The sequence below is a fragment of the Nannobrachium achirus genome, assembly GCF_963921795.1.
Source record: "Nannobrachium achirus genome assembly, chromosome: 8".
NCBI classification, from domain to species: domain Eukaryota; kingdom Metazoa; phylum Chordata; class Actinopteri; order Myctophiformes; family Myctophidae; genus Nannobrachium; species Nannobrachium achirus.
In genome coordinates, this window is record NC_137817.1 from 13,074,849 (window position 1) to 13,146,937 (window position 72,089).

Sequence of the window (72,089 nt, forward strand, 5' to 3'; positions counted from 1 at the left end):
TATACATCTCATTTTGTTTACTGTTGTTGTATAGCGACAAAGTCAAGAGAGGCTAAAAGTATTATTAATAGAACGTACGCCACTATAGTTGGACTCTGTGCTCAAACTGTGTAGCTCGCCTGGGAGCCTTACGGGACCTCTTCCTGCGAACAGGTGTTCTGCCTTGAGGGCTCCAGGGGGGGGAAAGTTGAGCAAGTTCATCTGAGAAAAGGTCAGTTCTATGGCGTCTGCAAAGGATCAAACTGTTCTGCAGCGCGATTACGCTGCTCCGTGGATAGAACTGGAGCCTGTCTGCTGGAGCGTGAGAGGCTGACAGGCTCTCCTCAAGGAGCCCTGTTTAGGTAGAACGTCGAGTCAGAGGCGCACGCACGCACGCACACACACACACACACACACACACACACACACACACACCTACACACACACACACACACACACACACACACACACACAGGGGCGTCACAAGGGGGGGGGGGAGTGGGACTGAGTTACTAGGGCCCAAGGTGGAGGAGGGGCCTTAATTATTTTATACTTTAGCTATTGAAAAATAGCAGATATACAAGCTCACAGCGCGGCACCGAGTGCGAGCTTGTAGATCTGCTATTTTTGAAAAGTCGTGAAAATGTGTGCAAATCTTTGAATATATGTATTTTTTTAAGCGTACATTTGTAACTCAAATGTTGCTTCTGGGGGGCTCCCTGGAACTCATTTTGAGATGGGGGTCTGTGGCCAAATACATATCCTTTTAGGGGTCCTTCACATGAAAACATGTTAGCACCACTGACATAGAAACAGAAGGATTTGAAATATTCAAAGACAAATTTTCAAGATTGTTCAAAAATAGCAGATCTACAAGCTCGCAGCGCGGCACTCAGTGCCGCGCTGTGAGCTTGTATATCTGCTATTTTTCAATAGTTAAAGTACCCAGGGCCCAGAATTTGGTGCGACTCCCTTGCACACACACACACACACACACACACACACACACACACACACACACACACACACACACACACATATGCATGCATGCACACACTCATAATACAGACATACACACCGAGATCAAGACATGCACACTACACACACACACACACACACACACACACACACAGAGTCCAGGGTGTGTGTGTGGACATAGTAGCTCTCATTCATCTGCTTGCGGTAGCTGCCTGTCTCCCCCCCTCTCCTCCTCCTCCTCCTTCTCCAGTCCCTTCACCAGCTTTTTTCATCCTTCCTCCTCTCTCTCTCCTCCTCCTCCCTCCAGCCAGCCAGACCACGGCCATTTTAAGTTCTGTAAAGGTGGAAAAACAGACAGACGGATGGACAGACAGACGGGCGGGCGGGCGGGCGGGCTGGACAAACCCATAACACAACGCGAGCTGTCAGTGAGACACTGACAGCCGCCAACCCATATTAAGCCGCCTGTCCACAGGGGAACCTCTCTTCTGCGTTGCTGGCTTCTTTTCCCCCTCCTTATTTCCAGCCAAAAAGGACACTCTGTTGCGTGTTTATGCCAGGCAGCCTCCGAGAACACTGTGTGTTTTTATGGCTCAGGCCGCTTGAGCGCTAGAAACTAAAATTGTTTTAGACTTTTTTTTAAACAAAATAACGCTTCCTTCCAGCATGGTAAACAATAGTCATATTAGCATCATTGGAAGTCAGGGCTGGCAGTTTGTCAGACAACACGACACAAACAAACCAGAGAAGCATCCACCAAGCTCCTGCTAAATTTTCCACAACATGTCACGATTGTCATGTTAATATTAGAACAGGGGTTCTCAAACCTTTTTAGGCTGTGACCCCCAAAATAAATATATATGAACTGGGGACCCCTACCCTGACAAGCACTTGGAATTGTAGGTATTGCATTTAATGTGACTCGGTTCCACAGATAAATATTGTGAAAATAGCAGATCTACATGCTCACAACGCCTCGCAGTGCGAGGCATTGTGAGCATGTAGATCTGCTATTTTCACAATATTTGCCTCTTGCTTACTTAAAGGGGTATTTCACTTTCAAAAAAACTTTTGGTAATTTTATCATCTAATCAGGCTTTTATGAACACCCTGAACAGTTTTTAATTAGCTTGATTGAATATTTAGATATTTGATGTAAATGTTACCAGGCCCTCCAGGCCCAGGGCCTCTCCCCACACACACCCATTGTAACTTAAAACTTCATTTTAACCATGATAGATTCATTAAAAACACACATTATTTTTTCTGGTGACTCATACTACCCTCCTAATATGTGAGATAACATTTTTCATTTATTTTTAATAATTATTTTTTTGTATTTCATTTTTTCAATTTTTCCAAATAATTATTAAAAATAAATGAAAAAAGTTATCGAAAAAACACGGTCTGCTCACGTATTAGGAAGGTAAAATGAGTCTCCAGAAAAAATAATGTGTGTTTTTAATGAATCTATCATGGTTAAAATGGAGTTTGAAGTTACAATGGGTGTGTATGTGGAGAGAAGCCCTACCACTGCTCCCTGTTGAAAGTGGAATATCCCTTTAATATTTGACAGTTTGGCCAGTTTGGTATTTATAAATGTACCATTGAGTGAGACATTTTTTTTACATTAAGCTAATCATCTGGGGACCCCACAAAATAATTTGTGGACCCCACTTGGGGTCCCGATCCCAAGTTTGAGAACCACTGTATTAAAAGTTGTATCTGGAATGCATTGGCGGTGTTACTGTTTGTCACTGATATGGTTTGAATCAATCAATCAATTAACCAATAAATCAATCAGCAATGAAGCATTGTAGTCCCTCTCATTGTCTGTCTCTCCATCAGCCTTTCTCTCTCAAGTGTGGGTGTTAGTTTTTGCCCCCCGGTTGTCACCACCATGGCAGCGCAATAGGTGGGCGGAGGGCTACTAATCTGACACAGCTGGATGCCGCCATAGCCACTGTGTGTGTGTGTGTGTGTGTGTGTGTGTGTGTGTGTGTGTGTGTGTGTGTGTGTGTGTGTGTGTGTGTGTGTGTGTGTGTGTGTGTGTGTGTGTGTGTGTGTGTGTGTGTGTGTGTGTGTGTGTGTGTGTGTGTGTCCGTGTGAGGGAGATGCTTCAGTTCAAAGTGAGGACATTGTGTCCTATGGCACTGAGCATTAAGGTTAGCATGGTAGTGAATTCAGGAGTGCGTGTGCATGTGTGTGTGTGTTAATTGGTGTGAAGTGGGGGGTCCATGATTGGAGGCTTTGGGAAAACAAACTCCCCCCTATAGTAACAGATCGGTGAAGGTGAAAGAGGAGGTGCTCCCTCAGAAGAACCCATTCCACTGTGGCCTGCCCTGCAGCAACGAGGCCACTTCAGATTCCTCCCTTAACATGTCAGTGACAGGGAGGGCAGCACAATGGAGTCCCCAGTACCCTCACCCCTCTTCCCCACAATGACACGTTCATGCCAGTTTAGGGCACAGATGCTCAAACCTTTTCCATGTCAAGGACCCCCAATTTGATATGTATTTGGCCCCAGACCCCTGTCAGAAGATTGTGTGCTAAGGACCCGCAGAAAAGATGTATGTCAAAAAATATTTTTAAAACTAGAAGCCGTTCCCTTACGAGCACAGGTCTCCGCCAGGTCAGGTAGGTTATTGTGTCCTCCTAGTGCCGCTATAATAGGCCAATGTGGAAAGGGCGCCATGTCTTCTTCTGTCCCGAATCGGACACTGCATGCATGATTTGAGGCATTTCTTTCCACAAAGTTGTTTTGCAAAAGTCGTGGCCTGCTGGTAGCACTATAACAGGCCAATGTGAACAGGGTGGCATTTGTTCCTTGACCTAGGAGTCCCAGTGGGAATGTGCTTGCACAATTTTACCAAAATTGCACACCGTGTTCATGATTTGAGGCATTTTGTTCAAAATGGACCAATCCTGCAAACTTTGGAAGCCAATCTTTGCCAATCAGGATGGATTATGATAAATTGGACAGATTCATGTTGATCACATGACTTTAGAGATACTGCCTACCGATTTGCGTGATTTCGAAAAATGGGACGCTAGAACAGGCCCATGTGAAAAATGTGGGGCAGAGGTTCTGAATTGGCATCCAGGGAGTGTGTGCACAGATTGGCAGCGACCGGGCCAACAGTGCTGGAGATTAGCCTGGTAACAAACTAATTAGGGTCCTGCTTAACCATCCCTATCAGACTCACGTCACCGCTACTCACCAGTTAAGAGTGGGGTGGCTCAGAGTAGATGACAGAGTACAGCAACTACACCACTAAGATACCCATGTACCTGGCAAAATACTTTATAAAGGTTAAGGATGTCCATAATTACAACACCAGAGGCAGCGCCACAGATCACGTTCAACCCAGAGTCACCTCAAAGAAAGGGTCAAACTCGTTCTTCTGCTATACAACCAAAATGTGGAACGCCTTACCGAAGGCCTTAAAGGAGTGTGGATCACTAGCATCCTTTAAAATCGCCCCGGAAAAACCACTTATAGGCAGCAGCCATTCGCAACTGGTAAAAACAAACATAGCCCAGCCCTACCCTCCCCTGACCCCTCTTTGTATTTACCTACTGTATGATGTTTTTATTATTTTATTTTTAAATTGTTTTCCCCTTTTTTTCCTGACTATATCTACTGCATAGTACTGTGTTCTATCCGTCTGTCATTCAATGTTATATGAGATACTTAAATGGTTTCTTATGGAAATAAGCTTAGTCTTTTCTAGGATCTCTTTTTAGTAGACCTTGCACCAGTAAACTGTACTTTTTCCTAAGCAAACTTCTTCTAATAAAGTCTTCAATCAATCAATCAAACAGACAGAAGGACGGACGGACGGACGGACGGACGGACGGACGGACGGACGGACGGACAGGGGGCAAAACATAATCTCTGCCATGGCTTTCAGCCTGGCGGAGACAAAAAGGATGTTATTAAAAAGAAAAAATCAAAAAAAAATCACACCTAGTGTGAAGTGAGTGGTGCTAATTATGAGATCATTTCATTAAGCGGCACTCAAAGATGTAGGAGCTCAGCTCCTTTCAGGAGCAACGCTCAAAAAAGATTTTTTCTTTTCTTCAAAAATAGTATAGGCTCACAACACGCCACAACACGTCGCGGCTCTGTGTGACATGTCATCTTGGTTGAGAAGATAAACACACATAGGTCGACGGTCGTTCACACATGGCAGTACATGTGCTGTGCATAGCTGACAGGTGTTTTGGTAGTGACAATCTGGATAGATGGATGGATGAATCTGCACTGACCCAGTTATAATGTATGAGCTATAAATAGATTAAATATATTTAGATATAAGTATCATGTATCTATCACCAGTAATATGGGCATACATCTATCGGTGGATAAGGGATATGGTGTGAGGCTGATATTCAATATGTATGCAGTTACAGCCAGCTACACAGTCTGAATATTCATAAACATGTACAGTCAATCCACAGTGATACTGTACAATCCATTGATGGTGAAGCATTTACATCAGTTTGACTAAACAGGCCTCAAATTATGACCCACAGAACGCATAGTGGCTTGGTTATGTAGGATAGTGGTTCTCAAAGTGTGGTCCCTATAGTTAGGAACCAAATGGACCCATACCAGTCTATAACTCTCAGATTTAATGGGTGTCTAAATCTCATCTCAGAGCACAGTGCACACATTATCATGCCAATGAGCTGCATTTAATCTCAGTTTGATGTAGGATATCCACTGCATTTTACTGGGTCATTGGCTGAAAGAGGGAAGACAGAGATTTTATGCATGTTAGATTTTGGAGCGAGTCGTTTGCATTAAAGGCCTACAAAAGTCTGATGCTTTAGTTAGGGCAACATATCTTTTTAACTTGTGGGACAGAGGGCTTTCGGACTCCTGTATTGGGGTGCTGCGGAATATTATTATTGTCATAATTATTTTTAACAAAAATCTTCTCTTCTGGTCGTCCTTGGCACACAACAAGCTAAATACATATCAATTTGGGGGTCCTATAGACAACTGCCTTTCACTTTCAAATAAAATAAACATTAAAGAAATATATACAAAATAAATGAAAACAGTAATGGAAAAATCATGGCCCCCTCATGTATTATGTATCCTTATCTAGAAATATCTACCAAGTGGTTTGGTTTGGTTTGGTGTAGCTTTGTGGCAATACTTCCATATTGCCACTTGACAAAGCGCTAAACCAGACTGACACTCATTTGTATTCTTTTCTGTTTTTTGAGCGGTGGTTACACCGTCTCCTATACGTGGCCGTGTGTGTATGCGTGTGTGTGTGTGTGTGTGTGTGCGTGTGTCCGTGTCTGTATGTAGCCTGCAGAGCCTGCAGTACCTTTTCTGGCCACACATGTTAAGGGAGGGGCGCTGTTGTTCAGGCCAGAGACACACACACACACACACACACACACACACACACACACACACACACACACACACACACCGACCACCGCTCAGTTCACACGGGTGTGATTTTTTCTCTTATTCTTGGATTAGCAAGTCTATTGACTATATTGTTTTTCAGTTTTGTCAAATCAAATGTATATTTGATTGTATTTTATTTATATGGGGTAGGCATTATAAGCATAAGCTTCTGCCTATACCTTTTCAGACCATGCAGTGTATACTGATATTGAATGTATTGTTGCCAAATGGGACCGAAATAAAACTTTCTAAAGTCTAAACTATTAGAAGGACATTCTAATGTGTGAGGGGGCCGTGATGCAGTACCATACATTTGCACACTTACACCCATTCATACATTCGGCTGAACAAGCTGGTGAGGAAGGCTGGTAGAGAGGGTTGCAGTGGGGAGGATGAGAACCCCTCCCAGCCCTATGATGAGCTAGATGGGAAGAGGAGCGCCTTCAGTCACAGACTCATCGTCCCTTGGCACGAGACCAGGGGTTCTCAAACCTTTTTAGGCCGTGACCCCCAAAATAAACATATTTGAACTGGGGACCCCCACCCTGACAAGCACTTGGAATTGTGCTTACATTACATTTAATGTGACTCGGTTCCACAGATAAATATTGTGAAAATAGCCGAACTACATGGTCACAACGCCTCGCAGCGCCTCGCACTGCGAGGCGTTGTGAGCATGTAGATCGTCTATTTTCACAATGTTCGCCTCTTGCTTACTTAATATTTAACACTTTGGCCGGTTTATTATTAAAACGGTCTTGAAAGTCCTTAAACACTTTATAAATGTGCAGATACCCTGTATACACTTATACTGTATGTTCGTTTGTTTACCGTTGAGTGAGAAAAATAATTACATTAAGCCCCACAAAATAATTTGGGGACCCCACTTGGTGTCCCGACCCAAGTTTGAGAACCACTGCACTAGACTGAGAAACACATTTGTGCCAGTAACTATTATCTTCAGCGATTCTCAAACTTTTTTTCATTTCAAGAACCACAATTTTTATTTCTCTCTTTTTCTTTTTGCTCTTACTCACTCAGAAGGATGTGATATAGCGGTTGCACAGCTATTGAACACTTTTGGGACCTTTGTTGACATCTTCCTTCAGCTGTAAAACCTAATTCATATATACTTTGTCTAGCAGACAAAGATAATATATATATAAATATTTTCACCTGCGAAAACTAATTGGAATGGCCGCCACAATAGGCCTATGAGTGGCTTGGACAAAATATTGTATTTGTGATGACTTAGTATTTGTGAATAGATATTTGCATGATGATGGCTGTTTATGATGATGAGGAGGTAGATGACGATGTAATTGTTTGTTTGTTTGATTGATCGATTGATTCATTCATTGTAAATTAGAATTCTGTATGGTACTGTACGTGCATTTTTGCACAGGGATGTGGATGCATTTTGAGTATTTGTATTACTGTTCTACTTCGAACGCAATAAGCGTAAGCACATTTAGTGTGCACGCTGGATTCTTGGGATATCATGGTCTTTCCCTCATTGCTACAGATACCATTCCTTGCACTAATATTACACAAGAAATGATTTAACCCATTTAGGCCTGAACACGGTATGGTCAATTACGCAATATTTTATGCTTTAAATATTAAAGAAATAGCAGATATACAAGCTCACAGTGCGGCACTCGGTGCCACGCTGCAAGCTTGTAGATCTGCTATTTTTGAAAAATCTTGAAAATTCTTGCAAATCTTTGAATATTTTGACCCGAAGTGTCTTCTAAATCCTTCTAAATTTTTTTTGTTTCTGTCAGTGGTTCTCAAAATGTTTCATGCCAAGGACCCCCAAAACTACATGTATTTGACCACGGACCCCCATCTCAAAATATGTTGTTCCAGGCCCCCCCCCCCCCCCCATCTCAAAATATTGTATCAGGGACCCCCCAGAAGCAAATATTTGAGTTACAAATGTTCGCTTTCAAAAAGATATATTCAAAGACTTGCCCAAATAAAGAATATATATACGTATATATCACGGTTTTTCAAAAATAGCAGATCTACGAGCTCGCAGCGCGGCACTCGGTGCCGCGCTATGAGCTTGTATATCTTCTATTTTTCAATAGCTAAAGCAGTCAATAATTCTAGGCCTAGGGAATTGGAATTCTCGGCCACAACACACCAGTGCACCATACCATAGTCCCACCTCTTATATTGTCCCCAATCCCCATCTATATGTCCGTCTGTGTGACCAGCTGTTCACACAGCCAGCTAATGAACTCCAAGTGTCCCGTTCCCGTTGGCACCGTGGTGTGAGTGTCCCCGTAGTTCTGGTCAAAGGTCCATTCTGCCTTGTCAAGACTTACACTCTTGGCTTGTTTCCAATGGGGTCAGGGAAGCCTAGATTATCACACTGATGGGGGGGGGGGAAGATAGAGATAAGCAGAGAGAGACAGATATGAATGGACAGATTAACACAGACAGGCAGACAAACAGAGAGACGGAATGAGAGGAGTGAGCAGATAGATGTACAGACAGAGAAAAAGACAGACAGACAGGCAGAGTGAAAGATGCCCAACGAAACAGTAAGACAAGCAGAGGGACACACTGACTCAGACAAATGAGTGAGATGAGTGAGAGACAAACGATTTGAAAAGGCACACTTTCAAAGTCATGTTGCATCTGCACTGGCACTGTCAAATGCGTGTGCACTGTGCACACACAAATGGACCACGATACATTAAAGAGGCACTGTTAAATACAGGGGTGTGCGCGCGTACACACACACACACACACACACACACACACACACACACACACACACACACACACACACACACACACACACACACACACTCTCTTACAGTCATTCTGGGGTGGGGTTCCCAACAGGTGGGGTTTGCAACCTGTACACCTGTGATAGCTGATAAGATTAGAAGGTGCGTGTGTGTGTGTGTGTGTGTGTGTGTGTGTGTGTGTGTGTGTGTGTGTGTGTGTGTGTGTGTGTGTGTGTGTGTGTGTGTGTGTGTGTGTGTGTGTGTGTGTGTGTGTGTGTGTGTGTGTGTGTGTGTGTGTGTGTGTGTGTGTGTGTGTGTGCAGTTGAGCATGAGTTAGTTTGTATTCTCCGTCTCCCTGAATGTGCGGTTGCTCATTTGTTTGTGAGGGCGTGAACATTTCTGTGGATTGTTTGTGTGGATGTGTATTTGCAGAAGCGGTCATGGAAAACGGATTCAGACCTTTTATTCAAATGAATATCCGTTATGGTGTTTGTGTTTCTCCAGTTTTCTTTTTTATTGTGCGTATGCATTTACATCTCCTGTTCACGGACAAATTAAATAAAAACAAACATTAAGTGTGCACACGTGAGATGCCGTGGGCTCGGTTGGGCTCGGCGAGCCCAGACTTATTTAGCTGCACACACAAGCGCCTCACATTTAGAGGGGCACCACTTATAAAATCCATATCACACCACTGCACACGCACGCACGCACGCACGCACGCACGCACGCACACACACACACACACACACACAAAACAGAGCTAAGACTAAGAGCTAACACATTTTTGCCTACGGATGGTCTTAAGAGACATGTAAATTGATTTAAGAGCAACTCGCAGTTGAATATATATTTTTCTCTTGTCTTTATCTATGTTGTATGCATGTGTCTGTAAGTTTACACATCTAAAGGTGATTCTGTGTGTGGTGGATCTTAAAGGATAACACAGGAGAAAATAACTTGCATTGTTTCTTGTATGTATTAATCTCTCATCACCATACTTTTATCTTCTTAATAGGAGGAGACAAACTTGATGATGGAGGCAAAACTGCCTCGGTGTCCCTGGGGCCATTTTACACATCATACAAGAGTTGTTTCTTTGCCCATGAATATATTAAGACAGATTAAGGTTACACAAAACAAATATTTCAGTAAGTCTACTATTAAACAATCAGAGATTTTCTTTACGCTAAACAAAGATACATTATTTGATTCGCAGCAAATATTTGCTGCAAATAATCAGAGTCAGGAGGATATTTGCTGAGCTATCCTTGCCATAAGGAAATTGTTAAAACGATAGCAGATAATTTAAGACAGATCCATAGCAGTTTTAGAGCAGTGTTTCTCAACCTTTTTTCTGCATGGGTACACTTTTCATGTCCCAAGAATCCATGAGAAAGTTTCAAATGTGTACGTTTCTTCGCAAAGTAAAGCCCTGCTTCATCATACAAGGCTGTCGCACAACAGTAGTGAAAACAGCAGATCTACAAGCACACAGCGCCTCGCACCGCGAGGCGTTGTGTGCTTGTAGATCGGCTGTTTTCACTAGTTTAAATCATTTTTAAAATGATGAATACAATACTGGCTTTCAAGCAGTTTCAAGGGGCACACTTGACCCTTCTCAGGGGCACACCAAAGGTCCCCAGGCACAGTGGTTGAGAAACACTGTGTTAGAGGTTTGAACTGTATACTTTAGGGATATTGGTTGTTTATGGTAATGAATCTAGGCACATATTTATTTCCTTCATAATGGACTTTGAAATAGACCTCTTCCTTTATTTGAAGTCTATTTATCTAATAAACTTTATTTATAGAGCACTTATTGAAACAAAGTTGCAAAGTGTTTTACATAAAAAGATTTACATCAAACAGAACGCCGAACAAAAATATGACAATTCTTGATTCTTGATGACAATGTGCGCAAAAGGTGCCTTTATTGTGTAATAAAAGATATATATGATATTAGTTTGGCTGATCTACATAGTTCCTTAATTGACCTTTTTGATATCAGTAACAGCAATTATGCAGCCACATTTTCAAATAATTTCAAGAATATCTATAAGCTGTGAGTTTGCAGAGAAAATCTTTAAATAGAGCTTACATGGCATCTTATTGTTTTCCTGTTCATTGTATAATTAGTTAAATATTTTCACAATGTAATGTATTATTAGACAATATAAATAAAAACTAAGATAAAATACTTTATCAATTACATTTATTTGCTAATAAGCTAAATGTTCTCAAATAGAAACAGTTTTTCAAATTGATTAGAATTGATTTGGGATTTTATTTTGTTCTTACAAAATATCGTTCAAAACAACAAGATCTGACAGACCTACAAAATCCAACAATTTCAATCTATGACAGAGCTGTCGATACAAGTAGGCTACTGTACATGTGTGACATAAAAGAAGACACCGATTTAGCAAGCCTGATCTCCTCAGGAAGGTAGTTCCAGAGTGGAGGAGCCCTGACAGCAAAAGCAGCCATTATCTTCAGCCTGGACTCATGGGAACACCCAGCATATCTCTACATTATTACACAGTATAATACCACCAGCAACACTGGATCGGAGATGGAGAGACAGAATCACATACAGAAGTTATTCTTGGTACCTGGTCAGTGCACACACACGATCTTCTCTCCCCACCTTGCAACCCTTTTTCGTGCAGCATCCAAACAGATTTCTTCATACTGTTTTCCCCTGGCTTTAGCAGCACAAGGCACACAAGCAGTTACATCAGATCCTGGTAAAAGAGAGACTTTCATTGTAGGAATCCAAATCCTGTCTTATAAAAGCGCTCATATTAAACCTTCTGACAAGATGTCTCTATGTGTGTGTGTGTGTGTGTGTGTGCTTGCGTGAGCGTGCGTGCGTGCGTGTGCACGTGTGTGTGTGTGCACGTGCAAGCAGGCTTGTGCATGCAAGAACGTGCATCTGTCCATAATGTGTGTGTATCTGTCTGTGTGTCAGCAGCATGTCTCAGTGTCTGTGATTTACAAGGCAGTGGACAGTGGTAGTTGTCATGTCAATTCTAGCAGTGTTGTCTTAAGGTCTAGCCACTGCACAGCACGCACACACGCACGCACGCACGCACGCACGCACGCACGCACACACACACACACACACACACACACGTTTCTATTCCCTGTGACTCAACACATGCACTCCAGATGTCAGGGGAACATTCCAGAAAGCCTCATCTCACCCATGGACACCGTGACCCTTCTCGCACCATCCTGACAATGACACCGTCTGGGTCCAATGGTGGGCCACGCCACGGCCACCCAATTACTGGCCATAAAAATTAAGGGCACTCTGAAGAATCTTAAATCTACCGCGCCATTCTCAACCACGTCGAACTCCACCGCAAACCGGGCCTATACTTGAAACAACAAAATTGTGGTCCCCGTCGTTTTGTTTCTTTTTACAACCAAAGAAATGTCGACCATTACCTGCCATGCATGGCTTTCTTAATGCGTGTCTGCGAGGAAAGGTTGGCTCCATCTGAATATTGTGGAGACTTCGCTCGTTGGCCGCCAATTTCATACATGTCTCACTTATTAGGGCAATGCCATAACGCTACAGCTGAACGTCTACGGCTACAATTGTAAATTGTACGTGGTCCAGTTCAAATAGTCGCTGGATGTGCACAATGTGGCTCCTACCAGTGCAAACACATACTCAGGAAGCCCTTCTTTTTTGCCTGTCTAACATCAGCACACTGCTGGTGCACATGCCCAGCCACTGTATTTTCTTTCCCAGCTTGAGCTGGACTTAGAAGTTGAAGACAGGAACCCTGGTTTAAGAAAGACGACTGTGAGCTTGTATTTCTTGGTCAGAAGATGTTTTCCTGGGCGATTGATTGGGAGACTATACATTTCCTGGCTGTACGGGCCATCGTATGACAGCGTTAGTGTATATCCAAGCCTATGCGGTTAAATAATCCTGTGATAATAGTTTGCATGACGATTTTGTATTTGTTCTGTCATTTCTCTTTCCAGGCTAGATAGCATCTGACTTCTGAGGAAGATTGTCAGATGAGAAGATCAGGTTCTCTGGCACATCGTTTATTTGCAATAGAACCGCAACATTTACATGCTGTATCTCTCAGATGGCATTATCCCATTCATCACTCAAGTCATAATTGCCCCAGGGTTTTTTTCCATTTAAAGCTTTGATATACGTCTGTGTCTCAACAATGAATATTTGCAGTACGACAGGTCTGACTCCCTTCAGCTGGGGTCTCCTCAGCAGCCACTATGTTCAAGATTTGTAACCCTTTATGATGAAAGCTCCTTGAAAGGATCTGATGAGTGCTAAATTGATTATTATAAATATGTTGATACGTAACTGTGACTTGAATTCTAACAGATCTTATTATTTTTTTTGCTGTCGGGCAGAAACCTCCATATGTTAACTTTTTGTCTTTTTTTTTTTGTTGTAGCCTAAATGAATGCCATAGTTAATCATACTACACCATCACACAAACGTATCAAAAGTAGCAGATCTACAAGCTCGAAACGTGACGCGAAGAAATGCATTTTGAGCTTGTCGATCTGCTACTTTTGCTATTTGGGAATTTGAATGGTGAAAGGTTTTGGTCATGATAGGTTTCCACCTGACACGACAGAGATGATATACAGCCACACTGGCTTGGGGACTTATTCATTCAGGCTACTTAAACCAGGGGTTTTCAAAGTGGGTGACGGGGCACCCTGGGGTGCCGCGACGGCAGTCCAGGGGTGCCGTGAGATAATTTGATAATATTTGGAATTTATTTGTACACTTGAAAAAATATTTAGTATCATTTTAAACTTGAAGTACACAGTTATTTTTGGTAAGTTCTAAACAAAATGGCTATTATCTCAACATTTTCCTCACAACATAATCACTCAAATATCATTACTGTCAGGCAGAAACAGCCGTTCTACAAGCACACAACGCCTCGCATCGCGAGGCGTTGTGTGCTTGTAGATCTGCTGTTTTCACCAGTTTAGTACATTTTATAGATGATAAATACCAAACGAACGGTTTCGGACATACAAGGTTTCCACCCGACAGCGACGATATGCTATAAATATAAGGTGCTGGGAGTGAAAATTATAAAGTGCCTCGGATTAAAAAAATATTTATGGGGTGCCCTGCAGAGACAGAAAAGTTTGGGAACCCCTGACTTAAACACCAGACATAGCAAATGCTACTGACAGCAACGATAGCAATTCTCAGTGATATTAATTCAGAGTGATTTGAGGGAACACTGCACTGTAGTATGTTACCACCACTCTGTCCAACAATGTAAGCTTCCTCCTGAGTCAGTGCTACTGTTTCGATCAATTCCCTTCTCTCTGTCCCTCTCGCCCTCCCATTCTCCTGGTTAAATGTAATCAGTTACCTCCTCTGTGTTCCTCTCTCAGGCCGTAGCTTTTTTATCTTAGGCCTCTTTGCCAACACCCACAGCCCACAGAGCAAAGTCCAGGGTCCTTATCTCTACCTCTGCTGGCTAGAGGCACTGTCTGTCTGTCTGTCTGTCTGTCTGTCTGTCTGCCTGTCTGTCTGTCTGACTGAGCGAGAGTCTGACAAACGGACTGTCTAAAACTCAGTCGTTCTCAAACTCTTTCATTTCAAGGACCTCCCAGTTTTGTATGCATTAGGCCACGGACACCCATAGAGTTCACAGTGTACGAATGGAACCAAATGGACCCGTATAAGGGTCCAAATGGTTCCATTTGTACACTCTGCGTTACGGTCCTGTAAGCATCCATTTGGTTAATTAATAATGGATAATGGTTCATTATCATTAATTTAGCTGGGGACTCCCTGGAACCCCCTTCAAGGGCCCCTGAGGATTCCCGGACCCCACAGCTGAGAACCACTGGTCTAACTGTCTCTCTCTTTGCTTGTTCTGTCACATTGAGTGACTTGTTCGTCTGTCTGTGGGCCCCATACAGTGCAGTCTCTCTCTGTCATGTCTTTCTTTCTGTCCGTCTTTCTCCCTGTATGTACTCTGCAGGGCTTGCATTGCCGATCTATTCCTTTTAGTCACTTGCACTGTCCGTCTGTCTATATATAATTTAGCTAGAAATGTACGTTATGCACACACACACACACGCACACACACACACACACACACACACACACACACACACACACACACACACACACACACACATATGTATATACTAGTAAGACACCTCAGGGTGACATGCGACCTCGCCCTAAAGGGCGAGGTCGCGCCAATTCTTGACTATCTGGCCAACCACAGTGTTTCTCTGACGATTCTAGTTGTTATCATTCTGGGGGGAGTTTGTTCATGTTTTTGTGAGGGTATCAACCCTAGGAGACACGGGGAAACATGCAAACTCCACACAGAAAGGCCCTATCGCCAACCCCATCGAGGGTGTGAGCGATGGGGCCTAAACATGGAAATGTGGAGAACACTATATATGGAGATAGTCCAGTCCATCATGTCATAATGGGACTACCGTCATAGACAGTAGCCATTGTTAGGCCGGAGTCAATGGCTGTGTCTATGACGGTAGTTCCATGACATATTGGACTAGACTATCTCCATATATAGTGTTATCCACATCTCCATGTTAGGACTCATATATGGGCATAAAAAGTATGTCATGTGACATCACTTCCTGTACAGACAGTCAGCCATTGACTCCGGATTAACAATGGCTACTGTCTATGACGGTAGTCCCATATGACATATTGGACTAGACTATCTCCATATATAGTGTTATCCACATCTCCATGTTTAGACAGCCAATGACTCCGGCCTAACAATGGCTACTTTCTATGACGGTAGTCCCATATGACATGATGGACTGGACTATCTCCATATATAGTGTTATCCACATTTCGTGTAGCCGCCCTGTACAGGAAGTGATGTCACAACTCGCTGACATCACACTGACATCACAGAGGATACGGAAGGACGGTCAGGAGGATACGGAAGGAAGGAAGGAAGGACACTCAAGCGACACGATTCTTCAGAGTATATGAGACCTTCGGTCGCAATAAACCATATACCGTATACTTAATTGACTGGCATCCCCAGGCCTCTATACTACTAGGTACGCTTCTTTTTCCCTCTACACCAAGGGCCCTATTTTCATCCATTATTTCATCCATTTCACCCTTTATTTCTAAACTCTTTTGCCATTTTGTACCATTTAGATTTTTTTGTATATTTCAAATAGCTGATCTACAAGCTCACACCGTGTCAATATTTTCAAAATAGAAAAAAAAGGCAAATACGTTTAGTGTTGTCAAAAATATTGATTTATCGAAAAGTATCGATTTTGAATATAGTATCGATTTTCAATATGACTTTTCCATAGTTTCAATAATATCGATATTATCGATAATATCGATAATATTGATCAGTTTTTTTACCTCTCTCGTTGGTTTACACCAAAATTCATTTTATGTGTGTCCTTCCTTCTTTGGCTTATTCCTAGTTATTTTAAAGGCCTATTTGTAAAAATCAAAGGCAGGCCTTTAAAAAGTGCACTACTATCTACCTCAAGAAGTTCTGTATTTTTCTTTAAATAAAAATAAACATTTCTGCACTGAAATCGCTTTGGTTGCGTGGTATCGAAAATGATATCGAGTATTGAAATATTTCAAAATATCGTATCGAAGTTAGAAATCCAGTATCTTGACAAGCCTAAATACTTTTAAGATCAGGGGTAAAGCATGGACGAAAACATAACTCCAAATGTCTGTGCCAAAACTAGTTGATGTACAGACAGCATGCTGTCTTCTCCCCACAGAGGGACGTTGGGGTTTATATGGTCTAAAGCAGTGGTCTTCAACAGGGGGTCCGGGACCCCTAGGGGGTCCTCAGAGTTACTAAAGCAGGGGCCTCCAAATCTTTGTGTGATATAAACTTTTTTTCTCCTTTTTTATATTAACCACTTGAACCCTAGCGTCCGTATTCAGAGAACTTTAGCCAAAAATAGCCGGGAAAAAAAAAACGCCTAGTGCTGCGAGGCGTTGTGAGCTTGGGTGTAGAGGGGAAAAAGAGCAGATTAAGTACATAGTGAAAGGTCAAGTTTATTAACTATTGACGGTTCAAGTGGTTAAATATCTGAAAACACAAATTGACATGAATCCAAAACACACTGACGATTGTGCTGTCAAACAATGAAACTATATGGAATCTATGAAAAGGTTGTGGGGGTCCCTGCTTCATCCCTCTCTCAACTAATGGGTCCTTGGCCTGAAAACGTTGAAGACCCCTGGTCTAGAGCATTATCTGAAGCAATACATATGAACAACTTTTTGGGGAAGAAATAAAAAAAGAAAAGACATTTGAAGTTCTGGAAACTACTATTAGAAAACACTTCATGGCAGCTTCTTGTTGTTTGTGTATCTTCCAGGCGTTAGGCATTGTAGTTCTGTGGTTTCTGTACGCTCCTCCTTGCCAAAGACTATGGTCTCTGTCAGGGGCGTCACAAGGGGTAGGAAAGTGGGACTGAGTTACTAGGGCCCAAGGTGGTGGAGGGGCCTTAATTATTTTATACTTTAGCTAATGAAAAATAGCAGATATACAAGCTCACAGCGTGGCACCGAGTGCCGCGCTGCGAGCTTGTAGATCTGCTATTTTTGAAAAGTCGTGAAAATGTGCGCAAATCTTTGAATATATGTATTTTTTAAGCGAACATTTGTAACTCAAATTTTGCTTCTGGGGGGTCCCTGGAACTCAATATTTTGAGATGGGGTTCCGTGGCCAAATACATACTATTTTGGGGGTCCTTCACATGAAAAGGTTTGAGCTCCACTGACATAGAAACATAGGTTTTTCAAAAAAAAAAATTTTTTTTTTTGAAATATTCAAAGATTTTCATGATTTTTCAAAAATAGCAGATCTACAAGCTCGCAGCGCGGCACTCGGTGCCGCGCTGTGAGCTTGTATATCTGCTATTTTTCATTAGTTAAAGCACAGGGGCCCCGCAGTGAATCCTTGTACCCAGGGCCCAGAATTTTGTGCGACACCCCTGGTCTCTGTGTCTTACCTTTTAGTCAAATAGAGAGTGGTTGCCTTGCCTGAGGGTTGAACTGTAGGTCCCCCCCCCCCCCACCTCTCTCTCCTCTTCCCTCCCTCTCCTCGGGCAGTAAGTAAAGTAAACAGTACATCCACCTAACAGGATCCATGGTTGCCTCCAGGATGCTCTGCCTCATTTGAATGTACGAAACACCTATTGCCTCGTTCTGACTGTCTTTTTTTTTCTTTCTGTGTACGTGTCTGTATGGATGTGTGTGTGTGTGTGTGTGTGTGTGTGTGTGTGTGTGTGTGTGTGTGTGTGTGTGTGTGTGTGTGTGTGTGTGTGTGTGTGTGTGTGTGTGTGTGTGTGTGTGTGTGTGTGTGTGTGTGTGTGTGTGTGTGTGTGTGTGTGTGTGTGTGTGTGTGTGTGCGTGCGTGTGTGTGCACGCGCGCGCGCGCGTGCGTTGTTGTGCGAGCGTGCATGCTTGCATGCGTGGGTGCACGCATGCATGCATGCATGCATGGATGGATGCTTATGTGTGTGCCCGTATGTCAGGTGTCCTCATTCATTGTCACACCCATTTAGTTTTATGGAATCATTTTATTAATGACAGAACACATTTTATAAAGCACATCGGTAGTAGCGCACAGCAACACTGAACAAAGCGGAAAATATACTGGCACAAGAATTTCAAGCATCTTTTGACCATACAGAGAGCTTTTGAAGGAATCACTATAAAGTTAAGATTACACGTTTTGTGTGTGCAAGAGATTTAACAGAATGTACAATACCTTTAAGCGTCAAAATCAAAAATTGTGGAATGAAAAAGACAGATTTTAGCTCTATTCTAGCCATTTACCTTTCTATTCTGTTCTTTTTTTTTCTTTTTTTTATATGCCTGTAATTTAAAAACACCAACATTTTGGTTGATGAAATGTCTTTAAAGGTCATTATAGTTAACAACTTAAAATATAATTAGTTCTTATTAGTTGCTTTAGTTGCCACCTCATCAATTATGTTGCCTGAGTAGGTGTCACATTTTTCAGATGGTGTACATTTTGAGTAAAGATCTTCATTTGAGCACGGAAGGTCTTTTTACACTTGTCCAACATCTATTTAGACAGGGCTCCTGATCCTGCATCCTTGGAGGTTTTCACTTAATGATTGTTTTTTGACCATGCATATTGTCACTTACCGGTATGTTGAAAAAGAGATTTAGTGTAAGCTGGTTAAAGTTTATAAATGAGTTTCATTGGCTCAAACTTGGGTCAGAGTGCACAGTAAAATCCTCAGTGCTAATTCATCCATTTGTAACTCTGAGAATGCATGGATGTATCCAAATATTTACCATTTACCCATTATGTTTGTTTGCATTTGTACACTCTAAGAGTCAGTGCGCCGTAAATGAAACACTGAGAATGTAATGGTGCAGGCATCACTGTTTGCGAGAAAGCCCAAATCAAATGCAAATCGATCGGGAACGTAAAGGTCTCCAAGTAGTCTACATGTCTTGCTGTGTACACATGTTCCACTGAAGACCAGTAGTCATATGGGTCGCACTCGCAGCAGTGCCTGAGGGGAACAATACTCTTTTTGTAAGAAAGAAGAAAGAGAGAGTCTGTTGCACCCTAAGGAGATAGATAATTATTATGCAAAACGTGACAAGAGTATCGCTCTTGACTAAAGTTGCCCTCTGGCCTGCACACCAAATGTGTCGTTCTGCAAAAAAAAAGAAAAAAAGTTCCATGGCCCTCTGAAGCCCACGTACGGTATATCGTCACTGTCGGGCAAAAGTTTCAAATTTGTATGTTTTTTCGTAAAGTAAAGCCCTGCTTCATCATACAAGACCGTCGCGCAAAAGTAGTGAAAACAGCAGATCTACAAGCACACAACGCCTCGCAGTGCGAGGCGTTGTGTGCTTGTAGATCGGCTGTTTTCACTAGTTTAGTTAATTTCTTAAATGATAAATACAAAATGAACGGTTTTGGACATACAAGGTTTTCCACCCGACAACGACGATATGATTATGTAAAAACACGAAGTTGACACCAGCTTCACTAAAGTGTTCCCCTGGGTTCAGTTGAAGGCGTAGGTGTGCCTTGCTTAAGGACATATTGATTGAAGCCTTACCCCGATCAACCTTTCCCACTTGGTCTTGAATTGGCAGTCCTCCAGTCAACCCAAGTCAAATCACAGACAAAACCCCCCCAATTTATTTTGCCATGGGGCATTTTTCGTTGGAGGAGATGATGAGGTTGTGAAATATGACATGTTATCAGTGGTCCATTATCTGTTTTTTTGGAGTGTGGTTTGGAAACTGGGTCAGCTCCAGGTCGCAGATTACCGTACATTTTAAGGGTTTACAAATGGACTTTATTTTTCACCCTTTTTCTTTTTAGTGCCTAAATTAATCTTGAATTGTTGGTGCCTTTCACAATTCATCAGTAGAAATATTTTCATCCATTTCCTTTACATAAGTAGTAACAGAAACCTCAGGTATAGGCTTAAACCGTAGACACTATCAGCATAGTCACATGATTCTAGCGTCAGGACATATCACAGTGACATTTTACAATTTGGTAGGTCAGCCTTTCGTGCGCGTGCGTGCGTGCGTGCATGCGTGCGTGCGTGTACACACACACACACACACACACACATACACACACACACACACACACACACACACACACACACACACACACACTCGTGTGCGTGTAAGCTCATTCATCTTTGAGTGTGTCTTTGCCTGCATGCATGTGTGTCTGTCCATATGTCTCCCCCGTCTGTGTGTCTGTGTAGCTGTGGAGACCGTATCAGGCAAGCGCCTACCTATCTTATCAAGCCAACTGCTCTGAAGGGACTATTGTGTGTGCAAGGTGACAAACCACCTTAGATTCCCAGAGGCCGTTTCTTTTCATATGTCAGTGACTGCGTGAGTGTGAGTGTGTGTGTGTGTGTGTGTGTGTGTGTGTGTGTGTGTGTGTGTGTGTGTGTGTGTGTGTGTGTGTGTGTGTGTGTGTGTGTGTGTGTGTGTGTGTGTGTGTGTGTGTGTGTGTGTGTGTGTGTGTGTGTGTCTAATGTGTTCATGTGTTTGTGTAGTGTTTTTGACATGGAACTAGCATGATGAAGATCATGATGCCTTATGTATCTCGAACGCCCTTAAACCAAGTTGAAACCTATAAATCGACCTGTCAGAGAGTTGAAGTGGGTGTCACCGTTATGTGACAAGTCTGACAGGCATGAGGGCTGGGTCGAACAACTGTCAACAGGCTAACAGACAGGCAGGTGGTTAGACAGGAGGCCAGGGGACATGACGGAAAGCGGACAGACAGAGAGACAGACAGACAGGGAGGGAGGGAGGGAGGGAGGGAGGCCAGCAGAGGACTGTTGCAGAAAACGGGATCAATAAGTTAAATAGCAACCCTTATTTCTGCTGACATTTGCTAAATCTAACTTATCTGCCCAAAGATAAGGTATGATCTCCATTTAATTTTGCTTGTAGGTTCATGTTAATAGCGTGATCGCAGATGTCTTACTCTCTCAGCAGTCTTAATGCAAACATTACAGACTATACTCCGATTAAACACGAACAGTCATCTGACATTCTCTCTCCGTTTACTTACTTATTTATTTTTGTACTGTTTTTATAGTTGGTCTATAGCAGGGGTTCTCAAACCTTTTTAGGCCGTGACCCCCAAAATAAACATATATGAACTGGGGACCCCCACCCTGTCAAGCACTTGGAATTGTAGGTATTGCATTTAATGTGACTCAGTTCCACAGATAAATATTGTGAAAATATCAGATCTACATGCTATTCAACGCCTCGCACTGCGAGGCGTTGTGAGCATGTAGATCTGCTATTTTCACAATGTTCGCCTCTTGCTTACAATATTTGCCAGTTTGGCCAGTTTGGTATTAAAACGGTCTTGAAAGTCCTTAAATTGTCACTTTATAAATGTGCAGATAGTGACCCTGTATAAACTTACTGTATATGTAGGACTTTTTACCGTTGAGTGAGACATATTTTTTTTTTTACATTAAGCTAATTATCTGGGGACAACACAAATTAATTTGGGGTCCTGACCACAAGTTTGAGAACCACTGGCCTATAGGGTCAAGAGATGTGCATGTTCACATGCATTTGTGTCTGTGTATGCTGTGTGTGCTATTGCACGCTCCCACATGTGTGGCGGAGGGACAGAGAGGGATGGGTCTGTCGTTTATGCAGAGGTCTGTGTTTGGGGGCTCCTCAGTGTGAGCTCTCTATGTTTAGTCTAACAGCCCAACATGTCATGTCACACACCAGAGTCATTTGGTCAGGAGCTGTTTCAACAAGATGATACTATGCGCACAGCGCTGCCGTGCTAGCCAGCTTGAGTCACAATGTGTTCGTGGATGACTGATGGGACTAATTTGTCTTAAAGTTCCATCAAAAGTTCCCGTGAGCTGTCTAGCGACGGGAATCGACTAGAACAGCGGTTCTCAACCCTTTCAGGCCACTACCCAAATAATGGACCAAAATAATCAGATGTGAACTGGGGGACCCCCCCACCCTGTCAAGCGCTTGTTATTGTAGGATGTTGAGGCATTACATTTAGTTTGACTCGGTTCCACAGAACAATATTGTGAAAATAGCAGATCTACAAGCTCGCAATGCCTCTTTCTTATATTATTTGACGATTTGGCCAATGTTTGACCAGTTTTTATAGTATAGTTTGTTGATTATATTACTTGACTTAGATTGTCGCTTCACTGTCATCTGGGGACCAAAATCATGTCTAGGTTGACAACCACTAAACTAGAACAATCCTTTGTTGCAACTTTAGATTCTGGGTCAGAATAGTTTAGCATTTTATGTGTCCAAACAGCAAAAAGTGTTCTGCTAATTTTAGTTGACAAAGGTTGATTGCAACTCGGGTGAGATTGTTGTTATTTCAAAGCAACTTTGTATCATTCGCAAGATACTTTTTTATATCAAGATAACGTCTATCACGCAACACTGAAAAGGATTATTTTTCTTTCATTTGCCTCACTTCATTTATTTTCGTGAACTCACAAACTCCTGCCATATGCATGCATAATTCGTTTTCTGTAACTTAAAGGAAAAGACAAAAGCACTGTTTCTCCCCGTCATTTTTGCCTTTTTAATATGAAAAGAAAACATAATCAATCCAATCACAACATTCAAACAAATGACAAAAAAAGAAAAGAAAAATACAATATATTATATCAACACACTTTCCAAAGTCTGAAAAGCATCATAGCTTAAATAAAACACATCTTTCTTCAAAACTGGAATAAACTGAACAAAGAACAGCGTATGACCTGAAACCTCCGCGTCCTCTGTTATATACAACGATAATCCTTCAATAGACTGTCAGTTTAAATTGATCTTACAAGATCAACAATAATTTCATATTTAAAAAAAGCACTTTTGAGTATGAGGCTTCTGCAACATCAGAGATTGACGCAGCCCAGCTTTTGACATCATCACAGAGTCTGAAGAGTTGATCCAATGAGAGAAGTCATTAGTAAGCATTGTTGTAACACACACACACACACACACTATCAGGCCCACCCCAGCACAGTGGGAGCTCACATAGTGCAAAGTACTGTATGTAAATCTTCCAGTAGTGCATCTCTCCTCCCTTCTACTATCTTTAGTAACCGAATGAACTCAGACACACACATTCATCACCCTGCTATCAGTTGTGAAATATTCAAATTATATGAGTTTGAGACAAAATATAACTTTTTTTTATGATGTAATGTCTACTGGAGGTAACAATAAAAACAGGGCCCGTTGGAAGATGGGGTGGGGGGGGGGAAAGAAAAAGAAAGCAAATAAAACCTGACATGCTAATTACCACAGTTACTGTCTCTCCTTTTAATTTTTCTTCTTCTTAAGCGCCTCCCATGGTGCAGGGGAAGCAGCCATTCTTCATATCAACCGAAAACAACCGTCCACCATTTTGTTTGAACAAACTGTATGAGCTACCCGCGAGTTGACGGATGTGTGATCTGAGAAACATGACTATAACACATCAATATAACAAGGTTTTAGTCTTTAATAGAAATGTTGTAACACAAAAAGAATCATCTGGACTTCACTTGTATCCTACTGCAGTAACAACTGCTTAGAGCAGTAACCTGAAATTCACCTGTCTTTGGCAAAAAACAAAAACAAAAACACCTCACATTTGGGTTGTAACTGGTCAACACAGCATACTATACAAGATATATTAAAATTTATTCCCCTTCATAAATAAATGCAAATATCCTTTTACACCCACATTAGCTCTATTTACAAATTGTACAAATCATAATTTTCTTCATCTCGTACTTCTATGTGGCTGAAGAAACTGTTTTATTGACAAAATGCTTAGGAAAAATAGAAATGGCAAGCAACGACTAGAAAGGAATGGTATTGGCTTCTATATGGACTTACACAGATGAGAAAAATGTCTTCATCATCAGCTCAGTATTGATAATATCCAGTTTTCAGATTGAAGTCTCAGGTTCCTAGATTCCATGAAACTCGCCTGCATGTCCCCTTGTTCTTCTGTGACCGCCCACCCAGATGTTAAAAAAAGAAATAAAATAAGTTCTTTGGTCCATCAAACACGGCAGCCATTTTAGATGAATGTATGTCTCTCTTCTCTCAGACAGACAGAGAAAGTTATAGAATCTACGGAAGAGAGTGAGAGAAAAGAAAGGACTCAACAATGGAAAGAGAGACCTCACAGTTGTCCTTTTTTTAACCACTGAGAAAGACAGAGACTGCGTTGAAAATAAATGACAATCCTTGCCTCCTCCACAGGCCCTCTGCTTCATGTCCCTTTAGCTGACAGTTAGGAAGGAAAGAAAGGAAGTGTCCCTCCATATTAGGAGGCATTGAGCACTGAGCGGCTGTACAGGGTCTGGTAGTAGGCCCCTGAGTCCATGGCTGCCGGCCCCTGGGGGTCGTAGATCTGCTTGGCCCCCATAGGCGAGCCCGTGGCGTAGCCGTTGTAGGCCATCACCTGGTCTTGGTAGGACTTCAGGTCCATCTTCTGCTCGTTGGACATGAGGTTGGTGATGGAGAAGGGGTGGTTGAAGTTGTAGTGGGGGTCCAGGTTCTTGAGAGCGTCGCCCTGCAGGTCCAGGTGCTGCTGCATGGGGCTGGAGAGGAGGTGGGGGCTGCCCCCCAGGGCGTGGGCGTGGCCGTGGAGCAGGGAGTTGGAGAGGGAGGAGGAGGAGAGGGACATGGTCATGGAGGACGGAGGGATGGAGCCGGCGGAGGAGGAGTTGGGCGGGAGGGAGCCGGGCGGGCTGTGGTGGAGGTGCGAGGAAGGAGGTGGTGGTTGGGGGCAGTCTAAGGGCACCATGGAACTCCTGCCATGCTGTTGCTGCTGCTGCTGCTCCTCGGAGGAAGAGGAGCCGGGGTGAGAATTGTCAGAGTGGGCGGAGTCGGCTCCCTCGGAGCCTCCCACGGGGCTGTGCTCCTCGTGGAGGTTCTCTCCGCCGTGGCCTCCCTTCGCCTCCCTCCCCTCCTGGCCCTTCCCGGCCTTCTTCGCTGACTTGTCCTCGATCTTGAAGCGCTTCTGGCGCCGCAGGTAGCAGCCGTTCTCGAACATGTTGCCCGAGTTGGGGTGCAGCGCCCAGTAGGAGCCCTTGCCCGGCTTGTCGGGCGAGCGCGCCACCTTGACGAAGCAGTCGTTGAAGGAGAGCGAGTGGCGGATGGAGTTCTGCCAGCGCTGCTGGTTCTCGCGGTAGTAGGGGAACAGGTCCATGATCCACTGGTAGATCTCGTTCAGCGTCAGCATCTTGCTGCCGCTCTGCTGGATGGCCATGGTGATGAGGGAGATGTAGGAGTAGGGCGGCTTGGCGTGCGTCAGCGAGCGCCGGTAGGGCTTCGGGACCTCCTTGGGCCCGGCCCGGCTGAGGGAGGTGGGGGAGGGGTAGCCCAGCTGGCCCATGGACTGGCCCATGTTCTGGTAGTGGGACAGCGAGCCCAGGGAGGCGGAGGTGGGGGACCCCAGCTGGGCGAGGGAGCCCGGGTTGAGGGAGGAGGCCACCGGCGAGAGGGACATGTGCCCGGCGCCGGAGCCCATGGAGGTGAGCGGAGAGCTGCTGAGGCTGGAGCTGGGGTAGGCGGCCATGTTCATGCCCGCCGGAGCGCCCGTGGGGTTCAGGTTGATGTAGCTGTTGATGGTTCCCATGGCACCCATGGAACCGAGACCCGAGTTCATGGTGCTGGCAGAGGAATACATCTGGAGAGGAAGAAAACAGCATAGATATGCATTAGTGGTTGTTGAATTGTGAGTGCATTTTTAATAAATTAAAAAAGAGAGAGAAACGTTGCATTTATAGCAAATAATTAAATATTAACAAAAGATTATTTTATATAAAAAGTAAATGCTGTTTTAATGAATATAACTGTGTTTTCTAACTTTAATTGTTCATCATTCCAGCAACATATATTATAGGCCTTTAGAAACTTTTATAACGAAATAATAAAAGATCTATGAATAATAATATCAAGAAAAAAGCGGTTGGTTTTCCACTAATGGTTAGTCTGGCAAAATAAGCCTTATCAATGGACAATGCAGCCCTTGGTATGCGCGGACAGGACATGGATTTCACATGGCAATGTTAACCTGAAAATGCGTAAAAAGCGCGTCATGAGTGCAGCAGTTCCTTTCAAAGCGTTTCTTGCGACCATTTCATGGAACAACTTTGTGTAAAAGGAAATGTCCACTGCAGGCTTAATCAGATTAATGAAAAGAATCAATGTTGTTGTTGTTGTTTTTTTTTTAAATAAAGATTATATTTGCTGTTCGTTATAAAGCGACTGAAAAATACATTCTAATATCCAAATTAAACACCTCGACAAAACGGGCATAAGGGAAGAAAGAAAGAACAAATATTAAAGTACTATTTAAATAAAGAAAAACTAACAAAGAAAAATGTCTGATGAAAGCACATTAATGACTGTTTAAATATTACCTATAAAGCTTTCTTCTCTTTAATTTAATCAAGTCCCTGATAGGGTGTGGAGATTACCTATTGATGGAATTAACTCTAATCGAATTACCGAGAAAAATATCCTCTATTTCCTTTGCGATGGTGTTTGTAACTTTATTCAATTCCAAATTGAATTGTCTCAAACTAAGGCTAGAACAAAAAATATATATAATTATGCTTGTTTACAAACTGACCATTTTTTTTATTTCGTTCAGTGCTTCGTTTATTGGAGTAGGCCTGCCGTTTATTAAGTTCGTTATTTAGTCTTTTGGGCTATACATCGCATTTATTATTACATTAAAAAATAATAACCCGAACGGATTATGCAAACTGTTCGGCTATGACCAATCTATTCCCTTTAGAGTTATGGTGACAAATCAAATGAGAAGCGTAAAGCCTAACGTAGACTTAGGCCTACTTAGTAAATATAATGGAATAAGTGCGAGGGCCCGCTGTGTGCAATAGGTTATTTAAACGCATCCTTACCTCACTGGCTTCGCTGTAGAAGGTATTCCACTCTGGAAGATCGTGAGATTCCATCTTCACGGAGCTCAACATCCCCGAGAGCACGCTTTGAAGTAGAAAAACGCACACTCGGCCAAAATATTGAAGAAAAAGAAAAAGAGAATCCAAATGTTGCAAAAAGAATCGGGGAACTGACTGATGATGTTCAGAAAAATTCCAATTGGAAAGTCGCTTCCTTTTCCGAAAAGGACAAACAAAAAAAGGAAATAAAACTAAGAAGCCTTCGTGATGTTGGTGTGTCCTCGTATTAGTAAAGCAAATATTTCGTATTTGTCAATCATCCATCGTTTGTTTATCGTCGATAGATTTGTAGACTATAGAGACGAGCCTCTGCCTTCAACAAACACCGCTTGGAAATCCTCACACAACTTCTGGCTTGAATGTCCCACTTGTGGGCCCGGGCGCTCTGGGCTTTGACTTGACGGGCTTTCTAAATACAGTCCGGGACTTTTGACGTGCCCTCTTATAAGGCGCAGGTGAAGGCCCGCCCCCGCACTGGAGATTTGAATACCGAGGCAGGAACCAGGAAGAGCCGGGGAAAAGACCTATGCTATGTGGCCCCCTGGCGTGCTGTATATTGGCCTGGTCCCGCAGCAGACATGCATGCAGACACCCTCTACTATACAGCCCAGATGTTGGCCTGCTGCAATGCATTCTCCACATAATAGTCTTTTGTTTGTTGCATAATACAGTGTGTTGGACAGTAACTAAGTAGCGTACATTCACTTGAATACACACTCATATACAGTGTTGGACAGTAACTAAGTAGCCTACATTCACTTTAGAATACACACTATACTTATTGAGTATTATATTATGATTATTATTATTATTAGGTTATTATTATTATTATTATTGTGTAGTATTTTTGCAAGCTCATGAAGTACACATGTTGTACTTTTGACTCCATCACATTTCTAGAAAGGGAGTAATGGGACCCAAACTTAAAAAAATATAGGCCGTTATGAATTCAAATAGCCGATACAAGCTCACAGTGTTTTTATTTTACGTTGTTGCTTTGGCAATGTAAAGGCATGTTTTCAGTTTTCTCATGCCAATAAAGCTCCTTTGAATTGAAAATTGAATTGCATGCTGCATGTGAGATGGCAGATCTGCCACACACACACACATATATATATATATATATATATATATATATATATATATATATATATATATATATATATATATATACACACACACACACACACACACACACACACACACACACACACACACACTCACTATTTTTGTATTATTTCTTTTATTTTTTTGCAACAATTTTTTTACAGTTGCACTGTTTGAGCATTAATGTGATCATGAGATAAGGAGGTGTTGTCTTCAGTGTGTTGGAGTGCGTGGTGCTCATTGCTCATCAGAGGCTGTGAGGGAATCCCTGCAAGGACAACGTGTGAGAGTCGTTAATTTTCCTGGCTATCACTTCTAGGTGTTACTGGTGGCATCGTTCATCAGCAACCCAACATGAAGGCCCTGCATTGTTTTTTGTTGTTGTCGTTGCTTTTTGCTTAAACCGTTTTATATGACAACGATAAATGGCATTATGGTGCACAACCCAGCATGTCTGCAGGCCTATACGCAAAGATAATTTGATTTTAAATGCTAGTTTTAGGCTTCTGCATAGTAACAATTCTCTATTAATTCTGAAGGTGCAAACCTTTCTTTTACACTCCTGCATTCAACATTTAGGCCTAAATGACATTTGGACAGATCAGTGATCCATAAACACAATATATAGGCCTACTAGTGTAGGTTACATTTGCCAAAAACCTATATGATAAGACAACTTCCAAAACCATGCCTTTTTAGGAACGAATTAAACACAATAAATAACATAATCCAATGTGTTAACGCACCCCCCGCGGGCCCGCAGAGCTGTTTCCTTGCTTGTGGAATACACATCTCCACTTGACGCAGACAGGAGGCCTTTGAATGTCAAAGGCCCGGCCTAATGGCCGCTCAATGGACATGTAATGGATGCGCAGGCGGGTGGTCCGCGGAATCACCCCTGAGACAAGATCCCAAGGAAATAAATCACCAAGGAAGGACACCGTCTGTAAAATACATTTCCTCCAATGCACCATATTTATCCAATAGTTTAGCCTATATTGCGCATTTATTTATGCCGCGTAAAAGCTTAAAAGTGGCATAAATAAACTGAACTGCATCAGATGTTAGGTTAGCATATTGCAAATTAAGCATCATATTCATATCCTGACCACCGTCACCTCTCAACCAGCCAACGATTATCGCGTGTTTGCAAAACATCAAGTCGATTAACAACTTGAAAGAGCTTCTAACACGTCCAATGTAGGCATATGTAATGATGTAATTAAGCCTGGGGCAGAAATACACTTTCATAAAAAGAGACATAACTCAAAGGGCATCAGAAGGTCTATAGGAATGCAACAAGTGTATTTTAATAATGAGCAGATACCGACTGCTTAGAAAAGTCAAGAGGCTGAGTTCATCCGCCGGTCTCAGCATGCATATATTCACAGCACATTTAGCACGTAATATGTTTGTAGAATGGTTAGGCCTTGGCCTTCATGTTATATAAGTGCGTGTGCTTTCTGCTTTTTATGTTGCTGTTAGTGGTTCCTGTGTAAATAAGCCGTAAAGCTTACTAGGATCTCCGTTTAGTTGACCTTGTGCCAGTAATTTGCGCTGTCATGAAACTGTACTTTTTTCTATTGCAAACTGCTAATAAACTCTTCAATCAATCAATTAGCAGCCTATTGCGACCCTTACCCCTGCACGGCATGCTGTAGTGACAAATTAACCTCTTGATTCTTATAAAAATAGGCAGAGCAAGTCAAGAGCAAGAGGGAGCTTTTATAAAGCAATGGTATAGCCTATACTCATCTCTACATGACCCTAACCCTAACCCTCCTAAAGTGACCATTTAAGGACTTCCAGGAAATGTTGATGCCAAAAAGGGGGAGAGGAGAAATAAAATGAAAAAAGACCATTATTGCACCAACTGTATAAATAGCTATAGACTGCAGCTATTTTCACAAAATGTATCTGTGGAACCGAGTCAAATATAATGCCTCAACGCCTACAATTCCAAGTGCTTGTCAGGGTGGGGGTCCTCACTCCTCAGTTAAAGTTATGTTTTTTATTCGGGGGTTGCAGCCTGAAAAGGTAGAAGCACTGGTATAAAGACAAGAGCGACTGGAGGAGTTTGCCTCAGTCAGTCAGTGCAGGCTGTCTTGTGGTTAAAGCTCGGAATGGGGTGGCCTTTTTCCTCTTCACACGCTTTTGAGATGGTGAATTGCTTTCTCTTTGCAACACACACTGCCATATCCTCCTGCTCTGCTGGCAAGCTGCTTTTCATGCCAATGGCCCCGGCTCCGTCCATTAACACCTCTATAATTGGTTTAACAATAGCCTTAATGAGTTGACACTAATAGAGGAAATGACAGATCAGGCTATGCATTCACCGCAGACACTCTCCCACTGTCCCACACAACAATAAACATGATGCGCCATGAATGGGCCACGATCTTGTTGGTTATTGTGAGTCGTGACACATCGGCGTACGCACGTTATCTGTTGGCAGTGGTGGGAAAAAGTACAAAAATGATTTACTTGAGTAAAGTATAAATACTGTAATGTAGATATAGCATAGGCGTACTCTGTTACATAGGCTACTCTGTTACAAGTAAAAGTCCAGAATTTACTCCAGTAAAAGTACAAAAGTATCATTATAAAAATACCAAAAGTAACCTAACTCATCATGCAGAATGACCCATTTCAAGTATTCAAATGTAGCTATAACATTACAATCTTAGGCTACTTTATAGCCTATGCTGGGCAATTCAACACAATGTCAAATAATTGTAGTGTAGTAAAAAGTAAGCTAAATTATCGGAGTAGAAGTAATTGTGGTATCAAAAAATGAAAATACATCATTTTCATTTGTGCCTGTTCTTTGTGTAGTCTGGAGTTTAGACTACACAAAGAACAGGCAAGACAAAGCCAAAAGAACGCACATCCACGGTCGTCGTTGTCATCACATATTTAAAGAAAGGTCGAAGACCGCCACCTAGTGGCCAAGGGACAGCCTTTCTGTTTGAGAAGAATATCCGATTGGTCATACAAGTGCAATTACACTGCTGTGAAAAAGGTAACCAGCTTGGTTTCCAATGGATGTGAAATATGCAATCACTTAGCAGCATGCATGTCCTTGGTCTAACGGTACCAATCGTGTCCAGAGCCATTTTTTTAACCCAGCCCAGTCCAGACTAATATCCGATACGCTTTGAGGAATTAGTATGAGCAACGCCAGGCTATATATTTTTAAGTTTATCAAACCATTACATTTTTAAGTCTCACTCTCATTGCTCCCAATGCTCCCATTCTAATACGTTGTAAAAATTGTGGGAACTTGCATGGGTAAAAATAAAAAAAAATAAAAAAGGCAAAAAACTAAAAAACACCTTGCTAGACTCAAGCCGAGCGACTTATTAAGTATACACTTAGAAATCATGGATGCAACGTTATCATCTCATTTATTAATGTTTTCATATTTTGTACATAAAGAAAATGAAAACCATCACATCTAACAATGACGTGTGACAGAAAACTACAACATAGCCATAAAAGACAACTAAAAGACCATACCCCCCAAACAATTAATGGCCTACCTCACCTGCAAAGGTTTAGGATAAAAGCAAATAACCACCAAAGACAACTGAAAAGATTTGGTAAATTATTCACAAAATAAGATAAAAAATAAAAAGCCATTGCACTCCTACTTCCCCTGAGGATCCCAGACAGACTTATAGACGGTAAACATCTTATAAAGGCACTTCTGAAGGATTGCATGACATGTCAGTGCAATTCAAATTAAATTCTTCTTTTAAAAGACAGAATTCTATGACAGACCTGATCTGTAGGCTATAACTAAATATAGAAGCTAAATATAGATTTCTATATTAAATTCTATACATTTGTATGTAAATTTCTGTAAGGAAAAATATTACTACTAAGGCCATGTGGGGCCAGTAAACTGGATGAATAAAAATGAATTTTTTCCAAGATATACAGCTATATATTTTCCATAATAAATGTACATCCCTAGATAACCGTTTGGACATAAAACTACCTTTGGTTCTTCTGTGCTTGAGTAACGAGGGCGTGTATATATATACAGTATTGCACGTTAAAGTGAAAAACTGGCCCCCAATTCGTTTGTTGTTGAATAGTTCAGTTTGTGAACATGAACAAACTCTCACAAAACCTGGAACCAGAGACCACTCTTTGGAGTTATCTCATGCAGATAACCCAGGATCCCAGGCTTGGTTTCCCAGAAATAAAGCCTGGGGAAATAAATTCTGAAGCGAAAAGAGGATAGAATTGGGCTGGGCCACGGACAATTTTACTACTACACGGTAAAAAAACATAGACGGATCCTGGTCCTAGCACTCTACGGCACCACTCACAATAACAATTTAGCCATTCAGAGGGAAGTGAGGTTTGAGGGCTGGCCACGCAAGACTATGCTGCAGACAGTGAATGCACACTCATTTCATAAGCTTACAAAACGTTTTGCGTTTTAACATCCCAGCAAACTCTACTATAATGTAGTGCTAACTATATTTGAACTACAAAATGTACTTTGATCTAAAAAATTAAATAAAAAAAAAAGGTCCATGGTCATAAACGTGGACTAAACTCTCCAGGGATCATATAATACAAAATATTCTGTTTGATTTTCAAACAACATACTGTACAGGGGTAAGCAATCCAACAATTGTCTTTCCTTATATATTCCATATTGCTTATACTTTTAACTATAGACTGCAGATACACACTATTGTGACCCTATACAGTATATACCATTTAACATTCTCGTATAAAATAGGCCTAATCAATAGAACCTTTGATGTACATTCTTAAAGGCCTCCAGGCTAGCCACAATACACACCAGTCTCTCTTTCTCTTTGTAATGTAGAGAACATTTAAATTAAACTCTTATTTGAGAATTTAATATTTCCCCGAAATAAGTGCTACTTGCTGGATCATATCTGTGCTTTACCAATGGACCTTTGTGACTCAGCTGCCAGCCTTTTGCATGGAGATTGCAGTGACATTCCCTTTAGTACAATGAGAAACAGAGAAAATGGTGTGCATCAGACCAAAGGCTGGACTAGATCTGACAAGAAGCCAAATATTCAGAGAGAGTCAGAATAAGACAAGGTTGATGCTGGGACACACATGAACTGTTTTTTTTACAAGGCAAACATTGTCCCTTCTTCAGGTCACCTATAGTCAGATTAATGCAAAGCTGCAATATCATGAAAAACAAACAGATCCCAGGTCTGTTGTCGTTGTTTTTTCTGGTGGCATTTGTTTTGTTTTTGTTTTGTTTTTTCTGTAAAAATCCCTGATTGTGAGACACTACACAGAATAATTTGCAAATACCAACACAAATACATGGGAATACTGAGGCTTCAAATAACATATTTGAATAGTGAAAAAACAAACAAACAAAAATGTGAGAAAGTCAGATATTTCATATGAACAATGTTGATCAAATCAGCTGATGTGAGATGATGTTAGGACCTGTGTGACAGCTATCTCAATGAAGGATTGGTAATCTCTGTTACTTCTAGCTTGGATCAGTCCGGGTCCAAAGATGCCCCCATCTGGTATGACACATGACTCTGGAGAGACAAAGACACACAATTATAAAACAGGTAGTTCCGACGAAGCAATCCGATTGGTTGAAATAGCTTTCTACCCGCGTGAATAATTAATAATCGTGCCAATAATCCCGATAACCCACCCACTCTTGTGTAATATTGCTTAATCATACAATGCCACCACCAACATTAACTGTTGGACAAAATTCTCACATGTCTCCTCCCTTCTCCACTCCCTCCACTGGCTCCTGGTTGCGGCCCGCACTGAAAACTGATGCTGGCCTTCAAAGCAGCCCTTTTAAAAGGTACAGCTCTTCCATGCATCCAAAGCCTGATCAACCCCTACAACCCCACCCGTTCACTCAGATCAGCCAACACAGGGATGCTGACAGAACCCTCGCTAAAAACCTCAGGACACAAATCCACTCGTCCTAGACAATTTGCCCTCCTGGCCCCCAAACTGTGGAATAAACTCCCTGTTGCACTTAAAACAACAGACTCACTCCCTAGCTTCTGCCGCGGACTGAAGACTCACCTCTTCAGACTCCACCTAGGCCCATAGCACTTACTGTAGCTCACCTACCCCCCAATGACCATACGTGAAAGCTACATAGCATTTGTATAAATAAATACGCAGATTTATTTTTTTAAAGGAAGCAGTCTCACTTAGAGGATACGTTTAAATACTAAATAAACTAACATATTTCATCCCTCTAGCCTTCATCCGCATTTGAAATACCTAAACTGGACCAGCTGTAAGCTAAAACATCCATTAACCAATCAAATAGCGTAGGGTGCTAGAGTTCCCTCATAGTTTTTAAATAATTAAAAGTCCAAACACAATAATGTTAACCCAAAGGGTGCCTCACACATTATAGCATGAGCAAGCAAGACAAAACTCAGATGTCTGTGTGAACCTGCCTGTTCCTGCTTGGAGTCCTGGTTTGAACATCCACCACCATCATCATGTCTCCCTCTCTTTCTTGACCGTGACATCCCCACTTCCAGCGCCACCAGAACTAGAACTGCTCCCAGCGCCAGAACCAGCTCCTGCTGAGGGCGCAGAAGACGCTGCTCCACTGCTTCCACCAGTACCCAGTATAGTTGAGACTTCTCCCTGCATGAAGGCCCAGGGGGGGCTGTTGGGGGAGCCATCCAGGGGACAGCGCTCTCCACTGGGGCAGTACACCTCACCATCACCCCTCCGGCCCTGGATGTATGTTCTGGTGCATGGGAAGCAGAACCTAGATGGAGGAAGATGTAAGAGATTGGTTATACTGATTAAAAATAATAACGTGTTATTACAACATAACAAAATACACAGCACAAAACAGATGGTGGTGATAAAGAAGTGAATCAGAACTGCTTATTTGAAAAACAACAAACCTATGCCCTGGCACAGACGGACACTGAACAAAGTGCGTGTCTTCCAGCCTCTCGTGACACAGCGTGCAGGAAAGGGTTGCTCCGGTGGAAAGGGTGTTGCCAGCTGATGCTGATCCCAGCTCTGATGCACCCGAGTGGGGTAAGGCTGCGGCCGCGGCCTCCGCAGAAGTGCTGGATCCCAGGGGCTCGCCTCCAGACCTTGCGGCCAGTGGACGTGGCTGCCTGGCTGGGGAGGAGGCAGGCTTCGGGCTGGTCTGGCTCACGCCTCCGGCCGCCGAGGAGGGCGGAAGGCCAGCGTTCTTGCTACCACTACTGCCTGCTACAACCGTGTGGACCTGGGTCAGTGTCTTGTTCTGTGACTGGGATGAGCTCAGTTCACGTTCCAGCTCTGGAGTGATGAAGGGCGCGATACCCATCCCTATGCCCAGCTGTCGCCGGCTCATCTCCGCCAGCACGGGGGCAGGGAAGATTAGAGGACTGCTCATGGGAGCCGTCCTGGCGGTCAGACCAGCTGGCATGCCCGTCAAGAGCCCGTGCGGAATACCCGCGATACCCTGAGTCACTAAGCTCGGGGGGATGGCAGCGCCTATCATCGGTCTCCGGCTGCTGCTGGGGCTTTGGCGGTTGACCTCTTGCAGCGGCTGTCCGTCACGATGCAGCCCGTTGGGTGGCACACGCACAATGGTCTCTCCTCTCCCTCCTCTCTCGAAGCGCTCTGAATGCGACCTGCCGACGTCTGCCGACACATCTCCTCTCCCACCTGATTGATTGATTGAAGACTTTATTAGAGGTTTGCATAGGAAAAGGTACAGTACAGTTCACTGATACAAGGTCAACTAAAAGGATAAAGACCACAAGAAACCTGGTGGCCCAGGGGCCTCAAGCAGCACCCATATTCACTTAATGCAGCCCACAGGTTAATATCAGAATACTGATATATTATTGATTTCAGCAGTTACTATTCCAAACGCGCAAACATGACCTGCTTTAATTACTTAGTCTATATTAGTAGCTTAATGACTAGTGTTAAAATGTTATTTTTTTTATGTCCAAAGTATTTGTATTTACATTCAAAAAGTTACCTAATATACCGTAACTAAATGCATTTGAAATTAAATAAATGCTACTTTACAGGATTTCAATTAAAAAATAGCAAAACAATATTTAGAATTATAAATTAAAAAATAGCAAAAATAGCCATCTGCTATTTTTTGCAAAAAAGTAGGCCTAGGGCATTGATTTTCGGAAAAAGTAAAAATACAGATAACAGGTTTCTGCCAGACAGACAGTATAATGCAACGTGGCCCAATCTGGAGTGAGTGTGGAAATATAGTGGTCCCCTTTCTCTCCATCATCAGAGCTGCCCACGTACCCCTGCAATTTGAACTCAGTAAATTCATACAAATTCATACCTGTGCCGTATTTGTTGGGAGAAGGACCGGGCGACCTGACGTTGCCGTCCTGCATCCCGTGGGTTCTCTTCAGCTGTCTGGCGCTGGCGATCAGGAACTCAATCTGGTTGGCTCCCTCGTAGTTCACACAGCCCCGGCACACCACCTCGCTGAAGTCCCACACCACGGTCCATGGCATCTTAGGCAGGTCGCAGAGGTAGCACCACTGGCGCCTGGAGGACAAGCCTGGGGATGACATGGCTGGGCTGGCTAGCGAGCTAACGTTTAGCGGAATCAAAAAGAGCCAAGCTAGCGTTGCTAACGTGGTTAGCTCACGTTAACCTATTTAGATTTTTGACAGGTGCACGGCGACTGCTCGCCGCGGTCGACGTTCTATCTTGTCTCAACAAGTTTCGTGAAACTTCAAAACGGCGTCACATGTTCGAAAAACGGTCGAAAACGGGTGACGCTTTCAAGTTGTCGCGACTTTTCTTTTGACAAGTTTCGTTTTGTTTACCACTTCTTCGGCCTCTTCTTCTTCTCGTCTGAGCTGTCAACCGCTTCCCCCGACGGACGATGGAAACGGTTACGCAATTTCACGACGTGCATTGTGGGTGCTGGAGTTTTCCTAGCCCCGAATACATGACGGCCATATACATATACATAGAGTCATAGACCGTCATGTTTCCACCTCAACTTGGCTTAGACAAAGAGCAACGGTTTGAGCTACAAACGTCAGATTTTAAAAATAAAGTGCTTAACCAAGTCTCATTTTAGTCAGACATGATGGCGTTCAACCAGAATTAGATGTCGCTCCCGGATTGTTTAATAAAAAGCATTTTTATCCGACAGATTTCAGTTTTCCCTTGTATTTCCTGGTTTTCCCAGAGCCCTCTAGTTCATTTAAGTCAACGGAGATGACGGAAATGACGCGACTCTCCACTAGGGGGAAAACCAGGAAATACAATAGAAAACAGAAATCTGTCGGATAAAAAAGCTGGTTATTAAACAATCCGTAAGTGGCATGTAATTCTTGTTGAACGGCATCATTTCTGACCGAAATTAGACTTGGGTAAGCACTTTATTTTTTGAAATCGTTTACAGCTCAAACCGTTGCTCTTTGACTACCTCGCTAGAAGCCAGGTTGAGGTGGAAACATGACGGTCATGTATTCAGGGCTGGAGATTTCCATGGCGAAACGACTGTAACAGCGGGTTGCTGATCCGGCTTGGGTCAAGAGCGGATACGGAAACGTCGCATGCGTGTACGTGTGTGTTTGCAAAGTACCGGATACAGTAGGCGGGTTTTAAACCGGATCACAGTGGTTAATTCAGAATGGAAACGAGGCTTTCCACAGCCAGTGCGGAAAGCCTGCAGACTCGAGGTTAGGACTACAAGAGAAACTGGAACGGAAGTTATGCACGTGAAGAAAAAGAAGGGTAGGGTTCATTACTGTTTGTCTGTCAACACGTGTCTGTGATGTTGCCATGCGTTTGAGTAGTTTACAGACACTCTGACCAGTACAATGTCTAAAGACACATCGTCCTCATCGAGTGAAGAAGATGAACAGGATTCCCCTGCATCATCCGCGACACAACGGCAACCAAAGGGTGAGTTTACAGATGTTGTTTCATTGAGGAGATAGCTTTAGCCCAGTACGCTATTCGGGGTGATGGAATAGAGTAGCTGGTTTGCTAAGTATGTTCACCCTAAACTATCTGTATTCTGTACACTCTTGGAGAAAGATATCCATGGTGATGGAATTTGAGCTATGAATTTGAGTCACATTTAAGTGGGCTCGATTGTTTATCCTGCTATCAAGCCACTGTTGTTAGCTTCATTAGTGTACCATTGTACAACAGACAGTACACAATTACATGACGTAGTCTTTCATGAGCCTGATCACTGTTTTCTTACCGACCAATGCTTTAGCCTAAAGCATAGCCTAAAGCACCTTTAGGCCAGGGTGACTTTCTGAAGAGTTTCTTATATGAGATACTTCAATGGTTTCCAGTGGAAATAAGCTTAGTCTTTTCATGGATCTCCTTTTAGTAGACCTTGTACCAGTGAACTGTACCGTCATGAAACTGTACCTTTTCCTATGCAAACTTCTAATAAAGTCTTCAATCAATCAAAAAAGAGTAGCAGTGATTGCATTTAATAGTCCATTCATTGTACACAGCAGTTTCACCAACAATCAGTCGTCAGTGTGCTGTGATGTCCCTCTACAGTCTACACTACTGTAGTACAGCTATGGGTCAATTTTGGTCCATCAGCATCATGATAGCAGGATAAATTAGAATTAAGGGGGGATGCAACCCAACAGTCTTGTAGATCTTTATGTTTGCCTATTGTTGTTATTATTATGCCCACAATAAGGATGCTAGGGTTCATGTTTTTTAAATAAATTAAATTTAACATGTGCCCATTGCCCACTTTATTGCCATCTGCAAATACCTGACAAGCCATGTTTTAGCTTAACCAGAAACTGCTGAAGGGATGCTTACAACACATCATGTGCAATTGTAAATAGCTTGAGTATGTATGGTTGTTATTGTGCTCAGGTATGTGATTTGTCCAGTCAATGTAAATTAAAATTCTCATATTCTCATCCACAGTAAAGAGGCCCTCAAAATACCAATGCCCCGCTGAGTATGTGACCTTCAGCCATAAGCCATGCAGCAGCCTTCTAGCAGACAGCTTGAAAAAAGACAACCAGGAATTATGGCTCCTTAAAGCCCCTGCTAGCTTCAACCCTGAATGGTATGCAACCACCTTTTATGCTTTTTCTTTATTTTCTTTATATCTGTCCTTTTCTTGTTCTCAAACCTACTTGTATTTCCTTACCAAAGACGGCTAACAGTTTTGTCCCACCCGCCATCCAGTTTCAGTGGCATCCAGGTGCCCCTGTCGGGTCTCCAGACCCTACGGGTTCCCGCTGCCGAGGGCGGAGCTGATGGTGCCAGGAGCCAGCAGATCTACAGCATCCTAGCCTCTCCTCAAGGAACCCCACAACTCCGCCTCCTCACCAGCCACAGCCAATCCCTGGAGGACATGGAGTGTGCGCCCGCCTTCTCCGGCCTCCTCAACGTGTGCGAAAGCTACGGAGACGTCGGCGCCAACCAGGCCCCTCAGGCCATCCCAGCCGCGCCGGCTCCGTCCATACCTGCCGGACTGAAGCAGCGGTTCAAACCCTTTGGCAGTAAGACTCCCGTACTCACTTGTGTGGCGGAGAGCGAGGCGGACTGCACCAACGCACCTTCTTCGGCGACACTCCTACCGAGAGTGGTGAAGCGTTGTCCAGAAGAGTCGAAGAAAAAGAAGAAGAAAGAGAAGAGGATAAAGGTGGAGGCAGAGGAGGTGGTGGAGGTCAAAGAGGAACCTGTGATGCAGACTATTGAGTTTGACCCCTTCCAGGATGCTGATGTTTCGGTGGAGAAGAGGAAAAAGAAGAAGAAAAAGAAGGACAAAGAGAGAGGAGAGGTGGAGGAGGAAGTACCAAAGGAAGAGGAGGCTGCCCCACTCTTTGAAGAGGTGGAGGTCAAAAGTGAGCCTCTGGACATTGCATACGGTGACGTAGAGAGCCTAGAGACCCCGGGAAAGAAGAAGAAGAAGAAAAAGAAAAGCAAAACTGATGAAGAAGACTAGTCCATTGTTTTATTTTTCAGTATTTGCATTTAGAACTAGGTGGCAATTCACTTTAAAATGTTTAGGTTCAAAGTCAATATCTTGATACATCTGTTTTAAGAATGCCTTTGTTTCAGAAAGAAATGCGTTTGCAAAATGAATATTTGAAAGTGAATTGACCCCACTGCTGTCATGGACACTACTCCTTCATCCGTTCCCTTCCAAACCATTCGTTAAAATAGTGAAAATAGACGATCTACAAGCATACAACCTTTCGCATCGCGAGGGATTGTATGCTTGTAGATCTGCTATTTTTCACTACTCCTGTGCTCTTGAAACTCTTCAAAAAACATACATTTGAAACTTTGAGATAGAAGGTTTCTGTCTGAGAGAGACGATATTCTACTTCTCAAACTCAATTGGTCATCACAGGTTCCCCTTTAACCCCCAACACCTCTTCTGCCTTCTCCCTTATAGTGATGTGGATATGTTTAGACAGGAGTAGACCAGTGGAACATGATTGCGTCAGCATTCAGAGATGCTGTGTTAGAATTAAGTCAGTTTGTTCTGTTTGACCATTGAATAGATTTCAGTACGTTAAACTGAATATATGGTATGTTAACTACTGTGTTTCCAAGCATTTTTGTCAACAAACCATAAGACAAAATAATAAATGGAAAGAATTCATTGAAAAATGAAATCGTCTTGTTTTTCTCCATGTGATCTATAGACGCGTTCGGCCACAATGCGATATGACCCCTAGGCCTGAAAACATAAATAGCACATCACTAGTCTCGCGTAGCCAGACAACTATTCCACAATCTCCGAATGCTATATAGAGTCTGGAACGGCAGCCCCCGAACGGCGAGTATTGGAAGTAGCCACTGCTGCACTGAACTGTAGTCCCATTGGACACAACAGAAACACAATGGCTCAGACAAAGTCATTCGAGCGGCATATTCTTATGGGTGTATAGTTTTAGAAAACGTTTGAAAACAACAAGGAAGTAACACCAACAACACCAGATAAAGACAAAATAACACCCCCAGAAATGTTGAAAGGAGACAAACGCTTCCAGTAGGACATGTTATTGCTACTGCACCAAGGGAGCGGTTGCGTCACATCCGCTTTATCTCGCACTCATCATTTTTATTCCGGTTTGCCAGACTGTATGCCGGGAGCATTTGCCCAAAATCGTGGAGGAAACAGTCTGGCCATGCGAGACTAGCACATCACCAGATCAATAAGACCAAGAAACCCAGACAGCATTGTACCCTTTTGTAAAATTAGTTTGTACTTTTAAAATGATGCTCTGTTTTAATGTAATCCTAGTTCGTTGTCTGGTTGTATAGCAAATGCATTTTTCGAGAACCTATTATTGTGGTTAGTGAATATGTACTTTTAATATTGAAAGTACATAGATATGGGATGTATTAGTCGAGCCTACACTGTAGAGTGGCATTTAAATTGATTCTATAAATACATTCTATAAATGGAAGATGAAGTCTGTGGCATCTTGCACTCTTGTCATGTGTTGTGCACGGCTTTGTCATCACTGCTTCATGTGTGTCAGTAAGCTAAACTATAAAAGTTGTGGAAACATTTCGGCATCACTGCCAGCAATAAAAAAAAAAAAAAAAAAAATCCTTGCAGTTTTATTATACTTGGAGACTGATATGCGGCTGATGCGGAGTCCTGACAGGAAGGGGGCGCCATACCACTGTCTTTCACTCTGGCTGCCATGTGCAGCCTGTGACCAGCCTCTGTGGCTTCATTTACATTATGATCTCAAACCTTTTTTTTTTCCACTTACATGACATAGACCTTTCCATTGCAGCATTATAAACATGGACGGGAACACATGTATTCAGATTCTCCTCTCTTTAGACAACAGTGGAACAGCCCATCTGTGTGTCCCAACGCAGGTGAAAAATCACAGATTTGAGCTAGACGTACGAGCCAAAGCCTGTACACCGACCCCCCCCCCTCCCTCCCATCCTCTGTCTTTCCCCCCTGCTCTGCACTGGAGTATGGTCCTGATTCTTAATGAGCAGGGGCACCTCTGGCGCTATCTCTCTCACCATCTGTAGTAGCTCTGTGCACATACACACATTGCACTACTGGTCCAGCCATATAATATATAGTGTATTAACATATAATAAACCTTAATTTATACTACACACAATATGGTATACATTAGATTTAGACTTGTTTAGACTCTAGACAGTGAGACCCCTTTCTATTGCCCCCAGTGAAACGAATAAAGCTAATAATATCTATGGAAGATTTTTGTTCCCTTGTTCCACAACTGAATGGCTCGAGAGAGGTGATTAAATGCGACCAGTACTTTCTGCTAATATTGTTATTCTTTATTGGTTCAGCAGGCAACCAGGACAGCACAGCGGCATGTCGGCTCCTCCTGCGTCAAGCATCTTCCCATATGACACATCTGATAGCAGACTACAGGTATGCTGTGTGTGTTTGTTATTAGGGGTGATACATGGATGTGTACTTTCCTCTGTGTGCGTGTGCCTATCCTGTCTATTTCGATAGAGGATATATATATACATAGACACACAGATATGCCTGTAATTACTCCATGTAGTGAGACCTGGAAAGGTAAGAAATAGTGCTTGTTATGGCTTCAACGGTGAAACCATACAGTTATTCTATCCTGCCTGCTTTTGGCTCCAGGTTATGCAGAATAAAGAGGACACATGGCAGCAGCTGCAGCATTCTAGACCCAGAGCGCTCACAATGCAGTGGTGAGAATATTTAGATATAGATATGGCTACGATTTTACATTCATAAAAGACTTTTACACAAAACTAAAACAAACTAAAAATGTCCTGTTGTGCCACGTGTGTCCATGTCTAATTCAAAACTCGCCTACATCACCAAGACAAACTAAAATAAATGTATTGCACTTGGTAATCAAGTGATTCTTAGTTGAGTGATGGAGCAACCCAACGGTGGCAAACGGTTTCGGGAAACAGCCGCCGGATGTGGAGAAGAAACTGAGACGAATTGAGACGCTTTCTACTCCACTGCAACAGTTGCTTCACAGATTGATATATTTTCCATCTCATCAGTGTTTGGTAACAGCTGCAACCCGTTTTTTAATTACCAACACGTTGATTAAACATTGGAAATAAATAAACTAATCCCAGGCATTGAGATGCTCGAATAAGTTCATCTAATTAGGACTTATTATTATGAAATATTTAGTATGGTAAATTAGCATCCGTGCCTCAACTTGCCTGCTCATTGAATGGGGCTTGGTCCACACGCACGCACGCATGCACGCACGCACGCACGCACACACACACACCGTGTGTACTCTTCCTGCTTATTCTAGATTATCCACTATTAGAAGACAAGTTGACATATAAGTCCATTCTAAGTTAAGACTGATGTTTTAAAATGCAATTATCTGAAGACTTCGCATTTGGAGTATTAAGATGCACAAAGAAAAGCATATCTCTGTACTCTGCTAGCCTAGTAAACGACCAACTTCCGTAATCCAGGAGGATTGAAATGGTTTCCGGAAGAGGGCGGTTTACGAGGCTAGTACTCTGCGTTAATTTAAGTCAAACAACTTGGTTTGTGTGCACGACCTCAAGCTGTTGAAACATTTATGAACAAAATAAATTGACATGGATTTAGTAGTTGTTCCCAGTGTCCATAATTTATGGCATTGGGCATGACTCGCGGTTTTAATCAGGAACATTGCTCTTGTTAGTCATAATTGGTCTTCTTGCTCTTGCTGCCCAGATGGGGAAGTAAAAGAATATACCAAAACAGATGCCAACATCCCAGTGTGTCCACCGTCAGTCATCCATCCAGCAGAGCCCACCGTTATACGGCTCAGCGGAGAAAGCGGAAGGTCATGGAGTAAAATCTCAGCCGAAGCAGTGAGGGAGATCGCTTCAGTTCCTGTGAGCCACACTACAACAACTGTATCTCAGACCGTAATCTTACACCTGACAGTATCCACAGTGCCTGTAGCCCCGTATCTCCACTATAATGCATTATACTGCTCTAAGGTAATAGAATGATGCATTATACTGCTGCACCATGTACTACCGTGTGCTAGCTGTGGAGGTTCTCCGTAGGGTGTGTGAATGTGTGTGTGCACACACGTATTTCTAAATGGGTATGCAGGCACTTTATTCTCTATATTCTGTACTTAATGTGAGTGTGTGTGTGTGTGTGTGTGTGTGTGTGTGTGTGTGTGTGTGTGTGTGTGTGTGTGTGTGTGTGTGTGTGTGTGTGTGTGTGTGTGTGTGTGTGTGTGTGTGTGTGTGTGTGTGGGGTACGTGTGCAGGCGTACTTAGTGGTAATCCGGGCATTGGGCTGTGTTGTGCAGCCTGTCGAAGAAGAGAGGAGAGAATGAATAATTGAATGCAGTCTGAAGTTTGGTTCCAACGTGGTCTGACTACTGAACAGAGCAAGGGCCTTTTCACAGCCCGGACGATGCGAATGATAAGATTGGGGTGTGTGTGTGAGTGTGTGAGTGTGTGGGTGGGGGTTGAAGGGGTAATGAATCGGAGAACCAATTCTCGCCTGCCACGTCCCCCCCTTCTCCTTTCCTCTCCTCTCCTCTCCTCCATCTCCACCCTCCCTCTGCAGTGGTCTCTCTCTCCCTCTCTCTCTCTCTCTCTCTCTCTCTCTCTCTCTCTCTCTCTCTCTCCCTGTCTCACTCTGTTCTTTTTCAACCAGCGCGCTTCTCTCCAGCCAGCCTGCGGCAATGTGAGCATTTCCATGGCAACGCAGGCCCGCCAAGGACCATAGCATTGTAGAGAGAGAGAGAGAGAGAGAGAGAGAGAGAGAGAGAGAGAGACAGTTAGGAAGATAGAGGGGCAGCTCATCAATGTATATACGTGCCCCCCCTCATTCCCCTCATGTCAGGTACACTACTCTTCATTTATTTACATGAGACAATACATTTTAACCTCTTTGTTCCTCTAATGCAGTGACCAACCTTATATATTGATAATATAACATCAATACAAAAACAAATCACTTATTTTTTTCTTTTCTTTTCATTGTGATACCGATAAATAGGAACTTAGATGCAGTGCCATGACTCTTTTCCCCCTAAAACATGATGATTGGATAATATGATTACACTAGGACAAAGAATCTTTTAAAAAAAAGTGTACAGAAAGAGTTAAAATTGTGTTTTATGTGGCTACACCCTCCAGTTCATTAGGTATGCCTGGTTGTCAGGTTGGTGGTGACCCAGCTGAAGTTAGCCACACCCAGTGTTGGGTGAATGGTGAGTATATGATGTCATTTAATCTGTGGTTTAAAGTGCTACAGACAAATCTGCACATTTTATAACCTCACCAAGTAGCCTATTAGAATAATGTTAACTTCATAGACACATACAAAACAGAAAAAGTACAAAACTATGGCACCACCTATTTAAGTATTATACAACATTAGTTCCATTGATCCAAGGTGGAACACAATCAATTGAACATTAAAAATACACACGTTCTGAAAATGCACACGGCCCACCCATCTGACTGACCACCCATCTGGGGCACTGTTGAGAATGGGTTCCTGATCCATGAAAGGTTGGGAACTACTGCTCTAATGATTACAGCAGGGGTCTTCAACGTTTTCAGGCCAAGGACCCCTTAGCTGCGAGAGAGATGAAGCAGGGACCCCCAGATTCCATATCGTTTCATCGTTTGACAGCACAATCATCAGTGTATTTTGGATTAATGTCAATTTGTGTTTTCAGATACTGTATTTAACCACTTGAACGTCAATACTTAATAAACTTGACCTTTCACTCTGTACTTAGTCTGCTCTTTTTCCCCCTCTATACCAAACCTCTTTGACGAAAATAGCTGATCTACAAGCTCACAACGCCTCGCAGTGCGAGGCGTTGTGAGCTTGTAGATCTGCTATTTTTGGCTAAAGTTCTCAGAATATGGACGTTAGGGTTCAAGTGGTTAATATAAAATATCACACACAGATTTGAATGACCCCCTGTAGTAACTCTGAGGACCCCCTAGGGGTCCCGAACCACCTGTTGAAGACCCCTGCTGCTGGATTACAGGAACAAACATTGCAGAACATATAGGGTCCACATTTGCGGCAGTGAATGAGAGTGTGAGCGTTGGAGAGAAAAACGGCAGAGGAGAGAAATATAATATCTTTTTTCGTTTTCTCTTCATGTGCCTGAAATTGTGAAATACCGTTCCTCTGCAGGGCAGGTGTCAGGTGCATTCCTGTGTTGGTTTTAAGTATGTGTAGATTGATGATCAACCTATTGTCTTTTGTTACAGAATTCCCCTTTCTCGTCTTACCTCTTCACTCCTCATATCACACAATTCTTTCCCCACAATCTTTCCGTCTCTGTGTGTTCTCTCTCTTATGTCAATCGTCTACATGCCCGTCAAGATAACGCCGCAATCATAACGATTATTATAGCATCCAGGGCTGGGGTTGGTGCATGTACATAATCAGAGCTACTTTCCAGCACCCCCCCCCCCCCCCACCCCACCTGTCACTGAATAACCAGCCTATAATAAAAATGAAAGCTTGCCACTGATCAATAGCGGGACATGTGGCACCGCAATTTCCAAGATGACATTGAAATTGTTCTCCCATTTTATCACCCCAGCTCCTTTCAGTTCAGACAAAGAGGGCGGGGGGGGATTTTTGGTGTCATTGAGAGGTGTGTGTGTGTGTGTGTGTGTGTGTGTGTGTGTGTGTGTGTGTGTGTGTGTGTGTGTGTGTGTGTGTGTGTGTGTGTGTGTGTGTGTGTGTGTGTGTGTGTGTGTGTGTGTGTGTGTGTGTGTGTGCGCGCTCTCATGTGTGTCCATCTCTGTGACATTGCTGTGAAATTTTGAAAGGCTGCAGCAGCAGCCGTCAACAACAAGCCTTACCGCACCAGCGACTTGATTGCATACTAATGTTTTGGCATGACGCATCCTGTCTCTCTCTCTCTCTCTCTCTCTCTCTCTCTCAACCCTCATTTCGTCCCTCAATCTACCACTTCCCCCCCCCCCCCCCCCCCTCATTCCCGCCCTCCCCCCTCTGCCTTGCTTCCCTCTGGGGGTGTAACGATACGTTTTAACAACGATACGATACGCATCACGATACATGGTTGGTTGGTGATAAGATACATGGACAATATTGGTTCAGTCATGGCGATATGATATGATACGATTCGATTCAATGATTTAAAATCGATATACTGTAGTAACTATTTAGCAAAGAAATTTAATCTGTGTGAAACGTGTCAATAGTGCATGTTTTTTAAGGGAAAAATCTATTATTATGGATACTATAGAAGCTTGGGCGGCCGAGCGTCTAGTTGGCAACCTGGCCAACTCGGGAACGATGTAAATAGGGAATGAATGCCCCGCCCTTTAATGCAACCCCATTATACCTGTTGTCATAGGACCCGCTTTGACCATCTGTTTGCCTGTGTCCATTTATGCCCATATATGGAGATCTCTGTATCTGCCTGACGGTCGGCCGAGCGTCTAGTCGAGGACCGGCCTACTCGAGAACGATGTAAATAGGGACTTGACCTTTCACTCTGTACTTAGTCTGCTCTTTTTCCCCTCTACACCAAAGCTCTTTGCCGAAAAAAGACGATCTACAAGCTCACAAAGCCTCGCAGGGCGAGGCGTTATGAGCTTGTAGATCTGCTATTTTTGGCTAAAGTTCTCAGAATATGGACTCTAGGGCTCAAGTGGTTAATATAAGAAAGGGGGGAAAAAACAAGTTCCTATCACACAAAGATTTGGAGGACCCCTTGTAGTAACTCTGAGGATCCCCTAGGGGTCCCGGACCCCCTGTTGAAGACCTCTGCTCTAGGCTCCTCAGCTTGTTAAAGGTGTGATGTGGCACTGAGCTGCTCTCCTCCACACAGTAAAAATAATTTACTGAGTGAACAAATGTGTAACCACATGGAGCTGTTACAGCTGTGTACTCTCGGCGTTACAAATGGATAAGTTAGCAGAGGATTTTAATGTGTTTGTACCTCTCCTACAACCGAGTCTCCCTCACATGCAGGAATTTGACTTCAGGAACATTAAAATTAAAGAGATGTTACAGAGGCTGAGTAGTGCTGACCTCAATCTGTACGTAGATGTTTTACTGACCATCCTATACATGGAGAGTTGACGCAATGATAGGATTATTATTGTGTTGCCCAGCTGAAAAGTTGTATATAGTTTAATTGATATTAACGTTTTCAGGCCAGGGACCCCTTAGTTGAGAGAGATGAAGCAGGGACCCCCACGACCTTATCATAGATTCCATATGGTTTCATTGTTTGACAGCACAATCATCAGTGTATTTTGGATTCATGTTAATAAGGGTTATCAGATATTTAACTACTTGAACCATCAATACTTAATACACTTGACCTTTCACTGTACTTAGTCTGCTCTTTTCACCCTCCAAAGCTCTTTGCCAAAAATAGCCGATCTACTTGCTTGTAGATCTGCTGTTTTTTTTTTTTTGCTAAAGTCTCAGAATATGGACACTAGGGTTCAAGTGGTTAATATAAAAAAGGGGGAAAAACAAGCTTCTATCACACAAAGATTTGATTTGGAGGACCCCCTGTAGTAACTCTGAGGACCCCCTAGGGGTCCCGGACCCCCTGTTGAAGACCCCTGTCACACCAGAATTAAATGGATTTAAAAGACTACTCAATATTCTATGGTACTGTGCAAGGTTGACAATACTACAACGGTGGCTTGATGACGATGTACCTTCTGTATCAAACTGGCTCCACAATGTTCTGCAACTGCTCCCACTAGAACGGCTCACACACGTTCTCCAGGGAGACTTGAGTGGGTTCTTCATAGTTTGGGGTCCAGTTGTGGAATATTTGGGGGATGAATATTCTATTATTCTGAGATAATATGGAGGGGTTTCGAAAATTAGAGAACCATGAAAGGGGGGGGCAAATATTCTAACCCCTTACCTGGAGATTTTATTTTTGGAAGGCAATGAGTGTAAAAAGATGATGATGTATATATGTTTATTTGTATGTGAGTCCAAATGTGAAAGTCAATTGTTGATTGTTGTAAGTGAGTCAAGTGAGTCATGTCATGTCAGTTTAATGAAAAATGTAAAAATAAAAAGATTGAAAGAAAGAAGACCAAACAGACAAATAGAGAGACCAAGTCAAACACCAAGATAGTGAATGTGGTGCAGTCAGACGGTGTGATAGGCTGTGGACGGGATCTGTTGCTATGCTCAGTGTGAACAGACCAGTCAAGTCTGACATATGTTTTCAAAGCACTGCTCTTAGAGGCTTGCAGCAGTTGCCATGGAAACCTCCATGCCATTTCCCCCCATTGTTTGGACCGCTCGATGTCCTGAAAGCATTCTCAGAGTCCTGGCTTATTAGAGCCTGGTAAACTGTCGCTGTGTGCGCATGTCTCAGTCTGTGTGTGTGTGTGTGTGTGTGTGTGTGTGTGTGTGTGTGTGTGTGTGTGTGTGTGTGTGTGTGTGTGTGTGTGTGTGTGTGTGTGTGTGACTGTGTGTGACTGTGTGTGTGACTGTGTGTGTGTGTTTCTTTTTGTGTACTTTTCACCTTGAAGGACAAGTGTATTTGTGCATGCTTACGTGTTTGTATGCACACTACCGCATGTATTTGAGTATGGGACGTGGAATGATGTGCAGTTCCATATGTGAAATGATTACAATGTTTTTGTGACTGACTAAAGTCTAAAATTAACACATAAAACATAAATACTCTACATACATACCGTACATACTAGGGGTAACGATATAGTAACTGAATTGAAAAATCGATTTTCATTTGCAATGATCTACTATATCGATATGCAAAAGCAAAATATCGTACCATTTTGTATCGTATCGTATTGTTTTACATATAGCAGATAATCGGTATCGAATCACTTTGCAATGCAAATAATCAATTGTATGGAAATTAAGTATTTTGCCTTGTATTTAGCAATTTTAAGAGGGAAAATTAAAAAAGAGGGGTCTAATTACTTTTTTGACTAATTCCATTCAATATTACTCTTGGTCTATCGATAAATGTGTGTAATCTCTGTGTTCATGTCAAGGTGCAGGTTTGTCCATATGTGTTGAAATATTTAATGTCCATGTATTTGCTAGAGAATCACAGTGTTTACTTATTTATATCCATAATAATAGATTTTTCCCTTAAAAAACCTGCACTATTGACACATTTCACACATATTTAATGTCTTTGCTAAATAGTTACTATATCGATTTTAAATCATTGTATCGAATCGTATCGCATCGCCATGAATGAACCAATATCGTCCACGTATCGTATCGTCAACAATGTATTGTGATGCGTATCGTATCGCTATTAAATGTATCATTACAACCCTAGTACATACGTACATACATTAAATACACTTTTGTAATTACTGTAATTCTTTCTAATATTAGCAGTTAGGTCTACTTGTTGTTTAGAGGTCCCTGAATGTGTGATTCAAATGTGGTATTAGATTAGCCTGTTATAGCGCCACCATGAGTCATTTGAAAAATGTTGGTGGAGAGATTTCCATGGCCAACTAGGAGTATGCGTGTCAAATTTGATTTGATTTTTTACAAGTACTCCCAATTCTTTGCTCTCATTTTGAAGTGTGTATTCATGGCATTTGGAAGTGTGCCCACTATGACAGCTGCTGACCAGGGCTGCACAAATCCATCCACGTGACAGGCCCGCAAATCGCCATAGAGTTCATAAAAATTCATTGACACGTGTTTGTGCAACATTTTATTAAGACATGACAGTAATTTGACAGTAAAAAAAAATCGTAAATGTCTGTAGGAAAAAAAGAGGAAATCTAGTTTAAACAATTAGTATTTAGTGAACGATTTGTGGGGGCAGCACACCATTTAATAGCTGACTAGTCGACTAGCCACACACATCCCTTTGTGTGTTTGTGCATAGTGTGTACACAGCATGCATGTGTTGAATGTGAATATGGATAATGTGTGTGTGTGTGTGTGTGTGTGTGTGTGTGTGTGTGTGTGTGTGTGTGTGTGTGTGTGTGTGTGTGTGTGTGTGTGTGTGTGTGTGTGTGTGTGTGTGTGTGTGTGTCTGTCGGCGACTGCACTCAAGTGCTTCTCCCCCTACATGACTGACAAGTCGAACCTAGTCTCCTAGATAAGTGGTTCTCAAAAACGTTAATGTCAAGGACCCCCAAATTGACGGACCCCCATTTGAAAAGATATGCCAGGGACTTTATATTCTAAGAGAAGATTTTTACGGCTCTAGCAGTGATTCTCGACCATTTTAATTTCGAGGACACCCAGCTTGACATGCATTAGGCTACGGACCCCCATTTAATGGTATATCTATCTCTGGGACCCCAATTGATATTGTAAAATCAATATTAATTTAACTCAAATGAAGTAGTCCATTTGATTCCATCTCTGAGTTACAGACACATAAGGGTCCATTTGGTTCCTAACTATCATTTAGCTGGGGACCCCCTGGAACTCCCTCAAGGACCCCTGGGGATCTAGGTTTCCCTACCTTTTTTTCTGTCGGGTGTGAACCATTATGTTCTTTTTCAGTACCCAAATAAAATAGCAAGCAGATCTGCAACCTCAAAATGTATCGCTTTACTCGCTTCATGCCACGTTTTGAGCTTGCAGATCTGCTACTTTTGATGCTTTTGTATGAAGCTGTAGTATGATCAAGTAGGGCGTTCGTTGACTTGTGGATGTTTATGCATTGTAATTCAGGTCAGTCCCACATGAAAGTGTGTTGCCTTGTTGAAGATCATCCAGTAGCTGCAGATCCCCATGGGGGGGAGACGTCCTTCATTTGACCTTCACAGCCATCCTGCTTGTGCTCAGCTACCAGCTTCAATGGCTTTATAAACATGGGCTGTTTAGAAGCTACAGTACGATTTATGAATGCAATTAATTTCATTTGTGGAGAGATCTTGAGAAAGGATTTTCACAATGACTTAAAATAAAACGCGTTGATTAAATGTTAAGACAAAAAGAAATAGGCCAGTATTGGGATAACAGTGTTACTACTAAGGTCTCTATTTGTACTTTAATTCTCTCAGAGAATGTCCTAGAAAAGGAATTGAAAAGTGGAAATTATGGTGAGATTATAACTTATTCATACGTTAGTGTAAAATATCCTTGGCCATCCCATTAGTTAGGAGGCTTACTTATTCTCTTTTGTCTTTTGATAATCATCTTGTTTCCATACTAGGGGTGTAACGATATAGTAACTGAATCGAAAAATCGATTTTCATTTGCAATGATCTACTATATCGATATGCAAAAACAAAATATCGTACCATTTTGTATCGTATCGTATTGTTTTACATATAGCAGATAATCGGTATCGAATCACTTTGCAATGCAAATAATCAATTGTATGGAAACTAAGTATTTTGCCTTGTATTTAGCAATTGTAAGAGGGAAAATTAAAAAAGAGGGGTCTAATTACTTTTTTGACTAATTCCTTTCAATATTACTCTTGGTCTATCGATAAATGTGTGTAATCTCTGTGTTCATGTCAAGGTGCAGGTTTGTCCATATGTGTTGAAATATGATGTCCATGTATTTGCTAGAGAATCACAGTGTTTACTTATTTATATCCATAATAATAGATTTTCCCTTAAAAAACCTGCACTATTGACACGTTTGACACATATTTAATGTCTTTGCTAAATTGTTACTATATCGATTTTAAATCATTGAATCGAATCGTATCGCATCGCATCGCATTGAATGAACCAATATCGTCCACGTATCGTATCGTCAACCATGTATCGTGATGTGTATCGTATCGCTATTAAATGTATCGTTACAACCCTAGCACATACGTACATACATTAAATACACTTTTGTAATTACTGTAATTCTAAAAAAGAAATTATGGTGAGATTATAACTTATTCATACGTTAGTGTAAAATATCCTTGGTCATCCCATTAGTTAGGAGGCTTACTTATTCTCTTTTGTCTTTTGATAATCGTCTGTTTCCTCCATTCCTTCAATATTTTACAAAGATTTTGAACATGTGCACATGTTTTGCGTGTGTGTGTGTGTGTGTGTGTGTGTGTGTGTGTGTGTGTGTGTGTGTGTGTGTGTGTGTGTGTGTGTGTGTGTGTGTGTGTGTGTGTGTGTGTGTGTGTGTGTGTGTGTGTGTGTGTGTGTGTGGTGTGTGTGTGCGTCTTTAAATACCTTGCTATTTTAATTATTATGTAAACAAAATAAGTATCCTAAATTATATTACAGCAAGAGAATTGCAAATGATTCTAGCATCTGGCCTGTTGTTAAAGGAAAGTTCATACATAATTAGTTTTCCTGTAATGTGTCAAGAGCCTTGTGAAACGAAGGACAATCATTTAAAGAGCTGCTTCTTTGGGTTTGCAGGGCAGAACAACAGCAGTATACAGGGACATGTTAATGGGAAGCCTCACCGATTAAGAACCTATAAATCCCATTATTCTGATGTGGGGAAGTCACACTACAGATCCTAGAATATTGTGTAAAAGTACATTTTCTAGAAACTTTCATATATTTCTTGAATCTTTCATATATTCTAGATACATTGGACATTCAGTGAATTATTCCAACCCTTTTTTTGTTAAAACCTTGAATTTTTATGGCATACAGCTCATGAATATCAAAAGTCCATATTTCAAAATATTACAATATTACACGAGACCACTCAAAACAAGGATTTATAATAGAGAAATGTCAACCTTCCGAAGTCAGAGTTGCTTGAAGTCCAGTGGGAAGTTTCCGAAGTCAGTTATGATTTGCGGTGCTATCGCATCTGCAATGCTTTTTACATTCAAATTTTTCAAGAAGGATCTGTATGAGCTACATTTTTGTCCATGCTTTACTCCTTATCCCTAAACTTCTTGCCTTTTTTTTTTACTATTTTGAAAAACTTTAAAAAAAATACTTCAAATAGCCAATCTACATTGACACATTGTGAGCTTGTAGATCAGCTATTTGAACTATTTAAAATGTTTATCAAAATAGTAAAACAAGGCACAGAAATGCAGGGATAAGGGGTAAGGAATGGACGAAAATAGAGCCCTTAAAAATAAGGTTAAATATTTCCAAAAGTGTAAAACATTATGTGGAAAAAGACGATGTTTCGCCACTTGGGAGCCAGGAGGAGATAGAAGAGTCTCTAGCCAGGGACTGGGATAAGAGGGCAGGTCGGGACAGTTGTTAGACGTTCGTTGTTTGCTGATCAAAGTGTGCGGGAAGGTTTTCTAGGGCTAGATCTTATCCTCCATGTCCTCGGTTGCCTTGTAAATCATCAGTTTGTGATTGGGCTCTGTGGGTGAGGAGAAGCGTTTACATTTCTGTTCTCAAGGGCAGAGAAGCTAATGTGGCACCACTTAACCTCACGTATTGCGGAGAAGGCTTTCTCAGAAAATGGCAGCACAACATGTTGTGAGCTTGTCGATCGGCTAATTTCCGTGAAAGCCTTCCTTTCCCCACAACAAACAAAATCCACTAGCATAGAGCCCTGGGGTACACCGTCACCGGTCAACCCTATGGGTTTAAGTGGTTAACTAGTTCATGTCATTTTATTCATTATGTCAAGGGCAACGATCTTTCTCATTTGATGGAGGAACCGGGAGTAGGGTAGACGATTTCCCTCTGCAGCCACTTACATGGGAACCTGGGTGTTGTTGGTATGTGTGCTCTATGTCAAAAGGAAATATGTAAATTGTTATTATTGTTATTTTTGTAATTGTGTTGTTGTTTTTCTTTATATCGTTTTGTGGTATTGTTACGGGATTGTTTTTGTTTTTGTTTTATGTTTGTAAAAAATATATATGTTTGAATGTTCTCTGTTCTCTGTAAAAAGTGGAGCTGCCAGTAAGAGGATAACCCTATTAGCTATGCAAGTGATCCTTGCCATATATACGCCATGTTTCTATATTCGTACCAGGGAATACCTCCATGGAATAAAGGACACATTATAATGTGAGAACAAAAAAAAAACAAAAAAAAAACTAGTTCATGTCAGTACATGTGCAGCAGCATTCTGGAGCAAGTGTAGAGTATTTAGAGTAGAGACCGTGTTGGGGCAGTCTGGAGGTAACAATGCACTCAGTTTATTTGCACATTTTTGAAACAGGATTTTCCAGATTTTTGCAATGTTATGTAATAAAACTAGACCAGGTCAACCTGGTTGTGCCAGACCCCCTGTCTGTCATCATCATTTATGACATCATGCCTTTTGTAGGCATGTCATCATCATGTCATCATCATATATACCCTTTATATAGAAAACCCGGACAGACAGACCGACATTTGCTTATGTAGGCCTACCCATTTCATGGGTCTGGCAAAAAGGCAGTCCTTGAAATTAGTTGCACAAGAAAATCACAACAGTGTGAAGTGAGCGGTGGCCCCATGGTATCAAATACTGATCCTGTGACATCATGTGTAGTTATAAGCCCATGGGAAAACCCTTGGAAAGCTCACGTCAAACCTACATCATCCAATAGGAAAACCCTTGGAAAAAGCCACTTATTGGAGTGGTTAGCACCACTCAAAGAATGGTGATAATCAGTGAAAAGAACCATACTGCAAGCCCAATCCAGACAGTAAAATCCAACTCTGACCCTACGTTTTAACAGCGGGCAACAGCCAGCGACTCTGGGCGATGTCGTCCAAATGTTAAATTATTTTCATGTTTTTGGGCAACGATTTCCACTATCGCCTCATCGCCTGCTATCACCTGTAGTTGCCTGGTCCCGTTGACAAATAATGCACTTCCGGGAAATACGGCCGACCGTCGGCCACTGTTAAAGCGCACCGTGAGTCACAGACCCGTAAAGCCTCTATCATAGTCCAAGGTGAAGAGCTATCACCTCACCGCGGTGTAGTTTTCTAGCTATCACCTAGGCTTTGTTATACATTTTTAGGTGATAGCTAGAAAACAACACCGCGTGAGGTGATAGCTCTTCACCTTGGACTATGATAGAGGCGTCAGAGTCCATTTGTAAGGCAGGTGGTCTCCGGGAACCTGTGTTTTTTTATTGCAACATTTCCTCTATCTATCATTTCAAAAGGAAAAGATCAGAAGGAGAGACACAAACCAAAGGCGCAAAAACGGACCAGGAAACATAGAGGTGTGCAAACTGGTAGCTCAGCCACTTCATGGCCGTTCAAGACGCCTGGAACACTTTTGCCACACTATTTGGAGTGGAAACATCTCCTCAGTCCAGTGTGGATACGTTGGTGTCTCTTCAGATTACATAACTGACTGAAACTCTGCCAACACTGTTTACAGAGGAAAGGTTTTTCTCCAGTGTGGATACGCTGGTGTATCTTCAGCTGAGTTAAGTCACTGAAACTCTTGCCGCACTGTTTACAGTTGAAAGGTCTTTCTCCAGTGTGGATACGCTGGTGCTTCTTCAGGTCACCCAAGTCACTGAAACGTTTTCCACACTGTTTACAGAGGAAAGGTTTTTCTCCAGTGTGGATACGCTGGTGTCTCTTCAGATTACCTAAGTCACTGAAACTCTTTCCACAATGTTTACAGATGAAAGGTTTTTCTCCAGTGTGGATACGCTGGTGCTTCTTCAGGCCACCTAAGTCTCTGAAACCTTTTCCACAATGTTTACAGATGTGGTTTGCTTTCTTGCGTGAGTCATCAGATCTATTGGTTAACGTCCCAGCTGAGTTAAAGCCTCGGTAAGATCTTGGTTCGTCTGTGTCATCTCCTCGTTTCCGGCTGTCTACAGATCTGGCAGTTTGAGCGGCCGCTGGTTGATCGTCCATGCTATCCATGGACTGCAATGTGGAAGGAAGGAGTCAGAGGTTCTCTTAGGGTTTGAAGATCTGTCCTTTACAGTATATCCCTGTATCTCTCACTCGGACTGTCAGTTGTGCCTGAGTACGATATTTATCTTGGATATTCTTAGGCAACAGTAGTGATATACCGTACTCAGAAAATGACAATGTCTATGGGTTTCTTTTCAGATGCAGGATTTGTCCTTATATGTTCTCTTCACTCCTGGTCTTTCTCTACCTGTTTGTCTAGAATGTTTCTCACTATGACTTCTGGACATTCTTGTATAGAAGTGAACATCTTATATATGCTGACGAGAGCTCTTGGTTTGATGTTATACACAACACAAACCGTTGTCATGCAATCTTGACAATGGCAATTTTTGCAGGAACCATTTCAGTTAGTGCATCAGTGTGGTGAAATTGACACATCGACACATTTATCTCTTAAATAACACTGGATTCAATGAATTTCAATAAATGTTAACATCAAGCTAACGCATGTTTGTTTGCAAACCCTTCCCCCTCCACATATCTCAAGAACAGTCTGACTGATGGACTAGAAGTGCATTTATGTGCCTCCTTGGACATGTCAGTGAGCTGAACTCATTTGCAGTATTGAAGTACTTTTGGAATTGAAGCACAAGCCTCAAAATGAAACATCAGTTGAAAACCCTCAAACCCATTTGTAACACTAGAAGCTGGGCCGCCCTTCGGGCGGCTCAGCGTCTAGTCGGCGACCTGGCCAACTCGGGAACGATGTAAATAGGGGTTGAATGCCCCGCCCTTTAATGCAAACCCCATTATACCTGTTGTCATAGGACCCGTTTTGACCATCTGTTTGCCTGTGTCCATTTTATGTCCATATATGGAGATCACTGCAGATATAGTTCTGGGTCCATTTTATGCCCATATGCCCATATATGGAGATATCTGTCTATTTGCGTCCATTTTATGCCCATATATGGAGATCTCTGTATCTGTCTGTCTGTGTCCCTTTATGCCCGTATATGGAGATATCTGTTTATCTGCGTCCATTTTATGCCCATATATGAGATCTCTGTCGCTTTTTGTTTGTTTCTTCTTTAAGCAGAATACACAGCCTGCTTAAATCTGCATCATTCAAGTCATCCTCCCAGTCCCACGCTTTGTCGCTTGTCTTATGTTTGTCTTTGTCTCTTTTATTTTCTTTTTTGGAGCGGACCCCATGAATGCCCCACCCTTTAATGCAAACCACAATATACCTGTTGTCATAGGACCCGTTTTGACCATCTGTTTGCCTTTGTCCCCTTATGCCCATATATGGAGATCTCTGCACACACAGTACCGGTTGCGGAAAACTCTGATGTCAGACATCAGCTCCCCATTCGGGGATTCATTTTATGCCCATATGCTGACGAGAGCTCTTGGTTTGATGTTATACACAACACAAACCGTTGTCATGCAATCTTGACAATGGCAATTTTTGCAGGAACCATTTCAGTTAGTGCATCAGTGTGGTGAAATTGACACATCGACACATTTATCTCTTAAATAACACTGGATTCAATGAATTTCAATAAATGTTAACATCAAGCTAACGCATGTTTGTTTGCAAACCCTTCCCCCTCCACATATCTCAAGAACAGTCTGACTGATGGACTAGAAGTGCATTTATGTGCCTCCTTGGACATGTCAGTGAGCTGATCTCATTTGCAGTATTGAAGTACTTTTGGAATTGAAGCACAAGCCTCAAAATGAAACATCAGTTGAAAACCCTCAAACCCATTTGTAACACTAGAAGCTGGGCCGCCCTTCGGGCGGCCCAGCGTCTAGTCGGCGACCTGGCCAACTCGGGAACGATGTAAATAGGGGTTGAATGCCCCACCCTTTAATGCAAACCCCATTATACCTGTTGTCATAGGACCCGTTTTGACCATCTGTTTGCCTGTGTCCATTTTATGTCCATATATGGAGATCACTGCAGATATAGTTCTGGGTCCATTTTATGCCCATATGCCCATATATGGAGATATCTGTCTATTTGCGTCCATTTTATGCCCATATATGGAGATCTCTGTATCTGTCTGTCTGTGTCCCTTTATGCCCGTATATGGAGATATCTGTTTATCTGCGTCCATTTTATGCCCATATATGAGATCTCTGTCGCTTTTTGTTTGTTTCTTCTTTAAGCAGAATACACAGCCTGCTTAAATCTGCATCATTCAAGTCATCCTCCCAGTCCCACGCTTTGTCGCTTGTCTTATGTTTGTCTTTGTCTCTTTTATTTTCTTTTTTGGAGCGGACCCCATGAATGCCCCACCCTTTAATGCAAACCACAATATACCTGTTGTCATAGGACCCGTTTTGACCATCTGTTTGCCTTTGTCCCCTTATGCCCATATATGGAGATCTCTGCACACACAGTACCGGTTGCGGAAAACTCTGATGTCAGACATCAGCTCCCCATTCGGGGATTCATTTTATGCCCATATCTGGAGAACGCGCGTGCCGGTGGGAAGAACGGTTCTCGAGATTCACATACATACATACACATTCACAGAGATTTTTTGTTGACTCATGTGGCGTACGTGATGTCAGAGCCTTTTATGAAGTGATGTCACAATGAGTCAGCGATTGTGCCGATTTCCTCAGGAACAGCCTGATGTCAACAATCAGCTCCGCGTAAGGAGATTCCGAACGTTTCGCGCCGCTTCGGGAAAACCGCATGCCGAGTCGGGCCGAGGCCCGGCACTGCACTCCGCGCCGCGGCGGGGAACGCGCGTGCTGAATCTGAAGCCGGTGGGACGAACGGTTCTCGAGATACGCGGATTACATACACGCAGAGATTTGTCGCATTTATAGATAGATGACCATATTAAATATATCTATCTATAAACTAGAAATACTGTTCCCACGAAACAGTGTGGGCTCGCATGGAACACTGTGTATGGATGCAAAGATCTGCCCAACGGGCACTCCAACATTCAATCCCTAAAGATGCCCTATATGAAGATTTGGGAGAACATACTACAAAATATGTTGTTGTTATTTATATCAGGTTGCACGTGTTGGTGGTGATGTCACCAAGAACGCAGACACACACACACACACACAGACAGACAGACAGACAGACAGACAGACAGACAGACAGACAGACAGACAGACAGACAGACAGACAGACAGACAGACAGACAGACAGACAGACAGACAGACAGACAGACAGACAGACAGACAGACAGACACAATTGGCTAAATTATAGATCAAAGATATGAGCTCCGAAATGATGTGCAGTGGGTGGGTTATGGGATGTGCACTGTGCACACAGTATATGAGGGATGGAAAGTAACTTTAACTGGTGCTTGCATGATAATATGTAGGAGCATCAATGTAAGAAATACCCGTTTCGTTTAATGGCTACAGAGATACTGTGTACCGATCTGCATGATTTTTGGACAAAATCTGTAACAGGGCCAGACAACCGACCCCCCCCCCCCCCCCCCCCCCCCCCGCCCGCCTGCACACACACACACACACACACACACACACACACACACACACACACACACACACACACACACACACACACACAGAGCTGGTTAAACATGTTGCCTCATGCTAGATGCAGAATAGATATGCCTCAAGCTAGATGCAGAATAGATATAGGTACACCATAAAAAATGCTAATATACAGCATTATGATTTGTGAAAGTGACAAACGGGCTTCACAGTTATGTCAGGTGTGTTCATATGCTTATGGTGATGCGATTTCAGATCAATTGCTCCAGCCACTGAGGAGAAACGCTGTGACAGACACTCAGACACTCAGACAGACAGACACTCACTCAGACATTCCGAAAATTATATGTTTGATAGGCATCCGTCCGTCAGTGATGACGATGGATTGCGCCTGAACTAGGGTCATTTCTTCTTGCAGCGGCGGCTGTGGCTGTGACTGTACAGCCCCACTCTGGAGTGACAGTCTTGAGTGCAGTTTGCACAGACGAATGGAGAGGGGTCTGGTACAGGATTGGGGGCTGCTTCACGCAGTTTCCTCTTCTGTCTTTTCACCTGCAGCAAGGAGATGTGTTTCTCCTCGGCACGGCGAGTTCCCGTAGCGACAGCCTGCCTCCAAACTACGGTCTTTAGCAGCTTCCTCCCAGTTGTTGTGATCAATGCCTGCCTGCTTCATATCACGTTTACAGACGTCCTTGAAGCGCAAGCGTGGGCGACCAAGTGGTCTGGAACCTGTTGACAGCTCGCCGTACAGAACAGCTCTGGGGAGCCGGCTGAAGTCCATCCTGTGGACGTGACCAAGCCACCTTAGGCGACGCTGACTCAGCATAGTGAACATGCTAGTGGATTGAGCGCGTTCCAGAACTTCTGTGTTCAGAATCTTTTCCTGCCAAGAGATCCCCAGGATGCGGCGTAGGCAACGCAGGTGGAAGCTGTTAAGCTGTTTCTCATGCCTGGTGTAGGTGGTCCAGGCCTCGCTGCCATACAGCAAGGTGCTGACGACACAGGCTTGATAGACCTGGAGCTTTGTGCGCATAGAGAGATGGTTGCTTGTCCATACTCTTTGTGACAGCTTGGCCATCACTACGGCGGCTCTTGCAAGACGGGTGTTCAGTTCCTTATCGAGTGACAGGTATATATATTAAAGCAATAAGCCACAAGAGGCGAGTGGTTACCGGGGGAGTATACACCGGCTGAGAGGCGTTGGGAAACACGAGGCGCAGCCTCGTGTTTCCGACCCTCTCAGCCGGTGTATACTCCCCCGGTAACCACAAGCCTCGCGTGGCTTATTGCTTTTCTAAAACGGTCACAATATTGCAACATGAAAATCATTGCATTGCATCATTTAAAGAAAGAAGTACACTTCTCCGCCACCAGGAAGAGACATTTCCTTGCGTTTACCAGCCACATACAGGAAAGGGACTTACGGAAGCCAGTGTTTACAAAGTCACGTCATTCTTTTTGCCAAAAAAAATAGGGAAACAACACTTATGTTAGATCAGTCTCATGTTAAGAAGTTAAGAACCATATTCAATCCATAGACATGTTTATTTTCATCCAGATTTAGCTGCTATGTGGGTGAACATCACATCAAAACGCTAGCATAGCAACCTAAGCTAAACAGCCGAGTGGTGCCTGGAGAATAGAGGGCGCTTGTTGCCTTTACAAGCCCCGCCCGGAGCCATTCAGTCACTGTCCTATGCATGCGGGCGGTGCTTAGAAGCACCCGCACGGCAGGATTTGAGAGGAAATCAAACGCTCGCTTCTTTAGTTCAGCCTCACGGCACAGTGGAAAGAAATAACGCACCTGGCTTTGATATAAACTGATTCAAAGTATGGGTTACAGTCTCAGGTATACCATGGCAACCAGCCAATCAGAATCAAGGAATGGAACTAGCCGTTTTAGAAATATATATATATATATATATAAGATAGATAGATAGATAGAAATATGTTGTAGTAAAGGATCCTGATAAAAGATAACTCCCAGATTCATTACAGTGGTCCTGGAGGTTACGGTAATGTTATCCGGAGTAGCAATATCATTGTGGGCTCGCTGAAAGCGGGCACACGCATGTTCTCCCAAATCTTTATCTATCTAGATAATGTGTTTCTAAAGTGTTTAGGGCCAATAACCTGCTAGAAGAAAACGGCAACTCAACCAGGTCTTACAGTGGTAAAGGTTTGCATGCAGGCAGATTGGCATGGAGGGAGTTGTGGTAGTTGAGCCTGGAGATAACAGAAGCTTAGATAAGGAGCTGGGCACACTCCTGGGCGAGGAAGTCTGATCCTCTGGATGTTGTAAAGTGCAATCCTACAGGACTGAGTGATCACTGCTGTGTATGCCTGAAGGACAGCTTACTGTCCATTCCCACGTTCTTGGCAGTTTGAGCAGGTGTTCCCAGGTTGTTGTTGCTGTTGTTGTTGTTGTTGTGGAAATGAAAGGATCTTGCATTTTTTTGTCAATACTGCACTTGAGGTGGAAAGACATCCTCGTTACTGCAATTCGGTAATATATTAGTAATATACCGGTACGCTACTTTACTAATGCGCTTTACCTCAACACTGGCCGTCTCCCAAGCGGATGCGTGTACGCGCGCGCCGCTCCCATGTGCGCGACCTCGCCCTTAGGGTGTCTTACTAGTATATTTATTATACTAGAAGCTCGGCCGCCCGCCGAGCGTCTAGTCGGCGCCCTGGCCAACTCGGGAACAATGTAAATAGGGAATGAATGCCCTGCCCTTTAATGCAAACCCCATTATACCTGTTGTCATAGGATCTGTTTTGACCATCTGTTTGCGTGTGTCCATTTATGCCCATATATGGAGATATCTGTCTGTCTACGTCCATTTTATGCCCATATATGGATATCTCTGTAGGACCCGTTTTGACCATGTGTTTGCCTGTGTCCATTTATGCCCATATATGGAGTTATCTGTTTGTCTGCGTACCTTTTATGCCCATATATGGAGATCTCTGTAGGACCCGTATTGACCATCTGTTTGCCTGTGTCCATTTATGCTCATATATGGAGATATCTGTATCTGTCTGTCTGCATCCATTTTATGCCCATATATGGAGATCTAATGAGTCAGCGCTTGCGCCGATTTCCTCCGGAACAGCCTGATGTCAACAATCAATCTGAAGCCGGTGGGACGAACGGTTCTCGAGATACGCGAATTACATACAGATAGACAGAGATTTGTCGCATTTATAGATAGATTATGGGGAGAGGGTTGGCTAGAAACAAGTAAGTGGTGATTATCTAAAGTTTTGTGAAATGGTCTTAGGAAAGTTGGCAGCCCTAATCATTGGACCAGCTGGGAAGTTGCAGGCAGAGATGACTGATAACCGATGCTGCTATACAAACTAATGTCAAAGCACTGTTAAGGAAAGCATAAATACCTTCAGTGACCAACAGAAGAAAACTCTGACTGTACTGTGCAGTGTGGACTCTGAGTGTTAGTGACTGTGAAGTGGAATTGTGCTGAAATTAGGGGTGGGCGATATGGTGATAATTATCGTTGAGACGATACAATGTCTCCACGATATGCATTTTCAGAGATACCATGTATATCGTGATACAATTGAGGGAGCCTTGTAAAACATCCTGTTTAATCGTTAATACAGAGATTCATTGCAGAATTCAATTTAAACCTGCATTTTGGTTTAAATCAGTAGTTCTCAAACTTTAAAATGTCAAGGTCTCCACTTAACTCTGACAGTATACAAAGGGTCCATTTGGTTTAATTTGTATACTGTCAGAGTTACATCTATACTATAATTTTGCGAATGTCTGTCTGAGTGAGTGAGTGAGTGAGTGAGTGAGTGAGTGAGTGTCTGTCTGTCACAGCGTTTCTCCTCAGTGGCTGGAGCAATTGATCTGAAATCGCATCACCATTAGCATATGAACACACCTGACATAACTGTGAAGCCCGTTTGTCACTTTCACAAATCGTATGCTGTATATTAGCATTTTTATGGTGTATCTACTATCTATTCTGCATCTAGCATGAGGCACATCTATTCTGCATCTAGCTTGAGGCAAAATGTTTAACCAGCTCTGTGTGTGTGTGTGTGTGTGTGTGTGTGTGTGTGTGTGTGTGTGTGTGTGTGTGTGTGTGTGTGTGCAGGCAGGCGGGTGTGTGTGCAGGCGGGTGGGCGGGCGGGCGGGCTGGGGGGGGGGGGGGGGGGGGGGACAGTATCTCTGTAGCCATTAAACGAAACGGGTTTCTTACATTGATGCTCCTACATCATGCAAGCACCAGTTAAAGTTACTCATATCTTTGAACGGGTAAGGGCTAGTACTGTTAAAGTTCCATTTAGACCTCCCAAAAGGAACCCAGAGAGTCTAGTTTTTGTCAAGTACCTTGAAAGATAACCATAAAAACCAACATGAAAAAGAATCGTGATAAAATCGTGTATCGTGATACAGCTTGGGAAAATATCGTGATATTGTATTTTTCCATATCGCCCACCCCTAGCTGAAATAAAGCATGCACATTTGAGCTGTATAGTTTAATCTCTACCTTTACTCTCAATATACTGTATATCAAATATCTATTGGCTAAATATTCTCAAGTCCAAGAAGAAGACCCAAATACATGTATTTATTTATAATGAATAATTACCGTACAATGTATGGTAGCTGTTTACACCCAATCATCTTGCCTTATCTCTCTCTATGACCTGTAGACATGTCTTCCCAGAGTGCCTTGTTTTCCCTCATTTAGACTCAGGTCAAAGTTCAGAATACTGGATGAAAAGATGGATTGGCCGCCGTCACTGTCTTGGCCAATCCTGCTGGGCTGCCATCTGCCTCTCTACGGTCAGGCTGCCGCTACACCCCTTCTGCTCTGAGCTTTACATAGTGGTTCACATTTCAATGTTATTATTGTTGTTTTGTTGTTCGTGCTCACCAATCAACAAACATTTATGGTTACTTTTCTACCTGCATCATAATTATACCATTTGAAAGGAATCCTACCTCAGGTACTTGTAACATATAGCAGAACAAAACCACTAAAAGGAGTAGTTCACCCCCCCACAGTGACTTTTATTCTATTCATTACTCTCTTTGGGTCTGGAATCAATGGGGGTAAATGTATTGTTATCAAATTATTGTCTTAGGAATGCAACAAAAACTCAAAAACATTATTGAACTCAAGTCTCCATTGCATGAGTAATCAATAGGGAAAAAAAGTCATTTTGGGGGTGAACTACTCCTTTAACTCTTTTTTTCTGCCCTCTTGTTTTGCATTCCCTTCTCTCAGTCATGATCATTCTTGAATCACAGATATATTGTCGTGGTGAGATGACTGACTGAATAAAATTAACGATGGATTTGACTGTGTAGCCAGGGGTTCATACAGTAGATTCATCATATGTACATTCATCATATATTCCTCAAGGAACAGTGATTATGCAGTACAACAATACATAAATAAATAATGGGAAAATCAATCCGTACTTAAAAAAAATATTGAAATGGAGCGTAAAATACAGTCCAGTGAGCATGCACACACGCGCACACACGCACGCACGCACACACACACACACACACACACACACACACACACACACACACACACACACACACACACACACACACACAAACTCACGATTATAATGACAGAATATGTTTGTGATATTCTAGGACTGAAGCGCTCCTTTCTTGTCCTCAGAAAACACGCTGCCACTCCATAATCTGACTTATGTAAAGGGGGATTAGCCTCCACTGAGTGTGTGTTGGATAAAATATTCCCTTTGTATTCTGACTGTCGACGGAGAAGAATCTGCAGCGCTCCTTCATTGTTCCATTTCCACTGCAGGCAAATAGATTGTGCTTGACCCCCTGGCCTTAATAACGAGTGTCTACATCTGAATCCACATGGCTTCATTTTCCTACAGTGTTTCACTGCTAGTCCTGGGATGGTCCAATATTTTGTGAAGACATTTTCGGAAGCGAGGAGCTGTAAACAACGGTAGACTAGATACTATTTCACTTTCAAACATTATTTGGGAGGGTGCCCACTGGCCTACTGGTCCAGGCGCATACCACTTAGGCATGGATGCCTCGCCGGTTCGATTCCTGATCCAGACAACCTTTGCTGCATGTCACTCCCCATCTCTCCCCCCATTTCCTGTCAGTCTACTGCCTCAATAAAGGCATAAAAGCCCAAAAACAAAATCTTTATTTGGGGTCATTTTAACATCTACTCCAGCTAATTTTGCTTGATTCAGTATTTAGATATGTGATATTAATTTCACCCCCCTTCTTATACAAACCCATTGTAACTTCAAACTCCATTTTAACCATGATAGATTCATTGAATCTGTCTGTAAATGTATGTAGATTATTAGTTTGTTTCTTATTGATTGATCTCTCTTCCCCTCCCCTTCTTCTACGTCCCATTCTTTTTATGGAAATAACAAAAACGATGGCACTTGCACAAAAATGAATTTTACCCACAGTTTTACATCAAAAACACCAGTCCTTCTTCTGGTTCTGGTAACTGATATTGGCCTTCTAATACGTGAGGGGCATTGTTTTTCCAACTTTTTTCAATTGTCAATTCTTCAATTTTCCAAAGAATGTATAAAAAATAAAGGAAAAAAGTAATTGAAAAAACACGGCCCCCTTATGCATTAGAAGGCCAATATCAGTCACCAGAACCAAGAACGGGTGTTTTCAATTAATCTTACCTGGTTAAAGATAGAGTTTGAAGTTACAAAGGGTTTGTATAGCAAGGGGGTGTATCTAAATACTGAATCCGGCAACTTAAAAGCGGTCTAGAGTGCTCACAAAAGTCTGAGTAGAGGTTATGATGACCCCAAACTCGTTTGAACGTGAAATATCCCTTTAAGGGCGGAGAGGCGACCTTGAACTGGTAGGGAGCCAGTTGGAGCAGCTGTGAAAAGGGGGAATGGACAGCGGGAATGAGTAATGATCTCTACAACTGCAACAACTACAGTACAGTACACTATCAAGCTGTCGTTGATCAAAGAGCGTAAGCCTCAGTGAAGCTGCTCGCATGCTCCTGACATGTCGTCGTTGTCGGGTGGAAACCTCGTATCTCCAAGTTTCAAATTATGTGTATGTTCTTTCGCAAAGCAAAGCCCTGCTTCATCATACAAGGCCGTCGCACAAAAGTAGTGAAAACAGCAGATCTACAAGCACACAATCTACAAGCACACAACGCCTCGCGCCGCGAGGCGTTGTGTGCTTGTAGATCGGCTGTTTTCACTAGTTTAGATAATTTTTAAAATGATGAATGCAAAACGAACGGTTTTGGACATACAAGGTTTTCACCCGACAGCGACGATGTGAATGCATGTACCTGTATAACGTCGTTGTCGGGTGGAAACCTTGTATGTCCAAAACCGTCCTTTTTTGTTATCATTTTAAAAACGATTTAAAATAGCTGATCTACAAGCACACCACGCCTCGCATCGTAAGGCGTGGTGTGCTTGTAGATCTGCTATTTTCAATACTATTGTATACGACACTTTTGTATGATGTAGGCCTTTAATTCAGGGGTCTTCAACGTTTTCAGGCCAAGGACCCCTTAACTGAGAGAGAGATGAAGCAGGGACCGTTATGCAGATTTACATCGACTTCTATGCCAGCACTGTCATCAGTCTGTTGGAATGGATTTGTGTTCATGTTTTTTCAGACATTTAGCCACTTCAATCGTCGATATGTAGTAAACTTGACCTTTCTCTGTACTTGGTCTGCTCTTTCTGACCTCTACACCAAACCTCTTTGCTGAAAATAGACGATCTACAAGCTCTCGCTGCGAGGCGTTGAGATCTGCTATTTTTGGCTAAAGTTCTCCTCAGAATAGGTTCAAAGTTTTTACTTGAATATAATTATCCTATCACACAAGGATTTGTTGGCCCCCCTGTAGTAACACTGAGGACCCCCTAGGGGTCCCGGACCCCCTGTTGAAGGGTTAGGAAAAAAAACAGGTTTCTGCCTGACAGTGATGATAATCTGGTATACTGTAAGTAGAGGTGGTGCTGGAAATGAGTGTGCCATGCAGTGAAGGATGCATAGGGTAAAAACTATTATCACAAAGGTATACCTGCTAATGAAACGATTTGAGTTAGGGTTGGTTTGAGCATAGTTTTTCATAGAACTGTATGTAATGTTACTTTTTTCAGGTATATTGAAAGTTGTGAAAGTACGGGCAAAATTATATGCAAAAGTACCCTCCAGGGTAGGAATTTCATGGAGGCCATGAAGTCCATGGCCGCAGTTGTCCATCAGTTTGGCCTTGTGCCCCTCAAACCAATGGCATGACCTGAGGCCACAGTGGCCTTAATGCCCCAGCTGACTGTACCACTTTCTCCTCTGTCTCTTTCTGTCAATATGTAGAGAGTAGACACCGGTGTCTCTTTCTTGTCATGTAGACACCAGTGTCTTTTGTTGAGATTCTGAAAATCTCCCCATCTTTAAACCAATCCAGTGACTGTGATTGTTGCAGGGCTGAGCATGGATTCATCAGATTCAATCAAAACTTTTTATTACAGCCGAAGCCAAAGGTAGACAAACAAACAGTTAAAAAACAATATAAATTCGTTAAGACAATAAAGATCTAAAAAAGAACAAATAAAAACATCTATAAAAGACACTCATACCAATGTTTCCACATATGAGAGCGATATCTTACAGAGCTATACTTCGGATTGATCAACATGTTAATCACCTCATTATGAGACCCATCAAGTCTACTTTTAAAGCTAAACATCAGGTTTCGCAGGAGAGCCTGGAAGGTGGTGAGACCCGAGTCACAAAACAGCTGACTAGCACTGCCACCCCTAGGCCTCTTCAGGAGGATCCTGAGTGCATCGTTATACGCTACCCTAAGCTTGCGCATACTCTCTGTTTTATAGTTCACCCATAAGGGAGCTGTATATAAAGGAGTACAGTAAGCTCTGAACAAATTCACCTTGACCTCATCTGAGCAGTAGAAAAATGTCCTGACTAACATGTTAGCCTGCACATACAACATACGTCTCTGTCTGTGCATGTCCAAATCATCTTCCATCTTTTCATTAATAATGTGCCCCAAATATTTACAACTGTTACACACAGCAAGGGTATGACCAGACAAATAAAATACAGGAAAAGGAAAATTGAGTTTCAGGTCCTCCTTGGTCCTGCATATCATAACCACACTCTTTTTGGCATTGTATTTGACATCAAACTTAACCCCATATTCAGAGCATATGTTCAGTAGCTGCTGAAACCCTGCACTACTAGGAGAAACGATGGCCAAATCATCTGCGTACATAAAATGGTTAATCAAAGTGTTTCCTATCACACAGCCAGTCCTACACCCTCCCAGCTGCTTAGACAGGTCGTCCATATAGAGATTGAAGAGGGCTGGGGACAAAAGCCCCCCCTGCCGGACCCCATTACCTACACTAAAGGGCGAGGAGAAACTGTTCCCCCATTTCACCCTCATATTCTGGTTAGCATACCAGTAAGCCAGGATGCGTATGATGCATCCTGGCACACCCCTCTGCTTAAGTTTAACGAAGAGCTTGTGATGATTTATTCTGTCGAAAGCCTGGGAAGCGTCAATAAAACCTACCAGCATAGTAGAGCCATGTCTTCTATACGTTTCTACTGCTTCTTTTAAGGCATATATACATAAGTCTGTACTATGTTTCGCCTTAAATCCAAATTGATTGTCTGTGGTGCGGATAAAAACACCTATCCTATCAAGTAGAACCCTTTCTTTTGTAAATACAATCATAAATTCCAGTCCTGGTACCCTATGATTAATTATTGATGATTAATTATTGTTGGTGTTTGTTTTTATTTATTAGGACTGTCCAAAGGGAAGGGTTTGAAAGAAAATACAATTGGCAACATATAGTTTGGCAACTAGAGAGACATGATTTACTGTCAACTTATCTCACATAATTTAAATGTCTTTATTCCATACACCCTGGCCAGCTGATGTTCAGAATCAGAACCATTGTAAAATGTTATCCAGGTCTGCTTAGTGTGTGCTAGGAAAAAACTGCAGCGGTCCAAGTCCCTTTTGGACCCCATCTCTGAATTTGCATGATGGTTTAAGCATTAAGGGCATGCAATGAAGAATTTCCTTACAACAGCTGAAAAATGTGACACCTACTCTGGCAAAAATAGTAAGACGCATTTAAAAGTTATTTATTGTATGACCCTTGGAACATATATTATAAATATTATTTGAACACAGCATCTGATTGCGACCCTTTGCCACCCTTTTAACATTGCACTGTTATAGCGCCACGAGGAGGCCAATTTCTGCAAAATAATTTATTTTACATTTATCCTTATAATGTTGTCCAAACATCACGTAAATCTGTACACATTATCTCTATAGTCAAGTGTTCAAGACGGATCCACCGATTTCTCATATTCCATCCTGATTGGCGAATTCCGAACATCACTGGTCCATAATAATATAACATGATTTATTTTATTATCTCAAAATATTGAGCATTTTGTAGTGAAACCCTTAATTTGCCACTCTCTCAGTTTACCTTTTGTTGCCATGATTTTTTCTCTTCAATGTCCCTTGATGCCATGGTCTCCATAGACTTCCATGTAATTTATAGTGCACGGATCCTGCACGCCCATGCCTAGATGATGCACCACGTGTGTGCCCACTGTTCACAGCTTTCAAACAAAAAAATCCGCTTGGAAATCCGTTCAGGCATTCATGATTTATCAGCCATTATGTTTTCTTCAGATGTAAACAAACATATTGCTGCCATGTTTGAAAGAATGGGTTGGTATGGGGGTTAAACATGCAATTTCGCGATCGTGATCATGCCTAACACATTTCTGGAGGTCCAAAAAAAAAAATTGAATTTTTTTTTTCTTTCTTCAAAAACGGCCAAAACTCGGGAAACTCGGGGTTGGCACAGCATTGGTACCAATACAAACTCGGGGTTGGCACCATATGTGTTAAGCAGTGAAGACTGCAGTCCCCTTCATCCTCTTTATTCCAGACCACTTAGCTTGATAAGAATATCATTCTATTAT

At 42.5% G+C, this 72,089-nt stretch overlaps 3 protein-coding genes across 3 annotated transcripts; 1 reads left to right on the forward strand and 2 right to left on the reverse strand.

The window, feature by feature from the left end:
- Positions 1-23,267: 23,267 nt before the first annotated feature.
- Positions 23,268-28,096, reverse strand: foxa3 (forkhead box A3). Its single transcript, XM_080731307.1, has 2 exons — positions 27,640-28,096; positions 23,268-26,399 (listed from the first exon to the last, which is right to left on the reverse strand). The coding sequence occupies exons 1-2, from the start codon at positions 27,709-27,711 to the stop codon at positions 25,032-25,034; spliced, it is 1,440 nt and encodes a 479-aa protein (XP_080587433.1). The 5' UTR covers positions 27,712-28,096; the 3' UTR covers positions 23,268-25,031.
- A 4,235-nt stretch (positions 28,097-32,331) lies between these two features.
- Positions 32,332-37,655, reverse strand: irf2bp1 (interferon regulatory factor 2 binding protein 1). Its single transcript, XM_080731545.1, has 4 exons — positions 37,148-37,655; positions 35,736-36,495; positions 35,271-35,593; positions 32,332-34,370 (listed from the first exon to the last, which is right to left on the reverse strand). The coding sequence occupies exons 1-3, from the start codon at positions 37,383-37,385 to the stop codon at positions 35,314-35,316; spliced, it is 1,278 nt and encodes a 425-aa protein (XP_080587671.1). The 5' UTR covers positions 37,386-37,655; the 3' UTR covers positions 32,332-34,370; positions 35,271-35,313.
- Positions 37,656-38,577: 922 nt separating this feature from the next.
- LOC308289668 (uncharacterized protein) lies at positions 38,578-41,387 on the forward strand. The gene is made up of 3 exons (XM_080731411.1): positions 38,578-38,736; positions 39,745-39,889; positions 40,012-41,387. Exons 1-3 carry the CDS (start codon positions 38,652-38,654, stop codon positions 40,772-40,774), a joined length of 993 nt encoding a protein of 330 aa, XP_080587537.1. The 5' UTR covers positions 38,578-38,651; the 3' UTR covers positions 40,775-41,387.
- Positions 41,388-72,089: the final 30,702 nt, after the last annotated feature.

Bases quoted from the DNA above. Each gene is read 5' to 3' on its own strand.
- foxa3 (XM_080731307.1), bottom strand. From the start codon at position 27,711: ATGTTGAGCTCCGTGAAGATGGAATCTCACGATCTTCCAGAGTGGAAT. The intron at 26,400-27,639 runs GTAAGGATGCGT...CTTCCTCTCCAG, and splicing joins TCTACAGCGAAGCCAGTGAG to ATGTATTCCTCTGCCAGCAC.
- irf2bp1 (XM_080731545.1), bottom strand. From the start codon at position 37,385: ATGTCATCCCCAGGCTTGTCCTCCAGGCGCCAGTGGTGCTACCTCTGC. The intron at 36,496-37,147 runs GTATGAATTTGT...TCAATCAATCAG, and splicing joins TCCCAACAAATACGGCACAG to GTGGGAGAGGAGATGTGTCG. The intron at 35,594-35,735 runs GTTTGTTGTTTT...TCCTCCATCTAG, and splicing joins CCGTCTGTGCCAGGGCATAG to GTTCTGCTTCCCATGCACCA.
- LOC308289668 (XM_080731411.1), top strand. From the start codon at position 38,652: ATGTCTAAAGACACATCGTCCTCATCGAGTGAAGAAGATGAACAGGAT. The intron at 38,737-39,744 runs GTGAGTTTACAG...TCTCATCCACAG, and splicing joins GACACAACGGCAACCAAAGG to TAAAGAGGCCCTCAAAATAC. The intron at 39,890-40,011 runs GTATGCAACCAC...CCCGCCATCCAG, and splicing joins GCTAGCTTCAACCCTGAATG to TTTCAGTGGCATCCAGGTGC.